The following is a 53,005-nucleotide window of genomic DNA, read 5'->3' on the forward strand; positions in this document are numbered from 1 at the left end:
TACCTCCAGGACCGATCCTAAAGGAGTAAAAAAACAGAGACCGCAAGAACAACAGAGACCATGCAGCTACAATCTGTCATGAATGTAACACCCCCACCCTTAAAATTAAATTATTATTTGTAACAATCAAACTCTTAATCCTCAAGTTTACATGGCGCACGCGACAAGCCATCAGCAAGCACATTCTCACAATCCTTCTTGTGACGTATTTCCTAATAAAACCTTGTATCAAAAGAAACCAGCGCATCAGTCTTTGGTTTGAATTAGACATTCAAATTTGGAGCTGCCAGAACTGGGGCACTACAGATCAGCGTTTTAACAGCATCAAAAGCTGACTGACCCTCATTCGAGACTGAAGACCATTCGAAAACTTTAGATGGACCCAATAAGTTTGTGGGTGGTGATGCAACTTCAGCAAAGTTCTTGCAAAAAACACGGTAATATCCTTTCATTCCCAAGAAACGGCGTAACTCCCTTTTCGTTTTGGAGCTGGAAAATCCACAATTTTTCCATTGACACGACGCACTTGTCCTTGACCCACACATTTCCCAAGATATGTCACAATAGCTTTACCGAACTCAAACTTGGCAAGATTCAATGTAAGAGCTGCATCACTTAAACGATGAAACACTGAATACAGACTAGTTAGATGCTGTTCCCAGTCAAATGAATAACGACAATGTCATCCAGGTACCCCTCACAGTTTCCTAACCCAGCCAGCACTATCCTCATTAGGCGTTGGAAAGTGGCAGGTGCATTTCGCATCCCAAAAGCCATCCTCTTGTATTGCAGAAAATGATCAGCTGTAACAAAGGCAGAGATTTCTGAAGCCCTGGCCGTCAAAGGTACCTGCCAGTAACCTTTTACTAGGTCTAGCTTAGTCACAAACTTTGCAGCGCCAACTCCATAAATACAATCATTCATTCCCGGTAACGGATAGGAATCAGGTATCGTTACAGAATTTACCTTGCGGTAATCGGTGCAGAATCGAAATTTCCCATCTGATTTAGGCACCAGTAGACATGTTGAGCTCCATGAACAGGAACTTGGCACAGCAAAACCATGATCCAACAAGTAAGCAGACTCCTCTTGCATTACTTTTCTCTTGATGGGGTTTACTCGATAGGAATTTTTGCTTGATAGGGGAGCAACCACCCACATCAATATCATGCTCTAATACGATTGTCTGACTAGGCACATCAGAGAAAAGAGAAGGAAACTTTTTAATTAGAGTAATATCACGCTGACACGGTTCACTTAAATAACACAGATGGGACTTTAAATCCACCAAAAGTGTTGAATTGTCCAACCGAGCACTTTATACCTCCCGTCTTCCTCAGGACACAGCTGTGGTAACAGCAGATGTGGGAGCAGTGGTATTTGACATACTCTGAGCTACATCCCTCGTTACATATGCTTTAATCATATTAATGTGGTGGCACACTCTTGTCTTTCGTTTTCTGTCGGGAGTATTAATGACTTCTGCTTGATATTGTAGGGACCTGAAAACTTTGCCTGTAACGGTGACCCTGGAAGAGGAAGAAAGATGAGCACCAAATCACCTTCCTGAAAACTTCGATAAACAAGTCCAAAAGTGCCACTTCAGGAGCTCAGTGTAGGCATTCTCGGAACGAAGTCACATACTCCAATACACTAGTTTGCGGTGCCGTCTCAGACAGCAACTGTTCCCGAAACAATTTAAGTGGACCCCGCACAGTGTGCCCGAACACTAATTCGGCAGGACTAAAACCTAAGGATTCCTGAACGGTCTCCCGTACTGCAAACATGACCAAAGGAATGCCTTCATCCCAATCTTTCCCGGTTTCAAAACAGTACACACACAACATACTTTTCAGGGTCTAATGAAAGCGTTCTAGCGCTCCCTGTGACTCTGGGTTGTAAGCGCTAGAAAGTTTATGCTTCACAGACAAACAGTCCAAAACCTGAGAAAACAGCTTGGAGGTAAAGTTGGTTCCTTGATCCGACTGTATAACTCTGGCAATACAAAATGTAGAGAAAATTGTTATCAGTTCTTTAGTCACATTTCTAGCTATACGCATAGGAATTTCCTCAGGGTACCTAGCAGTGCACATTAGAGTCTAATACTGAGATCCAGACTTAGCTATAGGTATAGCGGACCGACACAATCAATAATAATTCTCTCAAATGGCTCTGACAGAATCGGAATAGGATGAAGAGGAGCATTAGGAATTCCCTGATTAGGTTTACCAGCTATCTGGCACACATGACACGAACGGCAGTACTCCGAAACCGCAGATTTCAAACCAGGCCAGAAAAAATTGCGAATAATGCGATTGAAAGTGTTGTTTGCTCCCAGATGGCCAGAGTGAGCATGATCATGAGCTAAGAACAAAATCTGTTTACGATAATTATACCACTACCTGAAACATGGTCTTCAAGCTCAGATCCTTTTCTGATGGAGACCACTTACGCACTCCATCCTCCCAGACGTAAGCCACATCCGTATCCGCTACATCATCTTTTTGTACAGCCACAGCGAGACACTTGACTAGAGACGGATCAGCTTTCTGCGCAGCTGCCAGCCGTTCTTTCCCAGTTCCAAGCATGGACTCAAATTGGACTGCAACATCCTGATCAAAAACACACACATTAGGAGAGACATCCTGGACACATTCCTTTCGGTCATCATTATTAGTCATAAATGTTTCAGACACATCTAAAACATCATTAAACTTTCTAGTTTGAGCATGGGTTACTGCGCAGGCAGGAAAAACAGAAGGAAACTGCTGGCCCACACATCAACCGGTTCACAAAACACAGACACATCTGGCTTGTCCTCAACAAATGGGCTGAGGGAACACTTTACCACCAGCACTATCATTACCTAAAATCAGATCTACTCCTTTTATAGGAAGCTGAGAACCTACTCCCAACTTCACAACTCCAGTGACCAAATCAGATTTGAGATAAACGGAGTGCAAGGGAACTTTGATACAGCCAAGCTCAATGCCACAGATTAATACACTTGATCCGCAGTATGACTGCTCGGAAAAATCTAGTGCACTTTCCACAATAAAGGATTGAGTCGAGCCAGTATCCCGCAAGATAGTAATCGGCTTCAAATTTTCCTGCTCACTTGCTCAACCATTCATAATAAATGGGCAGTATAAGTTTGTATGCAAATTAATGGAATGAAACGCAAGGGGAGCGGTATGAACTAAAGCAACTCCCTTGGGTTTCTCAGGGGGCTTATTCTGATTCCAGCGCTTACAATCTGTAATAAAATGTCCTGGCTCACGAGAGAAAAAACACCCGCGGCTCTCTCCCTCATGAGCCACATTTGTATTACGAAACACATTCGAGGATGCCTCTCTATTCTCCCGTTTTCCCTTACCCTTAAAAAAAAAACCTTGAGCCGTTTTTCACAGGAAATTCAACAGATGAGCCGAATTTCTCTACACACAGACGGAGTAAAAACGGTTTTGTGATTGAGCACAAATGCATCTGCTAAAACAGCTGCATTAGTCAAAGACACTACCTTCTGCTCAGTTAAATACACCACAATGTCCTCTGAAACACAACTTTTAAAATCCTCTAACAATAAAAGTTCACATAATTGCTCAAACGTTGTAACTCTGCTTGCTGCACAACATTTGCCAACAACACAGCTTTCTTCCGAGCAAACCCACAAAATGTTTGACTGGTCATTTTCTGATGGTTTCTGAATTTCTGGCGATAAGCTTCAGGTACTAATTCGTACGCTCTCAAAACAGCAGCTTTAACTGTATCATAGTTCAAACTTTGCTCAATAGGCAAGGCAGTGCATACTTCCTGGGCTTTACCCACTAATTTACAATGAAATAACAATGACCACAAATCTTTTGGCCAACATAGCTGCTATGCGCTCGAAAGCGACGAAATAAGAGTCCACCTCCAACTCTCTGAAACAAGGGTAACGTATTTACTCACATCACAGGTGGTCACAGACACACCAACAGAGGAGGAAGTAATGGGTGGCGGACTTTGGTTCTGTGCAGATGAGACTGGTACATTCAATGATGAACGAGGAGACGGAGGCCTAGATCTTGGCATAGGCACAGGCACATTAGGCGACGATCTGGCTTGCAATTCCAAGCTCGATGCTGTGCATCGTAATCCTGTTTTTTTAGCTGCAGATCCAACTCCTTCAATTTAATAGCCAGCATAGGATCAAAACGGGAAGGATCAATGCTCGGAAAAGAAAAGGGATCCTCATCTACAGCCATTCCAGCACCATTCCCCATTACTCCTTCCCCAGACTCATCCGGCAAAATTCTACCCTCCACCAATTTGCTATACAACTCTTCTTTAACAAATCGTTTTGGCCCCCTGCCTAGAAAAAACGATATGAAAGAAATCTGCAATTTGTAACAAATCAACTTTACGACACTTATTAAATTCCTCCGTGGTAGGAGATAATGTAAATGACGTTAAATCAAATTCCATGTTTATGCTCCTTAGACTCGTACCACGCCAAAGTAAAATTATCAGGCAAATAAATGCATGTTTAACCATATCAATTACCTTCATTCATTGATACGCAACGGACGAGCCCCGAATTTATGTTATGGTCCCTGGTCTAGGTCAGCATATCTGCATAGCTAAAACCAAGCATATCTGCTGACTCTGTTGATTTTCTCCTTGATTCTTTTAACTGAAAAGTTAAAAGTGTAATTGATGATATTACCTGTGAAAGTCAGGAAGAATAGTGGTAGACAAAAAGCACCTTTGAGAAACAAAACAGCTGTGCAAAATATGAAAGACAATACAGAAGAGCAGAGCGCATGTGGCGGAAGACAAAACTTGTAGTCCATTATAACATCTACAAAGACAGCATCCATGCTTTTAATATGGAACTAGGCAAAGCTAGACAGACTTTCTTCTCGAATATTATAAACAGCAACTTAAACAACACACGCACTCTTTTTGCTACTGTAGAGAGACTAACAACCCCCTCCCAAGCCAGATTCCCGGTGAAATGCTCTCAGACAGAAAGTGCAGTGAGTTTGCTTCTTTCTTCTCTGAGAAAATCAATAATATCAGAAAGGTGATCAGCACATCCTTGAGTTGCTCTGGGGTCAGACAGATCAGACCACAACCTGAGAAAGTAGTTACTATGTCTGTTTTCGAAGAAATTGAAGGCAAAATTTTGGAAGAAACCATAAAGCACCTTAAAACATCAACCTGCGCCCTTGACGCACTTCGAAGTAAATGAAGTGGTAAATGCCTCACTTCTCTCTGGGAGTTTTCCAAACTCCCTGAAAACTGCAGTTGTCAAGCCCCTCCTGTAAAAGAGCAATCTGGATAAGACCATTAAGCAACTATAGACCGATCTCAAATCTTCCTTTCATAGGCAAGATCATTGAAAAAGTTGTCTTCAATCAGCTGAACAAATTCTTAAGCTTGAATGGATACGTTGACAATTTTCAATCTGGTTTCCGATCGCATCACAGCACAGAGACAGCGCTCATAAAGACAATAAACGATATTCGCTTAAATACTGATACAGGCTAATTATCAGTACTGGTACTACTCGACCTCAGTGCTGCATTTGACAATGTCGATCACGACATACTTCTTGACAGGCTGGAAAACTGGGTGGAGCTTTCTGGGATAGTCCTAAAATGGTTCAGGTCGAGAAGGGAGAGGTTATTATGTGAGTATAGGAGACCATAAGTCTGAGTGGACATCCATGGCATGCGGAGTCCCTCAAGGCTCAATTCTTGCGCCACTCCTGTTCAAGCTGTATATGCTCCCAATGAGCCAAATAATGAGAAAGAACCAAATTGCTTACCACAGCCATGCAGACGACACACAGCTCTACTTAGCCCTATCGCCTAACGACTACAGCCCCATTGACTCCCTGTGCCAATGCATTGATGAAGTAAACAGTTGGATGTGCCAAAACTTTCTTCAGTTAAACAAAGACAAAAATGAAGTCATTGCGTTTGGAAACAAAGATGAAGTTCTCAAGGTGAATGCATACCTTGACGCTAGGGGTCTAACAACTAAAAATCAAGTCAGGAATCTTGGTGTGTCTCTACAGTCAGACCTTAGTTTCAGTAGTCATGTCAAAGCAATAACTAAATCAGCATACTATCATCTGAAAAATATTGCAAGAATTAGATGCTTTGTTTCCAATCAAGACTTAGAGAAACTTGTGCATGCTTTTATCCCCAGCAGGGTGGATTACTGTAATGGACTCCTCACTGGCCTTCCTAAAAAGAGCATAAGACAGTTGCAGCTCATACAGAACGCTACTGCCAGGATTCTGAGCAGGACCAGAAAATATGACCATATCACACCAGTCCTCAGGTCTTTGCACTGGCTCCCAGTTACATTTAGGATTGACCTTAAAGTATTATTACTGGTATATAAATCATTCAATGGCCTAGGACCTCAATACATTGCAGATATGCTCACTGAATATAAACCTAACAGATCACTCAGATCATTAGGATCATATCAGCTAGAAATACCAAGGGTTCACTCTAAGCATGGCGAGTCTGCTTTTAGATATTATGCCAGCCGCAGCTGGAACCAGCTTCCAAAGGAGATCAGATGTGCTCCTACAGTAGTCACATTCAAATCCAGACTCAAAACACATCTGTTTAGCTATGCATTTACTGAATGAGCACTGTGCCACTGTGCGTCCGACTGTTTTTTACTGTACTTTATTTAATTTTTTATTCTAAACTGTTTTCATTATTCTTATTTGTTTTGATTATTTTAATTTCTTCTATATGTAAAGCACTTTGAATTACCATTGTGTAGGCCTATGAAATGTGCTATATAAATAAACTTGCCTTAAAAAAACATAAATGACTAACATATTATTTGTGTTTACCCATTTTATTTTTGTTTTCTGGGCTGTTTTCAGAATGGTAGTCGTGATATTGACATTCATGATATTAACAACTCAATTTCTTAAACAAATAAGAAACAATAACCAAACAGTTTGGAAGCAAATAAAAAAACGTCAGAGGTGAGCTAATGCCTAAAACAATAAACTAACATAAACTAACTTCCCCACAAGAAAACGAACTTCCCTGAATTAAAATAAAAGAAACAAAACATTCAATTACATACCCTACCTCCTAACCAATAAACAGGAGAAAAGGTGGAGGCCTTTTGGCCTACAACATAAATGGGAGCAAAACCCCCTACAGCTTCTCAAATAATGAAGATGTGATACAGATTGGACCAATAGGGACCACTGATGTTATCAAAAGATCAAACTGTAGCAAAAGCAACTAACAGCACTCTGTTAAACACCACAAGCGAGATCACAAAAATCACAGGCCTAACACACAGCAGCACAACAATCAAGAGCAATCAAAGTGACAGAAAGAGCTATACCTCCAGAGGAATTCTGGGAAATTTATAATTTCCGAATCTCTTCTTTGGTCTGAGCATCAACAGTGTCTCGTTACCTCCAGGACCGATCCTAAAGGAGAAAAAAAAACAGAGACCGCAAGAACAACAGAGACAATGCAGCTACAATGTGTCACCAATGTAACAGTAGTAAGGAATTCAAGAATGTCAGTTTCAATCACATTTCTTCCATACAAATGCCTTAAAATGCGTAAACCCTTGATCAAATTAAACGTGTAATATTGTAGTACATATGTACTACATAACTGTATACTGTTCTGACCCTTCTTGACATTGAGTGTACAAGTTCATGACAAATTCTTATATATATTTTGTTAAACTCCTGGAGGATGACATCCTTGAGTTTGATGGGGAGTGTTGTCTCTACAAAATCCCCCACAGGTGCCCAATAGTGTTAAGGTCGGGTGAAATACTTTTAGTTTGTTTCTCTTCAGTTCAGTTCCATTTTCCCACTTATCATTTTGTTACCATGGCTATAGATGAATTAGTTGTCACCGGTTTGTCACTGAGTTCATTCACCAAGTGTATTAGTCATTCAGTTCAGCGTCCGGTATTGTGCCTAGCACACTGTTTCATGCTGTTTGCCTGTTACTCACTGCTTGTTTTATTTACTAAATATTCACTTTTCGTCTTCATCTTCATTGGACTTCAATAGATTGTTACTGATATGTATTCAGACAGACTTCCTCTTACGTCAGCTGCTGTTAAACATTATAGGTTACTAAAAGGAACTGCTGACCACACATGGATTTTTATGAATGCATGTCGTGCAGTGATAGTTCCAACCACCAACTTGTCAGCGAAAGCTTGACTGGGTAAATAGGGTAGTGGTAAAGATATCTTACACAGACACAAACCTTCTGTTTGGCATAATTCCACATTGCAATATATCAGTATTAAAAGATCTCTATCAATCCACTGCTCTTCTTACATTTTAGGGGATGGCCATTTGGATTATATACATTATTACTATGTTCCAGGGTCCTATGTTAAATAGCAGATAATGCACTGTAAACATTTTTATATATATATAATTTTATTGGTAAAAAAAAGTGTTAAATGGTGAATGGCAAGTTCACTTACTATAATTTGTGAAAAACATTATGACCTAATAGATCTGTTGGGCCATTTTGCATAAAAATACAGTAAAATGCTTTTAAATCTACATATTCTTATGTGAAAAAACGTAAACTGATATCCCCACCTGCGTTACATTTTCCATTTGATGGTATTTTGTTTAAATAATTGTTGTTATTATGTACATTAATGTTTTATGTTATATCTTATGTTGTTTAAATCATGTTTATTGCATTATTTTAGTGTCATGTGTGTTACCAAGGTGATGTATTGTAGTTGAGTCTGGGCACCTATTAATTGACATCAGCTTGTGAAAAAGCTACTTGTGATGAACTCTATTTCATCGTGTGTCTCTTTTACCACCTGTATTATCCGTACAGAAATAGGTTTTATTACTTAATGGAATATTAAAATATAATTTAATGAAATATATCATTTTGTACTGTAAATTTAAGTTCAGTCCCATAAAACCTAAAATGTTGCTGTTTTTTTAACTGAAAGTGTTGGCAACCACAGCTGATTCACAGCTGACCATGGGAACATATCCTCATACCAACAAATACAAAAACTGATTCCAACCGTTCAATCTTTATATTCCATCTGTAGGTCCCTAGTGACTCTCACTAGTTTAATTGATAAACAATTTTCACTGGTAGTAAGGAATTCAAGAATGTCAGTCATATTTCTTCCATAGAAATGCTTCTTCCCACACTTGACTTGTGTGAAGACACTTCACAGATGTAACCCAGATTCTAAACTATTCAAGAAATTATGTTTTTCAAGTAAAACATAAAATACTACTTCTTTTTGCTTCATGCTTCCTCATTTTTTGTTTTGTTTATAAGATGTATGTCACTGTCTTTAAATTTTAAAGACTCTTTTTGTCTTTATACACTGTATCTGTTTGTGGAGGTCTTCTCTTATTGCTAGGCCTACATGAAGGGCAGCTGTTCAGGGGCAGCAGGGAGTGAAGATTATTAGAGTAGTCATATCTCTTGGTTTTCTAACAATAGCCTTTCAGGTTGCGCTGGTAAAGATATGCAAATAATCAAGATGATAATAACGTTTTTGAATGTGGAAATATAGGTTGCTGAGTGCAAATTTACAGTTACTGTAACTGAAACGGAACGGATTCCACAAAACTAAAATGTGAAAGACATGACAAAAATGTGGTCTCATATAGCCTACCAACCTAGCCTGTACATTTCTGATTTTAATAAATACGTGTGCCATGCATAAAGTAGCTACATAATATAGCGTAGGCCTACGGTCATTTTTTACTACTCATTGTCGACGGAATGAAAAAAAAACGTAATTGGGAATTTTAATCTTACAACAATTTTACAATTCAGATTTTCCCTACAATAAAAATAATTTCTCGATAACTCTGAATTGCGAGATATAAAGATATAAACGAGAAATAAACTCGCAATTGCGAATAAAAAGTCGCAATTGTTTTTTTTATATATATATTTTTTTGTATTTTATAAACAATCTGTCATCATGTATATATTAGGCAATATTTGAGTGTAAGGGCAAAGTGAAAAACGTTGTGGTTGGTTTTCTCGTAACACGATGCAAAAGTCCCTGGAAGTTGGTGCAGAGAGCGAAATCAAATAAGATCACCTCAAATTTCCGACCTTTGCCACTGTCTACTTTCATGACGTAAAGCTCATGAATATTAACTTGATCATTGAACGTCAAGCTACCCTTTACAGCCAATCAGCTGTACGGACGTCATATTACTGAATTAATATTCATGAGCCAGGTCTCTGTGTGGTCACCATTGACAAATTCCACCCTCTGCGTATCCTAATATTTTTTTTAGCTGCTTCGTCTAAGTCCAGAACGGAGTGCAGCTTGCAGTTTTTGAAGTACTGAAGTTGATGTCCCCTGAATAACGTGTTTCCAGACCGAAGGTAAGCAGACGTCAAGGTGTATGGCACAACAGAATGTTCGCTAATGCTAACGCTAGTATGTTGTAGGTTACTTAATCTCAACAGCCTGATTGTCATTTTAAGGTCAAAGTCCCACTGTGCGCTCTCTCTCTCTCTCTTTCTCTCTGATCCGCCCTCCTTTTGAATGTTTTGTCTGTCTTGATCGGACCGATGCTGTTGATCGCAAAAGGAGAAAAGTGAAAGACAAAATTCACTGAGAATCACGAACTGTCAAACCGAAACCGTGTAAACCTGCCTCATGGTGTGCCATGATGTTACAACGCATGCATATCTTTGATGTTATTGAGTCTCGTTTTATAGGGTGATTGTGTTAAGGTTTAAGACGGTTGTTGTGTTTTGCGAACAGTTTGTTGCTGATCATTAGCTGGTGCATCCTGGACCAGCTACCATCTGGTCATACCAGTTAATGGTGGTCTAGCTGGTTTTTGGAATGGTATGAGTGAACATATGTATATGTTATAGCCTACATTATATACGTCTATATGTCTAATATGGTCACTCACAGGTGTGTGTATGTGTGTGAGAGAGAGAGCGAGAGTTATGTTATACATTATAAATGTCTAATTATAAAAGGGTTTTTTGTGTGTGAAATTAACTGGACAGGTTGAGCTGTGTGAAGAGTCTTCTCTATAATTACATTATGGAGATTGCATTTGCATTTATAATATTTTGTTGTACTATATTGTATTACAGTGCATAACTTCTTATCTTTTACATTAGATATACAAATGTTATTTCAATGCTTTTTTAAGTGTAATTTCCTTGCAGTTCAAAAGCACAGCTATAAAATGACATTAGCCGGAAAAAAAAAACATTTCTGCAAGTTTCTTGAAATCTTTGGGCAGGACGTCTTTTGACTCTAAGGAGTGGTATGTTATGTTGCATATTACTAATTGTCATACACATACCAAGAGGTGATTAGATTACGGCACAGTCATTCCCCTTATTTAAAAAAAGTTACATAAGATGTTTGAATCATAATGCACAACTATATGATGTAATGATCATGAGCACGTTATGTCCATGTCAGTCAGTGTAGTGTGGTTGGCTTGAGGAAGAAGTGAGAAGTGTTATATTTGAAGCCCTACACATGCTAGAGGCGCGTGCACATGTGACTGACAAAGCCTCTGTCTCTTAAAGGGACAGCAGCTCTGAATAACTCCCAGTGGTTATGTATTTGAGTTATTTAAAAAAATAACTTTAGCTTACTTTTTGCATTCCTAGTACTCCCATCGTATAGGTCAGCTGCAGCTATAGACATCCGTTGAGGATCTGTCAGTGAACTACTAGTGGATATGAATCATGCACAAACAATGTACCGGTAGATGCAACACGCAGGCGGTTTCATAAAAGCTATGGAATGTTCTGCTTAGCCCATCATGTTCACACTGTCCCAGTGACTCAATTTGATATCGTACAGTTGTCATGGAAATGACACATGACCTCTTTGGCAAATGGCAACAGATAAGTGTTCCTGAAACACTTATTGCTCAAACTTGCCTTATTGACCCGAGCAAACACGTATTTATTTAGCATAGTTTAGCGTTGTTTAATACTTTACCATTCTTTTTTCTTCTGTACCTGCTTGTGCTCATGATATACTTACACACTACCGGTTTGGAATAATTAAACTTTTTTTTATGTTTTTGTACGAAGTCTCACCAAGGCTCCAATTATCTGATTAAATATGTAAAAACAAATCATTTATTTATTATGATTACTCCAGTCTTCAGTGTCTCATGATCCTTCAGAAATCATTATAATATGATGATTTGCTGCTCAAGAAACATATTATTTTCAATGTTGAAAAACAGTTGCGCTGCTTATATAAACTTAATATTTTTGTGCAAACCAGGCTACACTACAATTCAAAAGTTGACAAAAATTGATACGCATTAAATTGATTAATTGAAGCAATTATAATGTAAAAAAAAAAAAAAACATTTCACATAAATGCTGTTAATTGAACTTCCTATTCATCAAATAATTTTTTAACTTCATATAACATTTACAATTGTACTGGTTTTACTATATTTTTTGATCAAATAAATGCAGCCTTGCTGAGCATAAGAAACTTCTTTTTAAAAACATTAAACAACTCTATTATTCCAAACTGTCGACTGCTAAGTGTATATATTTATTTTTTTATTTTGACAGATCTTTTGTTACTGCTACTATGGCACACTCAAGTCAAGATGGCGACTATGTAGCTGATGGTGAAGTTGGATGGTCCTCCATTGGTCATCGTCTGAATTCCTTCCAGCACTTCCCTCGTTCTGAAGAAATTTCAGCGGAGCGACTGGCCCGTGCAGGCTTTTATTTCACAGGCGAGGCTGACAAGGTGTGCTGTTTTAGCTGCCATGCGACGGTGGAGGACTGGAACAGAGGGGATACCCCATTGAAGAGACATCAGCAAGCATCTCCCGGCTGCAAGTTCCTTAGCTGTGCTCACGGCTTGAGAACCTCCAACCTCGTCCACAGCCCTGCTTACGACGAAGTGGCCGAAGCCAGAGAGTTCCTCCTCCGCACGGGAGGGGTGGTGGATGAGACCATTTATCCCACTGTGCCACACATGAAGAGTGAGGAAGCTCGGCTGAATACTTTCAGTGACTGGCCTGCAGACGCTCCAGTTCAGCCCGATGACCTGGCAGCAGCAGGGATGTATTACTGTGGGACAAATGACTATGTGCAGTGCTTCTGTTGTGGGGGGAGACTGGCAGGATGGGAGCAAGGTGACGATGCCTGGGATGAACATGCAAAGCACTACCCAAACTGCTTCTTCATCTTGGGCCACGATACGGGCAATGTGCCGCTGACAACACCTAGACCCAGGCTGAATGGCCGTATAGCCTCCGTGGAGACTTGTGAGGGGCGTCTTGATAGCTTCAGAGGCAGACAACACCCCATAGATCCTGAGAGGCTGGCCAGAGCTGGTTTCTACAGCACAGGTAACTTACTGTTATGTTTCTCCATGTAGAAATGCATATTCAGTTCATTTATTAATTAAATCTCTTATATAGTCTTTAGAAAAATGAGCATGGTTTGATATACTTGGAGAATAGAGTGCTGCAGTGATGATGTATTTTTGTAGGCTAAATCAATAGCGTCACCCTGGCTCCCTTGACAAAAACCCTTTAGGTATCTTGAGCTTGTGTTAAACAGACCTTATTTCAGGTGTTTAACCAAAAACCTTTTCAATTAACCCATTTACTTCGGGACGATGGAAGTGTTAAATGGCTACAAAAATACGTCATCCCTGTAGCACTCTATTTGAACACAATGAACAAACTGTCCTGGTGTTTTGTCATATAGGAGAACAAGACCGTGTGATCTGCTTTAGATGTGGAGGAGGAGTGAAGGACTGGATACCTGAGGAAGACCCTTGGGAGGAGCATGCCAGGCACTATCCAGGGTGAATGACTTTTTCATATATTGAGACTTTGAGGTACGTTTGCAAAAATGCAAAAAGAGGTATTTAACTTAATGTCTAGGCTGCTCTTTTGCATAAAATTAAAGTTGATAGTAATTGGTTCTGTCAAGCTCCAAGAGCAACCAGAAAAGTAGGAATGCACCACTATTAAAAATTTGACTGAAAATTGTCCTATGGCTGAATACATATAATATAATAATTCTATACATTTTTATAGTAAGTAAATATATTTGATTGATTTTTGGAAAACCATTAAAATATTCAATCAATCATTTAAATGCAAATTTAGGTGTCACAACATTATAATGTACAGTATGAAAATGGAAAATTGGTTAACGTGAGCTAACAATGAGCAGTTGTATTTTTATTTACCAACATTAATAATGAGCAATACATTTGTTACATTTTATGTATTGATCTTTTTTTTAATTGTTCGTTAATGCATTAATGCTTTAACTAATATGACCTTATTGTAAATGTTACCATCTTTTCTGATATTTAAATCTAAAAACACATTTGAAAAAATATATAATATTTATCTGCATATTTTAGATAAAGATCATGTGAGGTAAACATTGAAGAATGTGTTTTCTAAATGTAAAATTATTATAATCGACCCCCAGCTGCAGTTTCCTTCTGGCAGAAAAAGGAGGAGAATATGTCAGCAATATACAACTGAGATATCCGAATGGAGTCCATTCAGTGAGTAATTTCCTATCTTTTACACAACCACTTGTACTTCAGTTGAATGTGTTGAATTGATAGAATTCCTAATGAATGTTCTTTGAAAATACCCTTTGATCCTGCTGTAAATAGTATGCACTTTATTTTACAGTCCTGTTCCACGTGTACATAGTATACTATGTACTCATTATATCAATTACAATAACTGGGTTATAACTATGTACTAACCCTGAATCTAACCCTAAACCTAACCTTAACCCATGTAGTTACCTAATATTATAAGTGCTTCCTTGGGTAACTACACTGTGAGTACATTGTAAGTACGGTACACAAACTGTAAAATAAAGGGTTACACTTTATTATGAGGTGTCATTGTTACAGTATAATTATACATTTAAGAACGGAGTAATATTAATTAACTACATGTACTTACTATAGTAAATATGTAACGAACACTGTAAACTAAAGTGTTACCAAATAAAGTGTAACCATGTAGTCTTACATATTTATTATTTGGACTTACAGAGGTCAAGTCAGAATGGTTTTTCAAGTCATGAGCAAGGTAAGGGTTTTTAAGCTCAATTTACGTACAGATCCAATGAATAACCTCTGTTTTTATAACTGCATGGGAACATGCTGTCTTCACCAGACATGTATTTGATTTGCACTTTGTCTGCAGCAGCACAGAAAGTCCTGCAGTCAGAGATTGCACAAAAGGCTGTAGATATGGGTTTTGACCCCATCAAAGTGGAGAGCGTTCTCCAGAAGTTACGTCAGAACAATGAGGGCTATGCTTCAGTGGAGGCTCTTATTCAAGACATCCATGCACTGGAGAGCGCCAGTGACGTGCCTAAGAAAGTTGGCAAGTGCTTTGTTTTGTATGCAAGGAACTCTTAAAAGTAGTGATGATATACGTATATGCTTCAGGTTCTTGCATAACAAGTCTTTAACCTGCAAATACGACGCAACAAATTTTTTTTTTAATCAGTCTTAAAAATAACATGCCAAACTGTGCAGATTGACAACTTTTGAAAATCATATAATAAAATAAGCAGAGAACCATTAACTGTTGTTGTTATTTTTTTTATTCCTCCACTCTATTACTGTTGTTTTAACATTGTGTTTGTTTCTTACATGATTTCTGCAGAGGACCCCATGATGAAACTTGAGAAACTCCAGAGGGAGAAACTCTGTAAAGTCTGCATGGACAGTGACATTAGCACAGTCTTTATTCCCTGTGGACACCTGGTCACTTGTCAAAAATGTTCAGAATCCCTGGACAAGTGTCCTATCTGCTGTGCCACCATCACACAGAAGATAAAGACCTACAATGCCTAAAAGACAAAGAAACCAGCACTCCAATTGAAACAGGGATGTGCATTGAAAGTGGCAGAATATAATCATTCCTAAAACTGCACATAGATGATCAAATTTGATTTAAGCTGTGTGTGTGTGTATATATCTGTAGATGTACTAAACTCTAAACAAATGATATTGTTTTATTTTTTCATTAAGACCTGAAAAGAACACGCTGTACATTTTATGTTTGCTTTTGATCAAGGCAGGGACACACTACATCATTTAACATGTAATATATTGTAGGGAAAGACATCTTTATTATTTATCCCCATATAGCTGCTTCCCTCAAATACACAAACTCAGATTGATATTAAATACCATAGTGCCTTTATGTAGACTACATTTTTTCTGTTTATTAATTTTGTATAATCATGTAATAAGAAACAATGTAGCTTATCTTTGCTCTTTTATTTATTATTAAATAATGATTGCTTAAGAATTTTAATCATGTTCAAGGTTGATTAAACTTTACCAGTCCAAACTTGTTTTTCTTCCGATACCTTTCTGTGATCATAATTCTTTTAATAATAATTTTATTATGCTTGGCAATGATAATAAAGTGAAATTCACAACTGAACTTTTTTTTCTCTGTTTCATCTGTCACTTTTAAAATTGATAAACTGGAAATGTGAGGCTAAAAGCTTTTATGCTCACAGCAGTAGAACACAATTTACTTCATTAGATATCAAAATGTAATTTCCATAGGGATCATCATTTCAGCCTGCTTGACAATGAATATAATTCATTTTAAACATTTAATTATGTTGCTATATATCATATAGGTTTAGTAAGTGCTTCTGCAAACTGTAGTGGTCTGTAGCTGTCAGATAGTTTTTTTTTTTTTAATGGTTAAACATTCATGTAAATGTATTTGTGCTATGATAGCATGTGCATCATAATATTTTTTTAATTTATATTAATTGTATTTGTATAATTATGTTTTTGACGAATCTACAGATATATATATGAATAGGACAAAGTGTAATTTTAAATTCCTATGAAAATCGATTCTAGTTGGTAAATATTGTCCCATAACAATAAAAAGGTTAAAGGGGTAGTTCACCCAAAAATTTAAATGGTAATTACTTACCCTCAAGTTGTTCCAAACCTGTATGAATTTCTTTCTTCTGTTGAAAACAAAATAAGCTATTTTGTGGAATGTTGGTAACCAGACAGTTGACGGCACCGACTGACTTCTATAGTAGGAAAAAAAATTACTATGGAAGTCAATGGGTTCCGTCAACTGTCTGGTTACCAACATTCTTTAAAATATGTCTGTGTTCAACAGAATAAAGACATTTATACAGGTTTAGAATAACATGAGGGTGAGTAAATGATGACAGAATTTTCGTTTTTGGATGAACTATCCCTTTAATTTCTGACACTAGCGTCTACTGTACTGAGGATTTGCATCTAAGCAGGGCCTCGACCACTAAAGGGCCTCGAGCTCACTGCAATCTCTCCATTGAGCACCAGGTGGCAGCTCTACACCAGCAGTGTCTCTCTGAGTGATCGGAACAACAAACCGAACGGAGCAAGCGGGGTAAGAGCGTGTCCAAAACCGCCTCTGACCGCCACTTTCAAACTACATCCATGAAATAGCCGCGAACGCGCACTTTAAAGACACTGGAGTCCATCTAGCTCTTCAAGAAGTCCTTATAAACAACCCGGAATCGACCCTGAGGATCGGGTAAGTGGTAAAATGGCGGAGAGATTTATAGAAATTAGTGGCTTTAGGGTTATTTGGATGATGTGTTAGCCGCGCTAGCCTGATAAGCGAGGGACAGGATCCGAAACGAGCCGCCGTGCTTCCGTCGCCGTATTTAATTAATAAAAAACACCTCGCACGGCTCCTTGGGAATTTAAACTACCGTACCTGGCTTCACGAATGAATATGTTACGTATAGTGTGGCCTTTCATTGGTAAACAGTTAGCTAGCGGGCTAACCTTACCCTGCACAGTCAGGAACACAAATTGAGAGGCAAGATGGAGGACGAGGACGCGATGTTTTCCCCCCTCTTTCCGAGATGAAAAAAGCTGATGTCGCAGCTATTATGCTAATTCCATCACGTTGTCAATATTAAACACACTCACTGTCCATTTTTACGCGTTTTATGTACGCGTGTGGTAGATGCGCGTGCATAATGACTGGAAACGAGCGGAGCCAAAATGGAGAATCCCGAAAACAGCTGTGCTGGATCGACTTCAAGATGGAGATTTCCCCCCTTCTGATCGTGTTTTTAGTCGTTCCGTGCAATTATTGTTCGATTTCTCGACTGTGGTCTACATTTGCGCTAACAAGCACGTCATTTAACGTTGAAAATTGTGGCGTTGTGCGTAAAACTCTGCGAGTAATGAAGTATATCGTGGTAAGAAGTACGTTGAGGAGGAGTTTGCGAGCGTCCGCCTGATCTCAGCAGTCAGCACTCAACTTCACATACTAGCTCCATACAGTAGTAGATCACATAATTTCTCACTTTTGTAAACCAGTGGGTCGTGACCCAAAACGGGCCTTTCTTCTGTTTTGATAGGGTGTTAGGCTATAAAATAAAATAAGCTAATAGCGTTTATGTACGACAACAAAATACATTTGTTGATCAACTTTTAAAAAGGGGAAAGACACTTCCCATATCTTTTGTTGTTGACGTCAGAGGCCGTGTGTCCAATCAAACTTTACGGTATTTTGGCGCAAATTCATCTGTCAACTTGGTAAAATGGCTAATACTAATACACTATGCAACATGCGTTAAGATGAATAGGAAAACTGACAAAAACATATGCATTGTTGTTTGCGTGCAGGGTTTGTGCGGTTTTTTTTTTTTTGCTATATACATTCCGATGTTTGATTTTAAGGATGTTTTGCTACATTAGCTTGGTGTCTTGTATGAAAGCCAGTTGTTTTAGATGATCAATGCTCAGTATATGCTAAAAAGAAAGGCGGGGGCATATCTAGACTTCATGTTTGTACTACATTGAGCCCAACTTACAGTTATATTTGAGATATTATTTACACAGCTGATCCGTCCTCATATTGGTAGCGAACAGGAACCGGAGAGCATGGCATGGAATAATGGTGCAGTATTAGTTTTGGGCTAAGCTGTCACTGTCATCCGTGTGTGTATAAGCACAATGGCTGTGGATGGAAACGTCGTTTGGCGCCACTTTTCCTTCGAACGTATTGTCGATGATGATGTTACGTTATAGCTTTTGAATTCCCGCCTTCTCGACGATCATTCTGTTAAGAACGTTGCACTTTATTGCGTCGCTGCACCGTACACGTATATGCTGCTTATTGTTACTTGCTGGGTATTACATAACAGTTATCTCACGTCCTCGGCACACGCTTTGCCCTGCATTTGGTACAGAGAGGAACGTCTTATTGGCCACTTTTCTGTGATAATGTACCCGGTTATTGTGCTATTTAAAGCTTATATAATTCTCACACATTGGAGGACTAAAAGTCACCCCTCTTTATTATGCACATATATGGCCGAAATCAAAGTGTTGCTGCGGCCATGTAATGTTCATAGTATACTTGCTCTACTTTCAGAATATTAGTTTAACATACATTAAACAAACAAAATGATCCGTTTAAAATAATGGGCAGTCTCGGAAAATGCGTCATTTTTACAGCGGTGACCGGGTTCCTTCTCTCCCTGTTCATGTTTACGTCCACAAATGTTACTGTCGACCTCTGATTGGATGTGGTGAAAAGGAGGGCGGACGTGTTATTTCCTTATATGGGTACAGAGGTAGAATGAAGCTCTGGCTCTCGGAGATGCTTCCTGGAAACGATGGAATCTGGATAGCCAATCAGCAAGCAGCGCGATATGTCAGACTCGGCGAGCCACGCCCTCTTGTTTTCATTCTGAGCCCGCGGGCACATCTTCAGCGCTCAGCTCAGAACAGCCGAAACACTTTCATGGCACTGTAATTCTTGACACTTTTGCTATTGTTTTTGGTGTACTGGTAATTTTTCTCATGTCTATTTTATTTTACCAATGTTGTCTGAAAAATTGAATGCCTCTAGTTAAGGCCAAACCTGCTGAATCTTTTATGAAAATACTTTTGTTGTGACAATACAGATGACATCTGCTCTTCACAGAAGAGGTGCCGTTAAGTACTCAACAATGTCTCTAACATAATACTTTTCCTTACTTGTGGTATGAAATTTAGGTAGGTGTAAGCTGTCATATTTTTTTTTTCTTTTAGTCCTCTGAGCAAGGAGAAATGAGAGGTGTAACTCGTACTCCTAACTATATTTTAGGATATCTGCTACCAGATGTAAAATAAATCATCCTGTAATATTGTAAATATTATTAACGTCATTTCTTAAAGCAACCAAGAAAGGGTTTTATATTCAGAATATTTAGATGCAACAAACAAAAACAGTATATTAGTGGCCGATTATAGAGTGCAATAGCTGGGTTCCGGGAAGTAAAAACTCAATTCAGTTTTTCCATAACAAATATTTCTATCTATAAACCTTTAAAAACAACAATACTGTGAGCTACGAGGTTGTTAATAAATGGTATTTGCTTCTGTTGAAGGCGTTAGACTGCATTATTTTAACTTAAAATAATCATGTTTAACATTTTAATTTGTGGTAAAAAACTACATTACCAATGATGATGTACAGAAAATTCCACCGATCAGAGAATATAAAAGCTAAACGCTCCAAAAACAAAAATCATAATTAAAAAAAAAATGTATTCATGTCTTCAAGCCATGCAATGGATTAGGTAGGTTTATTTAGTTTTTTTCTAAACACAATCAACCAAGGGTCCAAAAAAACAAAGCAAGCAAGCGATTTTACTGAACATAAGAACTACTTACTTGTGTAAACACCATAATAAAAATGCATAGAATAAAAAACATCCTGGTTGATGAGTGATGGTCTTCCAGCGCTGTTTCAGCTGTGCGCTTCTATTCTATGGCGCATAGTAAATTAAAGGAGAACTCCGGCGCAAAATGAACCTTTGGTCTAATTACACATTGTTACCTAGTCAACCGTTATCTGAGATTTGTTTTCATGATTATCGAATGTAAATAGTTTTATCTCTACAAACAGTTTAGCCTATAAAGCTAGTATAACGCTAGTATATTGGGCATAGTGTAATGACAAATAAAAATCGCTTGTTAATACCACTAACAAGGCTCAAATTAGCCCCACACTAGCACGGTAGCATAATGAGGGTCCCTACCTTCAAACCGAAGCATTGAGAACTTTGTCAGTGTCCAGACAGTTTAATAAGAAGATATTTTAAACATACAGTCAACTTCGCGTATACAGGCAGAAGCCATCTTTGAAATACAGTCTTTACCAGTCGATCTACGAACGCCGATCCAAGCCTGCTGTTCGCGCTCACCTTATCACAACTCATAGCTCGTTCACATCTCACCAGCGCACTTGGATCGGCGTTCGTAGATCGACTGGTAAAGACTGTATTTCAAAGATGGCTTCTGCCTGTATACGCGAAGTTGACTGTATGTTTAAAATATCTTCTTATTAAACTGTCTGGACACTGACAAAGTTCTCAATGCTTCGGTTTGAAGGTAGGGACCCTCATTATGCTACCGTGTTAGTGTGGGGCTATTTTCAGCCTTGTTAGTAAATATATTTTTATATATGTTATAATTATGAAAATAACTCATACTAGGGCCATTTTTCCACCACATTTTGAATTTTGGGTGCATATTAATTCTGCTGGCATTTTTTGCCACCAACCCCCTGATAACATTAAGAGAAACATAAACAACAAAACTAACAGTTTTCTATATTGTTTTTCGTCATTGGAAAGAACAACATTTTTGGCTTTAAAGCATGATTTAAAAAGAAATGTGGCAAATGTTATACAAAACATATACCATCATTAATTATCATTTGAATATTGACAACATTAAGCTACATTTGAAAACATAATTGTGTATAAAGAGGCATGCTGTTTTGACCAATATTATTCTCTCTAGATTTAAAGATAGTCAAATTAACTATAACAAACAGGTTAAACAAGCCATAGCTTACTTTTAGACGTGGTGAATGAAGTTCGACTGTTCGAGGTTGTGATAGTCGTCCGATATCCCTTGCCAGTTATTATGCGTACAACAAATCTTCTTGCATGAATATGGTAATTTTCTAGTGTTTATATCCAAAAAGAAACGATGCTGGGAGATGTTTTTGTATTTAGCGCGATCACCGCGATGTAGGCTATTTCTGGGCTTGTGCAGCGTCACGCAATCGCGCAGAATCTGATGACTGACGTCAATGGTTCTGTTGCTTTCATTTTGTTTATCAATGGATGTTGCGATGATTTATATAAAAATGTATCAAGTCATTCTCGAGTCATACAGTTCAAGTCAAGTCAAGTCTCAAGTCATTAGATCTCAAGTCAAAGTCAAGTCGAGTCATTTTCTTAATTTAGTCAAGCAAGTCTCAAGTCCTTAAATTTGCGACTCGAGTCTGACTCGAGTCAAGTCATGTGACTCGAGTCCCCCATCTCTGGTAATAACTGAAACTCATTTCGCAAAGGGTGAGAGTCATCATTTAAGATTGAAAGGGCCATCCTTTGTAGTTGTTTGGCATATATAGATGCCACTCCTGGCATCTATATATAGGCTGCTGTCACTTTAAGAGTTTATGCACGGATCCAATATACTGTGTTACATAACTTGCGTTATCTTTCTCAACTATTAACTTTCCAAAACGGACTGTTTTAACTTAATACTCGCCAAGACGTACATTTTGACTTACGTTTTTGTGTATATGATTGTTTATGCTAGTAAGCCACTCATTTTGGTATTAGCAAATCACAAGCTGTTTGAGGGGAGGCTTTATGTGTGCGCCACTTATATAGATCAGTGGTGCACACTTTTGCTGTGAGTGTGTAACTTGCGGGAATTAGTAAAATTATGTGCAATACAAGCACTATTGAACCGGAGCGAATGAGACGAGTGAGTGAGAGGTGGCGGGTGTGTGTCACTTCGCCGTCGGAGAGAGGAGAGTAAGAACGTTCAGCTGACATTATTGCCTGTGCCGCTGGCAACAAAACGGACTGGTTCGGAATCGGAAAGACGCAGGGCTTAAAGTATTCCGGCCGGGAGCCGGATTTCCGGCTTGAGGGCAGGTCCGGCCTCCGGCGCAGGCAAAATTTATTAATCAGGCTGCAAATTACAGTCTGAGGCACTTTCGGCGCGGACGCGTTTGGAAAAAAAGAGTGCGCCGCTTCCATTATGAGCGCGCATACCGCGCGGCTACATTTGAAACTGGGAACTTGAATGCGGTTTAATATATTCGAGTTAATTCATTTCACCTACCAATCATATGAGAAGAGCGCAGCTCTAACTAATGTCACAAGCCTATCAGAAGCAGAGCAGGGCGGGTCCTGGCAACAGTGTGATTGAGATCCATACCTCACATTAGCGTCGTCGGTGAAAGCATGGAGCGCAGAACTCCAGAAACAACATCAGGTGACTTTAATGTCATCATGGATGAAAAGAAAGAAAGGAGATGTGAGTTGGTTGATTTCGTAAATTAGCTCAGGTCAGCATAATCATATTTTCTGTCTACACCTTTTGATGTTAGCCTTGACTGAGCCTTGTTAGTTTGACTGAGCTAACATTAACATACACTGCTGCTAGGTAACTTCAGACTGTTAGTTAAATATTTAATGTAGAACATTCTGTGTAGCTTACTAAAAAAACATTATGTGTAGGCCTACCATGAAAACGAGTCCACTTTAAACCGCTTCATTTTCTGTCAGCAATGTATGACAAGTAAAGTTAGTGCTGTCAACATTAACGTATGCGATTTCTCTCTTTTTTTTTTTGTCCAGCTTTAATGTTTTAAAATATTTAACACAATTAACGCTGCATAAGTTCTTTGTCATTCTTTAGCTAGGGTTATGATCACGCTCTTATTAGTTATTAGTTTGTCCAAATGCTTTAAACCATTAATGTGCGACAAGACAAACAAGAACGCACTTCAGTAAATGTCCTCCTCTCACACACACACACACGAGGCACAAAAAGTCGCGAACCAGTATCGAATTCTCTTTCGTGCTTGAACGAACAATAACACACACATTTATGCCAAAATGTCCATTTTGTCGTGTATCCTCACAAGAATCAATCATTATTAACCTTAAATGAGTTAAATAAAATCTTAAATGGAAGTAAAGAGTAGTGAGAGAATAAAGCCCCGTTCACACTACAAGCGACTTTGTCGCTGCATGTCGCCAGTGGCTGGCGATGAGGTCGCTAGTGGGAGTTCCCACTACTGGTTGCCTTTATGAATGACATCCAATGATGTGGAGAAGGATCATACGCACTCCGCTCCTATTGGTTGTCGCTCCCGAAAGTCGCTCCTCATTTGCATAAAGTTAAACAGATCTCAACTTTGTCGCGTCGCCAGACACGCCCCATCCGGTCGCCAACGGTCGCTGTCGCCGGATATCGCCAGCTCCCCATTGAAATGAATGGTGTCGCGTGTAGTGTGAACGGGGCTTAAGACGCGTGAGATCCAGTCACCAGCTGTAGATCTTGAAGTGACAGTAGCCACTAATTCTGTCTGTCAGTAAAGTTAACCAAAGAACAAAGGGAACAGAGAAAACTACTAACTACTCTTTGACTAAAGAATGCTTGTAGCTTTAATAAGGATCAATGTAATTTAATTGATAATTTATGCAGTGCGGACTATTTTATAACCCTAAAATTGTGGGGGAAAGAATTTATAGAGACATCATTAGCTATATTAATATCAGTGATACTGGCCTTCATAAATAAAAAGATGCCATAAAGGGTTCCATTTGAAGATAAGTCAGTCTGTGCAGTCCACCCCCCCCCCCCCCCCCCCCCCCCCCCCCCCTCCCAAAGTTCAGGCTCAGGAATTTTTTTCTCTTTAAGCCCTGAAGACGTGAGACTGACCGTCACCTATCCAGGACAAGCATGTGGGAAATCGGCTGATTCCGGTCCCTGGCCGGTCGATCGGTGCATCACTATCTGCTATAGTTTACTAATGTTTTGCAAAGTTACAAACCAAAGCGGTGTGTATAATGTGTACATATGCATCGGTGCGTGGTGCTTTTTCATACAAATTCTTGGTATAGTTTGGTCTCTAACTGAAACAAATATGCTTGTATTTTGCTTGTTGAGAACTTTCAATAATACATCGTCTATCTGTTATGTACTAGGGGTGGGAATCACAGGGTACCTTACGATACGATTCAATACATGATACATGGCTCACGATACCGATAATATCACGATACAGCAATTCTGCGATAATCAATATATTGCTAGACAATCCTATAATGATACATCACGTCTCATCTGGCTTAACTGAAAACAAAATGCCTGTGAAAAGGTTGAGTCCAAACTGTTAAAAAATCTCTCTGTAAATTAAATGTAACATTTAAATTATATTGTTTAAGCATAAAATAAATGTTTAATTTACTTAAAAAGCTTAAACTTTTCTTAGTGTGTAAACTGAAAGATTTAGGCCTACCTGCTTATCAACTTGTTTTATATAAACCTGGTACATTTTAAAATTGACCAACCTCTTTTATTTAAACCTGGGAACATCTCAGTGTTTACCAGGTTCTTTAAAATAAACCTGAATAGTGTTGTCAAAGGTACCGACTTGGGTATTTAAACATTAAAAAAATGTGACGATACCAGCATTTCCCCCTAGCTTTTTTATCGCCGTTGAGCGGATTCTTAAACACCTCTGATTAGCCATGCTCGCACGTTCAACATATATGTCTGTGATTGGCTACAATGATCAACACTTCCGCTTCACCGAGCGCTTGCACGGGTACACAGACACGACGGCGTTTGAAAGCAGGTGGATATATTAGGGATCCGCTGATAGACACCTGCTTTCAAGCGCTCACGTGTGTATCCGTGACGTGTAAGCGCGCGGTGAAGAGCGTCAAAGTTGTCTATTTACATCGTTTGTCTCCCCATAAATGGTATAAAAGCCGAAGTGCGTCCAGACTTTGGACTTAATCGTGGTTTGAGCATCTATTATTTTACTCGCACTGCTGTCTGCAATCCTGTTAAAAACCTCTTTTTCTTAGGCTAGTTAACTTATGTTCACGTTTCCCTCATTCACGTGTTGGGCGCCATGAAGTAGCGACGCTGGGAGCAGGGAAATCTATTTTAGAACTGCTTATTTTATTAATTAAAATATGGATATTTGTCGCCAGCGTATCGATTCTCGTATTGCACGGAGAAGGACAATGATATATTTCTAGGGCTGGTCCGAATACCATTTTTGGAGCTTCGAAGCTTCGGTAGTAATGAACATCGAATATTCGAAGCTTCGGAATCTCTATGTCTGTCTGTACGTTTGCATTTTGATTATTTCGAGAACCGATTTCGCGACACGTTCAGAATTAATAAACTTTTAATAAACTACAGAACCTCACGCGAGTAGAGCTTATATGCTCCGAGAACGGACACTGCACTAGTGATATAAAACACACACAGGTCTGTTAACTTAAGCAATATTTTTAATAAGGTAGTCTAATATTTTTCTCACTAACAAATAACTGACAAAGTAGGGTAGATTTAAATAAAGAAGCGGCGCGCCTCACGCGAGCAGGGCTTATATGCTCCGAGAATGGACACTGCACTAGTGATTTAAAACACACAGGTCTTAGTTTTAACTTAAGCAATATTTTTTAATAAGGTATACTCTCATACTATTTTTCTCACTGACAAAGTAGGGTAGATTTAAATAAATAAAAACGAAATTTAAATAAATAAAAACGAAATTTAAATATAGAAAAACGAAATTTAATTAAAGAAAAACGATAAATAAATGAACGAACTGTAATAGCCTAAATAAAGAACATGATAGCAATAACAATAACAATTTCAATAACAACATCACAATTAATAGTTCGCAGTAGATTAATTTAGATGGATAATACATTTTGTTTTTATTATTATATTTTCCACAATGTCAAAGCAACGCAGCTTAACCCAAAACACAAGCTCAGGCATGCACTTCTGTCCATACAAACTCCGCTGTTCTGCACTCTAGCCAGAGAAAACTCCCGTTGCAGGAACACTTTTAGTAGTCCAAGAAGAAGCAAATATATTTATTAAGTAGCTATAACAAAGTTATATGTTAAGTATTATATTTCACCAGATTTTATAGTGTAAAACATATTCAAGCGCGAATGAGAACCGTTTCGAGGGGGATGCCAGATGTGCAAAAAAAAAAAAAAAGATTATTCGAATGTCACATTTTCAAATCGAATACCAACCCACCGAACGAATATTCGGGTCCAGCCCTATATATTTCCCTATCGATATTTTGTCCCTCCGCTATTATAATGTACTATGATTTTACAGATCACATTTTCATGTAAAGCAGTTATTTTTTCACACTATGAGAGCACTTCTAATAGTTCAGCAATTTTAAAAGCATTAAGTGATCATATTTGCTATATACATATTCACTGTAAAGCCAAGCTTCTAAGCTTTAAAATGACACCTATTTTGTGTTAGTTAAGCAAGTAACATTATAACTTTGGATTTAAGAGGTTAAAGGGTTAGTTCACCCAAAAATGAAAATTACGTCATTAATGACTCACCCTCATGTCGTTCCAAGCCCGTAAGACCTCCGTTCATCTTCAGAACACAGTTTAAGATATTTTAGGTTTAGTCCGAGAGATTTCTGTCCCTCCATTGAAAATGTATGTACGGTATACTGTCCTTGTCCAGAAAGGAAATAAAAACATCATCAAAGTAGTCCATGTGACATCAGTGGGTTAGTTAGAATGTTTTGAAGCATCGAAAATACATTTTGGTCCAAAAATAACAAAAACTATGACTTTATTCAGCATTGTATTCTCTTCCGGTTCTGTTGTCAATCCGCGTTCACGAGTCCGCAGTGACGCTGCTGACGTGTTATCTGGTGCGTCCGTGTATTCGGGTTCAAATAAATATGGCTGGGAAAAAAATGCAAGTCTTCCTCTGTGTCGAAATCCTTAGACATTTTTGCAAAGATTGTTTTGTTTACAGCGTGCGTCTCCCTCAGACTGTAAACAAAGCTCGGGCGCACCAGATAACACGTCAGCAGCGTCTTACGTCATCAGCGTCACTGAACGCGGATTGACAACAGAACCGGAAGAGAATACAATGCTGAATAAAGTCGTACTTTTTGTTATTTTTGGACCAAAATGTATTTCCGATGCTTCAAAACATTCTAACTAACCCACTGATGTCACATGGACTACTTTGATGATGTCTTTATTTCCTTTCTGGACAAGGACAGTATACCGTACATTTTCAATGGAGGGACAGAAATCTCTCGGACTAAATCTAAAATATCTTAAACTGTGTTCCGAAGATGAACGGAGGTCTTACGGGCTTGGAACGACATGAGGGTGAGTCATTAATGACATATAATTTTCATTTTTGGGTGAACTAACTCTTTAAGGTTAACGATTAATCAATTGTTAATTTAAACAGCATCAATTATTAGAGTTTGGGTAAATTAACGTCCCTATTCCAGAATCAATGCTACTGAAAAATGCTACTGGGCGGGAACTGTTGCGCTCTATTTAATAGAATTCATATTAGTATTTCCTGGAGGTAAAACTTAATGTAACTATAAGCTGACCCTAACACATCATACCCCGAGGCAAATGCTTCATTTAATAAATCATAAAATGTTCATGTGCTCCTTTCTATGGCAGGCAGTTGGATATTTCAAAATATATATTCACATTCACATGACCAAAATTATGCAGAATGATAGATTAAGGGGGTAGCAGTGCTTCAAGAGATTTATCATTTGTCTGTGAATGATAATGACTGTTCATTTTATGCTTTCTTAAAGGTTCAATTTAAAGTTGGAATGTGCAGGATGTCTCCTATCACAGCTTAAGAAGCAAATATATTTAAGCTGTATGAAGGTTCAGTTGCCCTGGAAGTTAATAAAGTATAGTGGCTTCCTTTGAAGCATCTCAACCAAAGGTGTGAGTTTACTTTAGGGCGTAACTTTGTTTGTTTGAGCTGTGGTGGATGAACAGGAGTGAGTGGGAAACGTGAGCTCATTCTGTGTTGATGATTTCTGTTCATTGAAAAATCTCATGGCCCTTTCTCTTATACCATCTGCCTTTGACTAGCAATAGCAAATCTTGTTCTTGGCTGTGATGTAAACCAAAGGCTGTTAGCTATTTACAATTGTGCTGTTCAGTATGTCTCGGCCCAAGTTACGTCCTGTTTCAGTAGGAAACAGCCATTTCATGAGGTCTTTTAAGGATAATTATGGTGGTCTTTCTTGTTTATGGCTTATTACAGTGTGTTGTGTGCAAGAACAGGTGGTTTTGACAAGCATGTTTCACTACAGAGCTATGATGATGCCCTCATGGGCCGATAATGTCACATTGCTCTGATTTCTCTCTGCTGTAGATGTTTAAGAGCTTGTCATTTTATGTGATAACTAACTGGTTTCAGCAATGTCATTACAAAACAGTGTGACTATTTTGTGTAACATAAAAGACATTTTAAAGAATGTCGGTAACCAAACAGTTTGAGTCCATTGACTTCCGTTGAATGGACAAAAAAACACTTGAGAGAAAAACATCCTCTTTTATTTTCCACAGAATAAAGAAAGTCATACAGGTTTGTTTAAAGGACATAAGGGAGAGTAAATGGAAGAATTTTCATTTTTCACTAACATCATTGTCAGAAAAGGTGTTCTGTGTCATGTGCTGGTCTGAATCCCTTATGTGGGAAACATGGTCTTCTATAGCTTTGTTTTAGTGAAAGCGTGCTTTTAAAAATGACAAACTTATGAAATTTATGATGTTGAAAAAAATTATGAAAGGGAAAATATGCTGCTTTATATTTCTATAATTATTATTACTATGTTATATTTCTTTTTAACGAGGCACACAGCGGCCTGTCCTGCAGCTTTCGTCTCAGTCGGGTTCTTCACACTGACTGAGAGTCTGTCTGAGCGATCAGCTCAGGAGTCACATATGATGCTGTATTGCCCCCTTGTGGCTACAATATAACTGCATTTATTCTGCCTAACTGTAGTGACAGACTGAAGATGTAGACATTGTAAACGGTCCAAACTGTAATTGTTATGAGTTTTTGGAGCCATTTTAATTTTAGAAACTCCACATATACTGCTGCACTGAAACTTTTGTGATGATGTTAGTTACATAGGATGAGCATGAATACTCAGAAGTGACTGCAAGATTCACTGATCATGAAAACAATGGACCTTATTCATGAAACAAGAGCAGAACAAATTTTTGTGTAAATCGTTTGTAATGCCACTCGCGTAAATGGCTGGATTCATGAATGTGTGAACATAATTTGTTAGTTGGGACGAAAAACATTTAATTCTGCTGCTCCGTTCCACCTTTAAATGGTGCATCTGAACATTTTGCCTGTTCTTTTAGGCAAACTGATGACTTAATTTTGATAATGCTTCGAGTTTGTTTGCCCGTATAGTTAATCTTTTACTATTGAGCTTAAACGTATTTGGCTTGCTGTCTGCAGTGGAGGGGCTCGAGGAAGTGGCTTCAACTCTAGCTCTGAAGAGTTGAAAAATGTTCAACAATGGGTAAAAGATAGACAGTAAAAGAAATGCAGCGACCCCATAGACTTCAACGGAGAAAAGTGAAGTCAATTAGAAGCACTCACTTTCTGATTGCCAAGCGCACTGCGCAGGCTCACACTGAGCTTGATGACGTAGATGTGACGTGAGCAACCTGTCTGACAGTTATAAGTCTTCTAGTAGCGGTGCCAAGAGGAATCTGAATCATTCCCTTCCGAATCTTGCAGAGACGGAGAGCGTGAGACTGTAGGAGCTGTCCATGAGCTAGCAGCAGGATCAACTTTATGACTCTCTATGGGCTTCTTCCTTGACTTTATGCCTCCACGTCCCCCGATTGCCTGCGAGCTTCTCCTCCTGTCTATACGGTAACTTCTCTACTGTGCGACAGAGTCGCGTGTTATGACGCAATCGTTAGCCTATTTTTACAAAAACTGCTTCTACGGGGCCATAACGTAAGATACAAAGTAATGGAGCCTTTTATACATTGTCGTGTTTCTTTAGAAATATGTAACCTCAGATGTAAAGTTATTCGCTGTCAAAGTGACGCCAAAATGAATGGGAGTCAATGGAATGCTAACAGCAGGTGATGGCTTGGTAAGCCAATGGCGGCGCCCGGGGAGACTTCAGTTTCCGGCTGGTGGATTACCCCCTTGGGTAAAATGCAGCTCTCCTTACTTCTCTTTTTACCCAGCAGTCCAATCACAGTGGAGGAGGGGTGGGACAAATACCACACCAACCAATCGTCAAATTCGTCATATCAATTGTACAACGCCTGAACAACAGTGGAGAAGTTAATCTTGTTGGTATTATTGCGTTTTTATGTTCAGTAATTGCTGATAAACCAAACTGTCTGCAAAAGCAGATACTGGTGACACATTACTTTCGCAGATATTCAATATCATAACAACCAAAACATTTCAGATGGAAAACCAAACGCTGCGCTCTGAAGCGCCCCCGGCTGGGTGTTTTCAGAAGAGCGCCTGGCAATTTTGCTGGCTAAAAACGCTTTGGTGGAAACACTTTAATTTAATATATATTGTTTGGCAAATGGCCAATTAGTCTCTTTTGCATTTATGCAATATACTGGAGCCAAACCAGAGAAGGAAGTCCAGAAAATTCCACAGCGTTTTTGGACACGTCATTTATGTAGTTGTAACTCAAGGGTGGGGTTTATGCTAATTGTGAATGAGCATGCACAGGCATCCTATTTACAAATGATTGGAATTAATTAACAAACACGTGTTTAACTATCAAATCTAAGGTTTGTGAATCCAGAGGAGAGTTTTTGAGAAGGACTGTTTTCCGCAATTTAAAATCACTAAGAATTTACTCGTATATTTACGAAAGTTTCATTAATGAGGCCGAATAATTACACTGCAACAATTCAGTAACCTCTATACACAAGTATCAAATGTTTTTAATTTTGTGATTGGTTTCCACTTCAGACCTTGCAGACAAGAGTTTGTGTCAACACTGTACACAATGACATTCAGTTCATATTCAAATGCGGCTCCTGTGGCTTGAGAACATGAAAAAACTGAGACGCGATGCACTGGCCACTGACGCATATATAAATATAAACCAACAATTAAAAAACAGTTTATTTTATAATATTGAGCTAGGATTAATAGATTACAGATGTAGGTGTGCTTGTTTAGTCTAAACAGTAAACACATAAGGACATAAGACCTTAATGTAAACCACCTTGTATAATATTTCCTGTTGTTTTTCCCCCATTTTTTGGGTATTTTTATGGTATTTATGCAACTCTTGTATTTTTGTAACACTGTTTTTGCCATGAAGATAGCCTCAGATGCTGACATGGCATTAAAAACATATTATTATTACTACTACTAATGCTTTTTTTTCCCATTTTGTTTATGTTTTAGGTTTATGAGACAAAATAACCCACTGTTGCCCTGTGTGTATAAAGACAAAGCCCTTGACAAGTTGAAGTGGACCAGAAGATGTTAAAGAAATGATAGCCGCACCGGAATTACACACAGAGTTTCATTTCGCTCAGTGAGTACACAAACACACGAGTAACGAACACACGTTATGTGTATGCATGCGCTGACATATTCTCTCTCACTATGATGACATTGATCTGTTTTTGTGAACAGGGACACTGACACCCGATTCTCATCAGACACTGATTTCGATGATCCTGATGGAAGGAATGTCATCATTGGGAAAGGCAAGGTATATGTGGACCCTTACATTTTTGATTATCAAGAATCTTTACAAGATTTTACAAGGTTCCTTTAAATGGACTTTTACCCCTTTTCCAGTGAAATGGTTCTGGAGCTAATAATTGGCCAGTAATTGGCCAAACTTAAGATTCTGACTTCAAAACTGAATGATGACTTAACCATGTTTCTATGTAACCTGCCAATAAACAAATAGTGCCCTATGATTTTCGCAATGCAGAAAACATGGACGAAATCGTGGGATCCAGTCATAAAAACAGAATTTACCGTATAATGTGGAATTTGTAAAATTAATGATGAATAAATAAAAACCAGGTCAGTACACTTAAATCAAATATCTAATCGCGATATAGACTAATGAATCCGCTCTGAGACTCACTTCTCGAGCATTTTACCGTCTCATTTGAGAAAAACTATCATAAAAATAGTTTTTTTGTTTTTAATTAGTAAAATTGATGTTTTTATAAATTAAATCAATTAGACATGCTTTTTGATTATTAAAATGTAATTAAACCATTAAAATGGAATCAAGAAAACAGGAAACACAGAATTTGGTAAAAAATAAAACGGAATGTTAGAAAAAAGCATATTTCGTAGAGTCCTAAACATGTAATTTTTGTTAAACTTTTAATAAATTATTGTTAAATTGTATACCTTTCATGATTTCAATTAATTAGACATGCTTTGTATTAGGGCTGTCACTTTACGTTCGAAAATCGATTGCACAATCGATCAGACCAACCAACACAAGTATCTAAAACGAAAATAGGGAATCGATTTTAACATCTGCTTCTCTCGGAGCGCGTCCAGCTCGTCACGATACGCCCGCCGCGAACGCGCGTCACACAGCAACTGCAAGCTCTGACAAACACACATAACAGCAAACTATACTTCTGCATAATGTGTCTCTTTTTACAACAAAAATGTGAATTCTGCCGGTATTCAGTCTCAGACAGTCTCATGCATACAGATTCGGGCTACAATCGCCTTCGTAAGCGAAATTTGTTTGACATTTCTAATCGTAAACGCAGCCATGTTGAAGGCTACAGTAATGTTTTTCATTGATGTTATGGCAGTCCACTCTGCTTATTGTTTTTCGAGAATGTTGCACTCCTGTTTGTCATTGTGCACGAAACTTCACGCCAATAAATCATCAGAAATATTGCTGACTTGTGCGCGTCTCAAGCGCCCTCTTTACGTTCGTCCTAATGCCTGTTAGTTGTCCGTGGATTTGCCCATATTTGGCGTTGAAAATGGAAACGTCTTTAGACATGGAAAATCGATTTTACAATCGATTCAATGGACACTTATGTCTCAAAAAAAAAAAAATCACAAAAGTGACAGCCCTACTTTGTATCACTTAAAATTATTTAACCATTAGAATGGAGCCCAAAACAAATTTAACGGGGAAAAAAACGGAATTTGGAAAAAATAAAACGGATTTCATAGGGCCCTAAACAAATGCCTTTATACAGACCTTTTTTTTTTACTTAACTTAAATAATTTAATTAAGCATCTTTATACAAGCACTAGCTGTTTGTAATCCATCAGTCAAATTATTTAAATGTATAAAATTCATTGCAAACAATTTGCACATGATATGTGCAATTTAGGAACTGTATTTGCTGTGGACGTCATCCTGTCCTCCAGACGCTGTGAAGAGTTTGATCCAGTTCTTTACTGTTGACCTGTAATGTCACTCTGCTTCAGGCGAAGAAAGGAAAGAAGGGCCCTGGAGAGAAGGGGAAGGGAGCGGGGAAAGGAGCTGGACGCATGAACGGTCACCACCAGGAAAACGGCATGGAAAATGTCATGCTTTTTGAAGTGGTCAGGCTGGGGAAGAGTGCCATGCAGGTCAGTGAGCATATTACCGGATTTTACACTGCCCTCTGTCACGCTCTGGCATTCACATCTTAAATTCCCTCATGTGGGTTTGTAGCTTCTGGAGGGATTTGAGTGTTGGCAGGAGAATATGCAGACAGATGTACCACTGTGTAATCGAGCAGATTTTGACCTTTGTGAGATTTCTGCTCTCCTGTTTTGCAGTCGGTCGTTGATGACTGGATTGAGTCCTATAAACATGACAGAGACGTCGCACTTCTAGACTTGATCAATTTCTTCATCCAGTGCTCTGGCTGCAAAGGTTTGAATGTCATTTCTCATGTGATCTGGTTTGAGCTCGGAGATGGTGAATGTTGTGTGACAGCAGAATCATGATAGTTAAAGGGAAATTAAGATTCAGTCATGGAACTGAATGTTCACGCTGCTCTCTTCCATATAATGAAAGTGAATGGGCACAGGGGCTATTAAGCTCCAAAAAGGACATAAACAATCATAAAAGTAGTACTAAATTCCACAGATATTGTATTAAACCGCATGATAAACACTTGTATGAGGGAAAGACCAAAATTTAGGCCTTTGTCATTAAAAAAATGTAATGTCCTTGAAAATTTTGTTTGACTGTTATGGGCAGTTGATATAAAGGCCAATATCTATAACATTAACTACAACTATACAGTTTTAATAATTGTTCTAATTCTATGAAAAAAGGTAAGTCCACACCACATCTATAACCATAACAAAGAGGAACGATATCAGAACGATTTTTAATGAACAATAAAAAGATTGACATCCTATCAGAATCATTTCAAGCAGCAGACAACAAAACTGCAGCATTCGCTTGGAATGGATGTGAATATAGTTAGCATATAGTCTTGCCGCCGGTTTCACAGACAAGGCTTAAACCTAGTCCCAGAATAAAATGCATGTTTGGGCTGTTTTAACTGAAAGCAACTTGCACAGAGAAATTAAAAAATATGTCAGTGCCAATGTTTTTTTAAGATGCACATCAGTAATGTTTTATTTTTTTATTGATTATAAACACAAATAAGAGTGTAGACCGTGACAAAAAGCATAGATAACAGTGTGTAGTAATGATTTATTTCTATAGCACATTTATAAAAACTACTTGCATGTCCTAATTGAACTAAGGCGTAATCCTGGCTTTGTCTAAGTCCTTTCTGTGAAACCGGGTTTTGGTGTGAACAGCCTTGAGTTTCATTATGTGGAAAAAAGAAGCGTGGACATTCTGCTAAATATAAGAAATTAATAGTGAACTTTTCTTTTAGCAGTACTTTTTTTTTTGCAGTTTTCCTCGTTAAAAAAAAAAACTTTTACAAAAACAACTTTAAGTCCTGACCTGAGCCAAGTATAAATTTAAGCTCATATAAATTGTTTCATAATGTTATTACTTTTACAAAAATACTCAACTGTTTTGCAGGTGTTGTCACTGGTGAGATGTTCCGCAACATGCAAAACTCTGAGATCATTAGGAAGATGACAGAAGAGTTTGATGAGGTAAACTTCAGTCTCCAACCCTGAACATGACTCTTACTCTGTTTCCTTACCCACTACATACTTTGTTTTATGAATTATTTTGTGCCCACACTAACCAGTGAGAGTTGATGTTATTGCAGGACAGCGGCGATTACCCACTCACAATGGCCGGGCCGCAGTGGAAGAAGTTCAAGTCTAGTTTCTGCGAGTTTATCGGCGTGTTGGTTCGGCAGTGTCAGTACAGCATCATCTATGATGAATACATGATGGACACGGTCATCTCGCTGCTTACTGGCCTCTCAGACTCTCAAGTCCGCGCTTTCAGACACACCAGCACACTGGCAGGTCAGTATCTCTGCTACTCTATAAATCTGAACCTTTTGTTATGATTGGTCCAAATTAGTATCAAGATGCTGTTTTTCCCCCCCCCATAGCTATGAAGCTGATGACGGCCCTCGTGAATGTAGCACTTAACCTCAGCATCAACATGGACAACACTCAGCGGCAATACGAAGCAGAGAGGAACAAGATGATTGGCAAGAGGGCCAATGACAGGCTAGAGCTTCTGCTTCAGAAACGCAAGGAGGTGAGTGTCCTCCGGAGCCAGGACAGGGATGCTGCACGCATCTAAATAAATTCAGCATGTTGTCATTGTCTTAGAGCGACCATAAAAGCTGAAAGTGAAAGGGGCAGAGTGAGTAAATGAAGCCTTCTGAGGCACAGTAGAACAGGAGATTTGTTTCACTCTTCCCTGTGGAGACTCACTTCCCTTTGCGTGAGGCTGCCAGGTCACTGCAGTGTTTGTTGCTTTCCTTCTCAACACCTACGCCTCTGTTGGCCAACAGCCTCAAAAACACACGACCAACCAAACACTCAGCACATTTCATCCGTACTCTTTCCCTCTACTTTAAAGCTGAGTAAACATGGATAAAGTAATTAAAAAAGGATCCTATTCTAATGAGAACTCTGTTAATGTGGGCTGTCAGGTTAACCGCAGCTCTGTCAGCACCCGTGGGGTTAGAACTCTCCTGAATGGCCATGAGTATTAAAGCTGTTTAACTGGTGCTGTAAATTAACTGGGTTATGTAATAACAGCCCCTGCTGTTATGCCATCTGCGTTTGTGAGTGTTAGGTTTTATTGATGTCTTGATAGTATTGTGTCAAACCACGTGGACGCACACAAAACGTGAGTTTTAGTTTAGAGCAATATTCTGGTTTAATCTCTGTTGACAGCATCTGTGGCATGCTCTCGGAAAAAAATGTACAGAATGTACAGCATGTACAGAAAAAAAACTTACAGGTGAAGTCATTGGAGAGCAACCATACATCAATCACCCCATAGATTGTAGTTGCAGATTGTTTGTTTTTACGAACTGAGATATGAATCAAAATTGATTTCTGTGGTTACAGATAGCAGTTAACAAATAGACCTTTTTTACTCTTAGGCCACAAGAATATTCAAAGATCACCTCCCCAAGGAGGATAGTAGGTTTCTTCTAGTACATCAGCTGTAATGGTATGGCGCTTTTCCACTGCTGGTACGGCTCAGTACGGCTCGGCTCGGCGCGGCTCGCTTCGCTTTTCCACTGCGTGGTACGGCACGGCTCGGTTCGCTTTAGCGCGGTTTGCTTTTCCACTGCAGTTAGTACCGCTTCAAATTGGGTGGGATTATAGTCTGACCGTTATAGTTTATCCGCTCCTCGGCAACCAACGAGAGGAAGGTCTGCACTTCAACCACTGACCACGATTCAGCCATTTCTTTTTTGAAAGTTTTCTTTCTTTCTTTTTTTCTTCAAGCAAGTCAAGGAAGTAGTTTTAAAACCGGTGCTACAGCAGTGGCTGTTACTGGCTAAAGTGGCTATTTAAATCTAGCGTGTTTGATGTCTCGCAAATACAATGACGCTGGTAGTGACGATTCTGTCTGACCAATCAGTGATCTGCAGTGGGTTCACGTCACATTTTAGTATCGGTACGGTACGCTTGGAACCTCAGAGGTGGTACCATTTAAAGCGAGCCGTACCGTACCGTGGCGCCAGTAGTCTCCCTCCAACCCCCCCCCCCTTATTTTTAATTTACGGAAACTAGGGGTGTCCATCCATCAAAATGAATACTAGGATAATTATAAATATTATTAGTTCATTAATTAATTAATTAATTATTATTAAGTTTCAGAATTACAGAAGTTTTAACAGCTGAATTTATTTATTTAAGGATCCCACTCTTTTTAACCAGTAACTGGATAAGGGTTAACTTTTTACTTTTTTTCTCCTCTTTAAAAGAAAAAAAAAACATTTTCTGCCCGATAATATCTTTCAGAACTTTTTTTAAAAGTTAAACTTTGTTTTAAATTGGGCTATCTCATATGTCCAGGTTTTACTAGGCCTTGGGTTCTTAAAAAATGTTAATTCAAATATGAAATTCACGTTTAGTTGTTTTGTCTTATTTGTAAATATTTTAATTCCATCTTGAGGCCCCGTGTTTCAGTGTTATTCCAAATTGCAGAGACTAATAAAAAGGAACAACAGACTGTGATGTTAAAGAAGACTGTGATGTTAAAGAAGCTCAAATATAAAATACTATTAATTTCACACACATACACACAAACCTTTGACTAGTAATGCAGGTCTCACTGCCTGCAGCAACGATTGAATAATTAACTTTTTTTTTCTTTACAGTTACAAGAAAATCAAGATGAAATTGAAAACATGATGAATGCCATTTTCAAGGGAGTCTTTGTTCACCGATATCGGTATGCACATTCATAAGCGTTGATTTTCTTCTAGCACAAACTCTCATCATCAATTACCACTCAGTAATTCTCTGATATGTTCCTGTGGGTGTCTGTGGGCTTAAGTGCTTCTGTTATCCCTCCTCAGTGATGCAATAGCAGAGATCCGGGCAATCTGCATCGAGGAGATCGGCGTGTGGATGAAAATGTACAGTGATGCATTTCTTAACGACAGCTATCTTAAGTATGTGGGCTGGACCATGCACGACAAGGTGGGAATTCAATCATTTTTCTCTCCCTTTTCTTTTAATCCCTGTCAGATGGAGTTAGTCACGACACATTCCTAGAGTTGGAACAAAATTGTATCTCTCTCTCTCTCAGCAAGGTGAGGTGCGTCTGAAGTGTCTCACAGCTCTGCAGGGGCTGTACTATAACCGCGAGCTCAACGCCAAACTGGAGCTCTTCACCAGCCGCTTCAAGGTGAGAGAACCATCTGGGGAAGCTTCATCCAAAATACAGCAAACACAGAAAGGAAAATACTCCTCTCTGAAATTGAGAATTTAAACCAATCATTTTTATGTATCTTTTCGATATTTAAAAATAAAACAATGTGCTTTTTCACTGTTGAGTGTTTGAAGTCAGTATGACGGGGTTATCTGTTTGTCTTCATCAGGACCGCATCGTATCTATGACACTGGACAAGGAGTATGATGTTGCAGTGCAAGCTATAAAACTGCTCACGCTGGTGTTACAGTACGTATAAAACCCTGAATACACTTTCTACTGTCCACCTTATTTTTCAATGTGTACTTCCGATGTATTAGCTGCTATAAGTAACGAGAAGAATATATCAGTGTAGTGAACTGTAAAACTGTTTATAATTAAGACACTACATTAAAGTAATATGGTAAGAAATACCAGTTTGCAATATCAAGCAGTATAACAAGCTGTTTTGTACAGTTAAAAATAACTGGTAGCGAATGACACCGGAAGCCAGACATATTAAAATTACAACTGACCACGGCCACTCTTACCTGAAAAATAAGGTGGATAGCTGAGTTTCTTTTGATATAAGTTGGTGATTTGAATTAGGGTTTGGGGTTACAAAATATTGTCAAAATATTTTAAAGAAATTTTTTAAAAGAATTTTTTTTTTACGTTACAAAAGATCTGTTTTGAACTTTCTATTCATCAATGAATCCTGAAAAAAATAAATGCATCACAAAAATTAAACAGCACAACTGTTTTCAACATTTATGATTAAAAAGGAGATGTTTTTTGAGCACCAAATCAGCATATTAAAATGTTCTTCAGTGTCACATGATCCTTCAGTAATGATGCTGAAAATTCAGCTTTGCCATCACAGGAATGAATTATATTTTAAAATATTAAAAATAAGTTTTTTCAAATTGTTGTAATAACTCACAGTATCACTTTCAATGCATCCTTGGTGAGCATATGAGACTTCTTTAAAAAAAAAAAAAAAAAAACCCCATCTTACGTACCAACTCCAAACCTTTGATTGGTAGTGTGGTATAAATAACAAACAAATGACACTAATGACCTAGTGCTTTTAATGAATTGTTCAGTCAAATTATTCACTGAATGAGTGGTTATTAAACCAACATTTGACCGATCTCCTGAAACACTGTTGGCAGAACTAGCTGTGCTCATATGCTGTTGTTGTTTGGTATTGCAGTAGCAGTGATGAGGTTCTGACTGCAGAAGACTGTGAGAGTGTGTACCACCTTGTGTATTCAGCCCACCGCCCTGTCGCTGTGGCAGCAGGAGAGTTCCTCTTTAAAAAGTGAGTTTTATTCATGGTTCTTCATATCTCATGAAGTTGTACATGCAGTAAACCTAGTCTTTGACCCGCTGAAAGTCATATGACAAAACTATATCTAGAGAAAAGATGAGAATGAATAAATGGACGTGGTGTTTGGACAATATTAGATTCAGATGAACAACATTTTCATCTTTGTTTGCAGACTGTTCAGTCATCGAGACCCTGAAGATGACAGCATGCCCAAGAGACGAGGCAGACAGAGCATGAATGCCAACCTCATCAAAACCGCTGTCTTTTTCTTCCTGGAGAGTGAGGTGAGGTAACATCATTGTAAATGATGTGACATTAGTTCTGTTAAAGGGTGCTATTTCTGTGCGACTAATGTCACCTGACAGAATTACAAAAATGATGATTTTTTTAAACAAGTATCTCAAACACGCTCTCTATATATCATGTTGATTTTTTTTCCCAGTTTTCTTCTATTCTAGACAGTTTAAGTGAAATACAATTCAGTAATGAAGCATGATAGTCTTTCTTATGAGTCTAATATGGCAGCACTATATAATTATATTCTAATTGCACACATAAACTGTGATTTTATAGCATGTTATGTTTTGATCCTTAGCTTCACGAGCATGCAGCCTACCTAGTGGACAGTATGTGGGACTGTGCAGCAGAGATCCTGAAGGACTGGGAGTGCATGATCAGTCTGCTGCTGGATGAGCCACTGCCTGGAGAGGAAGGTCTGACTCGGTGACACACCAGCAGAACTTTTTACTTGCTCCAAAGGGAGTGAGAGATTAATTACCTTTGTGTGTTTTCCAGCTCTGTCGGACAGACAGGAGACAGCTCTGATAGAGATCATGCTGTGCACCATCCGTCAGGCTGCAGAGTGCCACCCTCCTGTGGGCAGAGGCACGGGCAAGAGGGTAAGAACTAATGCCACATAACGCATCGACCAGCCCTTGAAGACAGATCCCTGCTTTAACACGTTACCTGTTACACGCTGTTCTCAATTCTCACTTGGTCTGATTTCAGGTTCTGACAGCGAAGGAGAAGAAGACTCAGCTTGATGACCGGACGAGAATGACGGAGCTCTTCGCTATAGCACTGCCAGCTTTACTTGCAAAGGTTAAAGTCCATTAAAAGTCAAAGGCAACACGAAATGGTATTTAAAGACGCTCAACTGATATATATATATATATATATATTTTTCTTTCTCACAGTACTCCATAGATGCAGAGAAAGTGACAAATCTGCTGCAGCTGGCCCAGTTTTTTGATCTGGAAATCTATACTACAGGGCGTTTGGAAAAGGTCTGAACCGCATGTCGTTTAAACAGAATAAATGCACACTGATTGTTGACAATAGACTGATTGTGTAGAATGTGAATGAAAGCTGTTTTTTTTTCCCTCGCAGCACCTGGATTCATTGTTAAGACAAATCAGAGAGATTGTGGAGAAGCACACGGACACAGATGTGCTTGAGGCTTGCTCCAAAACCTACCACTCCCTGTGCAACGAGGAGTTCACCATCTTTAACCGGGTGGATATCGCCCGTAGCCAGCTCTTGGATGAGCAAGTGGACAAGTTTAACAAGCTTCTGGAGGACTTCCTGCAGGAGGTGAGGACAGCGGGCGGCTCAGGGTGGAGATTCAGGAGCACTTTGATGTTCTATGTTTGCATAGGAACAAAAGTTTGGAAAGGGTATTTGTGCTCTGCTTCTACTGCAACACTGTGTTGTCTGTTTTTCTGGAGGTCTCTTTGGGGAAGATCTGGCCTCCATTTCCAACATGACAATTTAATTAGTGAGGTGCACTAGTTTATTTAGATTTTTTCACTAATTGTTAATATTTTTAGCAGTCGTGCTCTAAAATGGTGTAGTATGTGTTGCATCTCAAAATGTCTGAGTAATACTTAGTAAAATCTATATAATTGTTAGATTTTACTCACCAGTGATTGAGTTACAGGCTAAGAATACTTTTAGCACAGATACATTTTCACTTAGGGCTGCAACAAACGATTATTTTGATAATCGATTAATCTAACGATTATTAGAACGATTAATCGACTAATCGTCGATTAGTTCGCAGACTAATTAGTAAGTTTGGAACGATTATTCAGCTTTTCCAATTAGTTAAAACATTGAGTTATACATATTCTAATTATAATATAAAAAAAGAAAATCACTTCAGCTTTTGAAATAGTTGTTTTAATGAACTTTGAGCCAACTAAACAGGTCATTCTCTTTAAGTTTTCAGATTTCGGTCCAACTCAAATCACACACAAATGCTCTCTAAGCATTGTTCAATAGGCCCACTGCTTTTCTTAGAACTGAAACAGAAAAAGGGACATTTACTTCAGGACACAAAGAATGGTAAAATATTAATCTGCAAACAATTATTATAATTATAAAATTACAATCTTTTTTTACATGACAATTGAGCTGACAGAGACGTTCTCATTCACCTTTTAATTTATAGTATGATAAAGTAACTGCCATGATATTCTTCCTATATCATAGGAAGGATATAACATCTCGTTTTGTAAGTCTTCATGATTATTGAACAAAATACAGGCAAGTGATAAGACTATAATAATACCTAATATACTAATAGTGTTACAATAATAAAAACAGCCCTGACTCCTAAGCTCGATCAAGCTTTATTCTATACAAAATAAGTCATCACATTACTGTAATTATATTACTATTGATAATATTATTACTATTATTAGTAGTATTGCATTCTCTAATAAAGAGAGATGTACCGCTGGTTAGTAGGCTAAGCTCCAGCTGGAGAACACTCACTTCTCACCGGCTCCTCTTTTGCCGGGATGTTTCCTCTTGCACTCCAACATGCATGTTGTGCTCCCGTGAAAATTGCACACGACAGCATTCTTGATTTGAAGTTTTGTGAAACTTTCCCAAACCTAAACCTTGCTAGTTCGGATTCGTTTGCACTGTCATAATTCGCGCTGTTTTCTCTTCTACCGCAATAGCATTTGTAAGGGCTGCACTACACTCTAGCGCTACAGCGCCGTAGCGGTCAAATCGCGGGATTGCAGGCCCTTACATTAGGTCAAGTGAGATCAAACGACTACTCGACAACAAAGATATTTGTCGACAAATTTTTATTGTCGACATTGTCGACAACGTCGACTAATCGTTGCAGCCCTGTATATGCATGTATGTGTGTGTGTATACTGAATACATAATATGTTAAAATATTTCAAATTCAATTTATAAAAATATCTACATCCAGCTGGAATTTTTTATTTATTTTTTGGGGCGCTCACTCAACCCTAAGGAATGTAGCTGATCAGAGTTTGGTGCATGTGACATAAAATAGCCTTCAGGGCTTCCTTAAGACAGAGCAATGAACTAGTCAGTTATGGAAACGTATATTTTACACATCCCTAGTACTCCATCCAAACCATTTTCCTCTGAATGCAGAAGCTCAGGAAGTTGCAGTCCGTCTCATGAGCAGCTTGTTTCCTTCACAGGGTGAAGACCCAGATGAAGATGATGCTTACCAAGTTCTGTCCACACTGAAGAGGATCACAGCTTTCCATAAGTAAGGCTTTCCTGTATCATCATATAGCGTTTCTCTTTATCAGATTATCACTTATGGCAGGGATTTTCAAACCTGACCTGGAGCACCCCCACCTAATTCATAAGCAAGACTGCAAGACCTGAAGTGTCAGATAAGGGAGACATACAAAATGTTCAGTGCTGGGGGTGCTGCAGGACAGGTTTGAAAACCCCTGCTTAATGGGAAAATGCTGTCATTTATTTACTTTTCTAAACCCCTTTCAACTCTATGTATGTTATAGTGCTCATGATCTCTCAAAATGGGACCTCTTCACCAGCAACTACAAGTTACTGAACACTGGTATTGAAAATGGAGACATGCCTGAGCAGGTATTCATTTTAAGGCTGCATATAGGGTGAATTAATAACTTTTGTAGTAGTGCCTGACTGGGCTAGACTTAAAGGGGTAGTTCACCCAAAAATAAAACTTCTGTCATCATTTACTCGCATTCAAGTTGTTCCAAACCTGTTTTAGTTTCTTTCTTCTGTTGATCACAAAATAAGATATTTTAAAGAATTTTGGTAACCAGACAGTTGACAGTAGCCATTGACTTCCATGGTAGGAAAAAAAAATACTATGGAAATCAATGGGTGCCGTCAACTGACTGGTTACCAAAATTCTTTAAAATATCTTTTTTGTTCAACAGAAGAAATTCATACAGGTTTGGAACAACTTGAAGATAAGTAAATTATGCTATTTTTGGGTAGACTATCCCTCTAAGTTTTTTTTTATTTTATTTTTATTTCATCTATAGTGTAGATTTGTGACTTTATTTTAATTGTGCCTCGTAATTTGTAATCTCTTACAATTGAGACTTCACCTTTCACAAATGCGACTAATTTATGTAATTGTGACTTTTTTTTCCTCAGAATTGCAACTTGCAATCTCAGTGTGATTTTATTTCTTATTTTAAACTTTTTCTCATGGTTAACTGTTTATTTTTTTTATTTTTTTCCATTAGAAATACCACCTTGAATTCAGTTGAAACTTTGCTTTTGCCTCATGATTGTCGGTTAACGTTAATGTCTCTCTGGACTTCTCAGATTGTCATTCACGCACTGCAGTGCACACATTACGTCATTCTTTGGAGCTTAGCCAAGGTCTCTGAGGGCACTTCTAAAAAGGTAGCTCCTATTCATATGATGTGTATGCATTCATTCTTCCCGCTTGTGTACTGTGGTTTGTTGGAAGTCAACAATGCTTTTGGTCTCTGTAGGAGGACATGTTGACTCTGAGGAAGCAGATGAGGGCGTTTTGTCTAATGTGCCAGCGTTACCTAACCAGCGTCAACACTGCCGTCAAAGAGCAGGTCTGTATGAAAGGTCACAAGAAGCATTATCCCTCATGCCACAACCAGGCTGTACCTGACTGTATGTTCTCCCTCAGACCTTCACCATCCTCTGTGACCTGCTGCTGATCTTCAGCCATCAGATCATCTCTGGGGGGAGGGAAGCTCTCGAGCCCCTAGTATACACGTCTGAGATGTCCCTGCAATCAGATCTTCTCAATTTCATCCTGGACCATGTCTTCATAGACCAGGATGAAGACAGCAACAGCACAGGTCTATCACTGCTAATAGCATAATGACTTTTAGTTAGAGCTAACAGGCTTTGCTGAATGGATTTAGCGCCCCTGGCTGTTTAATGTTAAATGCTTAACGCTAAGACAACACAAAGGAAATTGGCTTTAGAAGCGTTTAATTGATTTAAAGATTAGAGACTCTAGCAACACTTAATCCTGCTGTGCACTGAGCTTTAGCTGAAGTAGAATGACTAGTTTAAAATGAGATTTGTTTGGATAAATCAACTTGCATTCCTTTTTTGTTGTCAGGAGTCAGGATTTAAAGTGACCACTAGAGGGCAGTGGTTTTCCCCTGTATTTGAAGCTGCTCATAGTCTCATTCAAGAGCATTATTTGAAAGTCTGTCTTTATTTTTGATCAGATGGGCAGCAGGATGATGAAGCTGGAAAAATCGAAGCTTTGCACAAGAGGCGGAACCTGCTGGCCGCATACTGCAAACTCATTATCTACAATGTAGTTGAGATAAACACGGGTGCCGATATTTTTAAGCAATACATGAGGGTGAGTCTTTTTGTTTGTTAAATATGCATTTTCAGTTCATTCAACTTTAATGCTCACTAAAACAATTTGTTTTCTGTTTCCTGTTCAGTATTATAATGACTATGGTGACATCATCAAGGAAACCATGAGCAAGACGAGACAGATTGACAAAATCCAATGTGCAAAGACGCTCATTCTGAGCTTACAGCAGGTCAGTGGCAATGTTTTGTATCTTCCATCAAACTGGGTTTTGTTTGCCAGTTGTTCACGTCTTTTTCCTTCTGCTTTGTGCAGCTCTTCAATGAGATGCTGTCAGATCTGGGACCCAGCTTCGACCGTTCATCCTCATCTTTCTGTGGCATTAAAGAGCTCGCTCGGCGCTTCTCTCTGACTTTTGGTCTAGATCAGCTCAAGACTAGAGAGGCTATCGCCATGTTACACAAGTAAGATTCCATTCAGTTCCTCTTGGGTGAGAAAAACTTTTTGTGTGGAGTTACATTGCATGTTTATGTTGCTCTCTGTCTAAAGGGACGGTATTGAGTTTGCCTTCAAAGAGTCCAATCCTCAGGGTGAGGGACATCCTCCCCTCAACCTGGCTTTTCTGGACATTCTCAGCGAGTTCTCATCCAAACTCATGCGTCAGGACAAGCGGACTGTGTAAGCAACCATTTATTGACCTCAGCATATGCGTAGGTGCATAACTGGACTTTCTGGAGCATTAATTAGCTGTTGGAGCTAATGTTGGCCCTCTCTCTCTCTTTTCCACAAAAGGCACATGTATTTGGAGCGCTTCATGACATTTCAGATGGCCCTGCAGAGAGAAGACTGCTGGCTGCCCCTCATCTCTTACAGAAACTCACTGCAGGCGGGGGGTGATGATGACACCATGTCTGTGGTCAGTGGCATCAGTAGCCGAGGGTCCTCCGTCAGGAGTAAAAAAGCTAAGCCTGCCACCGGCAAGAGGAAATTACCGGAAGGTAAAACAGTTTGAATTCAAGAAATCAGACAAATAATGCATTCAATGTGATTTAATAATCGTATGCAGGACTTATCCAATCATTGAGTCCAATTTAACCCACCCCTGCAAGCTCATGTTCATCTGCCTCCATTTTTGAGTGCGCATCTCAACATCCAATCAACAGAAATAATGGTGCGTTCAAATCATGTCGAAAAGATCATATTTGGGAGTTGAACACCGATGAACGCCACCACAAAGTCGTAAATACGAGTGGGAAGTTGGGATTTTATTTAAGCCCCGATGTTTACGAGTTGGGGGCGTGTCGGTGAGAAACGTGCTGCAATTTTTATCTAGTTGATTAACGGAAGGGAACTTGAACGCACCTGAAGTCGTAAACACGACTTCCCAACTCAGAAATACGAACTTCCCAGGAGGACTTGAACGCACCATTTGTCCCCTGCCTAAATTTTTTCTTTTTCTATAATGCATTACACACTGATATATGTAACAATACGGAAGAAAAGACCTGTTGCTACTTCAGTTTCATCACAACTTTAATGATTGTCCTGCTGCGAAGACTTCAGATGACGCAAACTCTGAATCAACATGCACCAATGCTACATTTTATTTAAATGTCATAATCATTTGTTAACAAACAAGTATTCATTACTTCAATGAGCTCATTGTTACTGCCTTAAATTATTACATTGTTTAAATTAATAGATTTTTAGTTAACTGTGATTTTGTATATGCACATTTCTGAAATACACAACTTGGACACTAACCTCTGATAAGTGATCACTCTAGATTGTAATTTGGACTCGTGCATTTTCTGTAAAGCTGCTTTTAAACGATGTGTATTGTGAAAAGCACTATGCAAATAAATGTGAATTGAATTGCTGTCTGTGTGCAGAGGAAAGCAGCAGCAGCAGTGAGGTGTGGATGAGCCGTGAGCAGAGCATGCAGATGCCCGTCATGATGCCGTCACCCCACCTCACCTCCACCGTCATGAGAGAACCCAAACGCCTGCGTCCTGAGGAGAGCTACATGGGGGTGTACTCCATGACCCCCGATCAGCAACAGCAGCACACACACCCTCAGACCCCTCAGCCACAGCACCACCAATCACCCATGGACTACAAGTAAGAGCATCATGACATGGCATCATGTGTCTGTCATGACACTCTCAGTACAGCTATTTTCAGTCATGAAACGTGTGCTGCTTAGTGTCTAGTTTGGGATTGAAGGGATATAGTGAGGTGTGTTGATACTGTTTTACAGCACACAAGTCACCTGGATGCTAGCACAGAGACAGCAGCAAGAGGAGGTGGCCAGACAGCAGCAGGAGAGAGCTATGAACTACGCCAAATTAAGGAGCAACCTTCAGCATGCCATGTAAGATAAATCACTCTCAAAATTTTACTTTACACTGCTTTCTTTTTTAAACAAGTCCAGCGGTCAAATGCCATTTAAATGTTGTTGGTTTGCAAATGCTTGCAGTCGTCGAGGAACTGGCCTGATGGAGGATGATGAGGAACCCATTGTGGAAGATGTGATGATGTCATCGGAAGGCCGGATTGAGGATCTCAATGAAGGCATGGACTTTGACACCATGGATATTGATCTGGTAATAAGCTTAAGCTAAATTCCAATTGTATTTATGATTTTGGTCTCTAGGACTAGGTTGTTTTGTCTAAATGATTACATAGTAATTGAGGTTTGGGGTCGATAAAGACTTTTAATGTATCTGAAAGAAGTATCTTGCCCAGTCACAGCAGTAATATTGTGAAATAGTATTACTATTTAAAATAACTTTTTTTTTTTTTATGATGTAATTTATTCTTGTGATGGCAAAGCTGATTTTTCAGCAGCCATTACTCCACTCTTCAGTGTCACATGATCCTTCAGAAATCACAGGGTTTCTGTTGTTCTTAAAGTCTTAATTCAGCCTTCTGCAAATTAAGGCCATAGAAGGGTCTTAAATCAGAGCAGAAAGTCTTAAATTCATATAGTGACATTAAATGTTGCATGTGCTGCATAAGAATATAATAATGAAAATCTTCCTCAGTATTTTTGTTTTGTTTTCCCATACAATTATCTGAACATCCTAAAATAAAAATACATGTTCTTGCATACACGTTTAGAAAATGTGAAGTCTTGTTTATGGACTAGTTTATGCTTAAAACAAGAACAAATGTGTGTCATTGAGGTATTAAAACTAGATTTTCGCTTCGATTTTTGAACTAAGCCTGTTGACAGATATTTGTAATCATAGATAAACATAAAATCGGTTTATTTAGATTTTTTTTTCTCTGAAAACAAGACATCTAATGTCATTTTGTTTCTCCAGTAAATGCATCTTGATTTAAGAATCTTTAGACTATTGCACTGGAAAACAAGATAAAAATACTGAGGAAGAACATTGTGGTTGGGAGAAGGGATATTGAAGTAATTTAAAATGTAATGGAGATCTTGTTGGAAGTTGTTTTTTCAAACTCTGAAAGTGTTGCTAATACAACTCATTGTGTTTCTCCCTAGACATTTTCTTTTAGAAAACATATTGGCGTATTGTGTTCCATTCAGTTTATTCCTTAAATTTTCTTTACTTGGTCTTAAAGGTTTTGAAAAAAATAAACCTTGAATCATTCTAATATGCTAATTTGGTGCTCAAGAAACAGTTCTTATAATTTTCAAAAACTGTTGAAAACAGTTGTGCTGCTTAATGCTTTTCTTATTCTTTTTTTAGTCACAATTCTTTAATGAAAGTTTAAAAGAACAGCATTTACTTGAAACTAGAAATTATTTGTAAGATTATAAATGTCTTTAATGTCACTCAATATAATGCATCTTGGCTGAAAAAAGTATTCATTTCTTTCAAAACAAAACTTTTGAACTTGTTGTTTATGTGTACAGTATGTGATAGATTTAATACACATTAAATAACTATTACCGTCACATTTGATAACTAAATAAATGCCACTTCTTTTTGCACATCTTATCCTTATTGTCTGCTCTTTCGTGTCTTGCAGCCCCCATCGAAGAATCGGCGAGAGCGATCGGAACTGAAGCCCGACTTTTTCGACCCCGCCTCCATCATGGATGAGTCTGTAAGAAGCACTCATTTCCTGGGTTATGATGCTTTTCAGCGGTAATGGGGGACTCGTTCACTCCGACACTAAGGACGTGAAAGAGAGATCACCACTAGATGGCACTAGCAGGAGTGATTTCAGATAGTTTGAATTGCCCTTGTGCAAAAAGACAGAGAGGGGGAGAGCATCTCGCTATTATAAATACTAATCAGACCCATCTGGACTGGTGATTGAATGAAACGTTTGTTTGGTAACTCTAAACACTGAACTGAATTTGAACATTTTCTCTTGTAGGTCCTGGGAGTGCCCATGTTTTAAGATTATAATTGGAGGAGTGTGAAGAGAAGAGACATTTTGTGTGAATTCACATTGATTCTCTAAAGAGAATTAAATTCAATGGAGTGATTGGCATCCAAATCAGCTTGTACCATTGACACTTACTAAAACAGAAAGGATAAAGGAGCAATTCAAAGTCTTTGCAATCATTGTGTGGGCTTTCCCTGATCGTGCGAAACCGTGACCGTAGATACTGAACGCCATGGAATCTCGGACTGTCCTTTGCCATACATGAGTATATGAGATATAAATATATATATAAATATATATATAAAAATATTTCACAGTTGAACGTCATCATGTTTAAAGAAACATATGTGAGATCTCTTAGAGTTGTGGTATTTCTTGAAGCCAGGGGTGAATGCATCTTTTTTAACTTAAAGACAACTTTGTTATGTATAGCCCTTTTGTAATAGTGAGTAATCTGGTGTAAAGTAGTAATTTATAAGCAGGTTTTTGCTCATCATAGTGAGTATTGATATATTTTATTCTTCCTATCTAATATGTGAAATGGAGGAAAAACCTCCAGGTCTTTATATCTAGAATTTAGTTTCCTTTTATTCCACCTTCAAAAATCATGACATAACACAAACCCTAAATCAAAACACTCTGAGCTGATTTATTACTGCCTTTGGTGCATTTGTGAAGTTTGGGGCAATTTCAGTGACATGATCAGTGATTGGTGTATGTATGTTAAATATCTCAACCATTCAGTGGCCCTGTTGCTCTCTTTGCCCCAACAAAACTGTTTTTATGTGCCAACTGCTCTAGTAAATCAGGCACTTAGAATCACAGCCAGTCTGTGAAGATGCACAGAAAGGACTATAATTCTTCCGCAGAGTCACAAGGCTTATCCAAAGATCAGATCTGCTCGCATGTCCCTCTAAAATCAAGCAAAGAAGAGGAAATCTCTCCAGTAGTGCCATTGTGTTGTCTCTAATAAAACAGAACTTAGTGTAGTATGTCTGGTGGAGATATTCTTCTCCCTGATTAGAGCTATGTAGACATCTACATTTAAATAAAGGTATATATAAATATATAAATTGGTGCTGATTTTATATTTGTGCTTTTTTTTTTTTTTTTTTTTTTTTTTTTTTTTTTTTTTTTACTCCAACTTAAGAGTTAAAAGGTTTTGAAATGTATAAGAACATGCCTAAACATGAAAGTGTGTAGCCATGCAGCAAGTAAAGTTTTGAGATTTTTATTTTATTTTTCCTCCTTTTGTGTGTGTGAATTTTTTTTTTTTTTTTTTTTTTTTTCAGTCTTAAGAAGTTTTTTAGGTTTCACCTTTTTCCTAATTGTAAATTAGTTTGGTTGCAATTCATGGACAGAACTATTTTATTCAGCTCTGATTTTGTTTTTCCCCATATGAAATATTCAAAATGTAACAATAACGTCCTATGAGATCCTAAATGTTACAGCATTGCGTTCGGCAGCTCTACACAGCTTAACTAATACATGAACTTATATTGCAGACATGTGCGTTTTGTCTGGGGTATACTTTTTAATCATTCCATGCCTTGGCCTTAAAATGTCCTTGTTTTAAAAAGGAAAAGAAGGTGGTTGTCAAACATAAATCTTCCATGTTGAAACTTTTATGTGAGGTACATTGGATTCCTTTCGTATCAGAAAAGGATCAGTGCATTTCTGAAATGGCATGAGTGTAATTATTTAAAAGGTGTGCAGACAGATTTTGAAGTTATGAAAGTAAATGCCCTTCGGCTTAAACTGTCTTCTGTTCCTCACCACTACATTCATTGAACTGCTGAATAGATTGTGTAAATATACATGCATTTAAACGTAAAGCTTAATTTTCTAGTGCTTTTTTCTGTTAACATTTTAAACATATTATTATCACTTTTCCCTGTTCAGAGATATAAACTCATACATAACCGTTTCCCTGTCCTCTGTTATCCACTGTAATGTTTCTGATTTGTATCTGTCTGGAGACAGTAAGTTTTTGAATAAAAGTAAACAAATCTTTCTTGTGTATTTGTGTGATTTTACAGTATTCTTTTTTTGCCCGATGCTTTTACTGACTCACTTACAAATGAGGAAAGTCACACGCAGATATTCTGTTTTCCACAGTATATTTTGAAATTCATTCTCTAAGTATGTTTTTTAATAAAAGTACATATTTAGCACATGTACTCTACTTTTGTTAAGAAAGACACTTATACTTAAAGTTGATCATTGCATCTATGAATATTTACTACAGTTACTACAGCTGTTAATCCAATAAAAACAGCCATCAGGAGGAGACACAAATATGAGCCCAGTAAACTTGTAGGTCACACGTCAGAGATAATTTAGCTGTATTCAAGTATCTGACTCTAAATCGCATGAACGTGCAGTTTTTTTGTTTGTTTGTTTTTTAATGTTTTTTTGAACATTC

At 38.4% G+C, this 53,005-nt stretch overlaps 2 protein-coding genes across 5 annotated transcripts; both read left to right on the forward strand.

Moving 5' to 3' along the window:
* Nucleotides 1-10,283: 10,283 nt before the first annotated feature.
* On the forward strand, nucleotides 10,284-15,905 carry xiap (X-linked inhibitor of apoptosis). 2 transcript variants are annotated; one of them, XM_056240312.1, is made up of 7 exons: nucleotides 10,284-10,412; nucleotides 12,609-13,399; nucleotides 13,764-13,863; nucleotides 14,505-14,583; nucleotides 15,091-15,127; nucleotides 15,245-15,427; nucleotides 15,713-15,905. In XM_056240312.1, the coding sequence occupies exons 2-7, from the start codon at nucleotides 12,628-12,630 to the stop codon at nucleotides 15,901-15,903; spliced, it is 1,362 nt and encodes a 453-aa protein (XP_056096287.1). In that variant the 5' UTR covers nucleotides 10,284-10,412; nucleotides 12,609-12,627; the 3' UTR covers nucleotides 15,904-15,905. The 2 variants fall into 2 exon arrangements, with proteins under 2 accessions (XP_056096287.1, XP_056096289.1); XM_056240314.1 differs by having other exon boundaries at nucleotides 15,248-15,427.
* Nucleotides 15,906-17,418: 1,513 nt separating this feature from the next.
* On the forward strand, nucleotides 17,419-50,890 carry stag2b (STAG2 cohesin complex component b). Of its 3 annotated transcripts, XM_056240303.1 has the most exons (34): nucleotides 17,419-17,614; nucleotides 32,404-32,536; nucleotides 32,638-32,716; nucleotides 34,435-34,578; nucleotides 34,771-34,867; nucleotides 36,005-36,081; nucleotides 36,201-36,405; nucleotides 36,495-36,646; nucleotides 38,736-38,809; nucleotides 38,937-39,060; nucleotides 39,170-39,268; nucleotides 39,462-39,541; nucleotides 40,488-40,595; nucleotides 40,777-40,888; nucleotides 41,200-41,317; nucleotides 41,400-41,503; nucleotides 41,613-41,705; nucleotides 41,801-41,890; nucleotides 41,994-42,197; nucleotides 44,078-44,148; nucleotides 44,408-44,495; nucleotides 45,210-45,290; nucleotides 45,383-45,475; nucleotides 45,553-45,727; nucleotides 46,109-46,248; nucleotides 46,337-46,438; nucleotides 46,522-46,670; nucleotides 46,756-46,884; nucleotides 46,999-47,212; nucleotides 48,101-48,327; nucleotides 48,467-48,580; nucleotides 48,686-48,812; nucleotides 50,215-50,292; nucleotides 50,569-50,890. In XM_056240303.1, the coding sequence occupies exons 2-34, from the start codon at nucleotides 32,493-32,495 to the stop codon at nucleotides 50,590-50,592; spliced, it is 3,816 nt and encodes a 1,271-aa protein (XP_056096278.1). In that variant the 5' UTR covers nucleotides 17,419-17,614; nucleotides 32,404-32,492; the 3' UTR covers nucleotides 50,593-50,890. The 3 variants fall into 3 exon arrangements, with proteins under 3 accessions (XP_056096278.1, XP_056096275.1, XP_056096276.1); XM_056240300.1 differs by having other exon boundaries at nucleotides 50,215-50,890; XM_056240301.1 differs by having other exon boundaries at nucleotides 46,999-47,204; nucleotides 48,099-48,327; nucleotides 50,215-50,890.
* The last annotated feature ends 2,115 nt before the right edge of the window (nucleotides 50,891-53,005 follow it).

This window comes from Rhinichthys klamathensis, unplaced genomic scaffold (genome assembly GCF_029890125.1).
Source record: "Rhinichthys klamathensis goyatoka isolate OS25496 unplaced genomic scaffold, OSU_Roscu_1.1 h1tg000591l_1, whole genome shotgun sequence".
NCBI classification, from domain to species: domain Eukaryota; kingdom Metazoa; phylum Chordata; class Actinopteri; order Cypriniformes; family Leuciscidae; genus Rhinichthys; species Rhinichthys klamathensis.

What these genes read in the sequence shown, in the direction of transcription:
- xiap (XM_056240312.1), top strand. Translation starts at nt 12,628, where the DNA reads ATGGCACACTCAAGTCAAGATGGCGACTATGTAGCTGATGGTGAAGTT. An exon ending in AGCTGGTTTCTACAGCACAG is followed by an intron (nt 13,400 to 13,763) that starts GTAACTTACTGT and finishes TTTGTCATATAG; the next exon opens with GAGAACAAGACCGTGTGATC. An exon ending in ATCCGAATGGAGTCCATTCA is followed by an intron (nt 14,584 to 15,090) that starts GTGAGTAATTTC and finishes TTGGACTTACAG; the next exon opens with AGGTCAAGTCAGAATGGTTT.
- stag2b (XM_056240300.1), top strand. Translation starts at nt 32,493, where the DNA reads ATGATAGCCGCACCGGAATTACACACAGAGTTTCATTTCGCTCA. An exon ending in ACAGAGTTTCATTTCGCTCA is followed by an intron (nt 32,537 to 32,637) that starts GTGAGTACACAA and finishes TTTTGTGAACAG; the next exon opens with GGACACTGACACCCGATTCT. An exon ending in TGGGGAAGAGTGCCATGCAG is followed by an intron (nt 34,579 to 34,770) that starts GTCAGTGAGCAT and finishes CCTGTTTTGCAG; the next exon opens with TCGGTCGTTGATGACTGGAT.